Consider the following 71354-nt stretch of genomic DNA (forward strand, 5'->3'; position numbering starts at 1 on the left):
CCATTGGGAGTGGGGCGCGAAGTCCCGCCCAGCTCCGGATGGCCGCGCAGAGCTGCCTGCAGTCCCCGGTTCAGCGCAGCTCTGCGCGGCCACCGGTCTCCGGTCGCGAAGTCCCGCCCCGCTCCCGATGGCCGCGCAGAGCTGCCTGCAGTCCCGGGATCAGCGCAGCTCTGCGCGGCCACCGGGAGCGGGGCGCGAAGTCCTGCCCCACTCCCGATGGCTGCACAGAGCTGCCTGCAGTCCCGGGATCAGCGAAGCTCTGCGCGGCCATTGGGAGCCGGGCACGAAGTCCCGCCCAGCTATGGACGGCCGCGCAGAGCTACCTGCAGTCCCGGGCTCAGCGCAGCTCTGCGTGGCCACCGGGAGCCGGGCGCGAAGTCCCACCCCACTCCCGATGGCTGCGCAGAGCTGCCTGCAGTCCCGGGATCAGCGCAGCTCTGCGCAGCCATTGGGAGTGGGGCGCGAAGTCCCGCCCAGCTCCGGATGGCCGCGCAGAGCTGCCTGCAGTCCCCGGTTCAGCGCAGCTCTGCGCGGCCACCGGTCTCCGGTCGCGAAGTCCCGCCCCGCTCCCGATGGCCGCGCAGAGCTGCCTGCAGTCCCGGGATCAGCGCAGCTCTGCGCGGCCACCGGGAGCGGGGCGCGAAGTCCTGCCCCACTCCCGATGGCTGCACAGAGCTGCCTGCAGTCCCGGGATCAGCGAAGCTCTGCGCGGCCATTGGGAGCCGGGCACGAAGTCCCGCCCAGCTATGGACGGCCGCGCAGAGCTACCTGCAGTCCCCGGCTCAGCGCAGCTCTGCGCGGCCACCGGGAGCGGGGCGCGAAGTCCCGCCCCGCTCCCGGTGGCCACGCAGAGGTGCCTGCAGTCCCGGGATCAGCGCAGCTCTGCGCGGCCATCGGGAGCGGGGCGCGAAGTCCCGCCCAGCTATGGACGGCCGCGCAGAGCTACCTGCAGTCCCCGGCGTCCTACAGGCCGGAGCGTCCTATGGGACGTAAAATACGGTATGTCCTCAAGCTTATAATTTTAAAAGACATGGATGATAATGATAATAATAATAATAATAATAATAATAATAATAATAACAACAACAACAACAACAACAATAATATTTTTATTTATATCCCACCCTCCCCAGCCGAAGCCGGGCTCAGAGGGGCTAACAACAATAAAAGTAGCACAGCATTCTAAGATCAATACATTTTAAAATCCATTCAAATCAAATTAATGGCACCTCCAAGATGTTTTTATTTGAAGACCAAAAGGAGCAAAAGGAAAAGAGATTAGAAACTCCCCTCGGACTCAGCCTCCACAAATAGTGATCAGGATGATAGGAGCCGGAGTTCAGCAGCGCCACTGTCTCTCTATCCCTGAAATAAGAACTATTTCCCTGTGAAAGGGAACCACTGAAGCGGTGGTGGAGAAGCATGATATCCATGATGTATTTAATTATTTACACTTTAAGCTTGGTTACTGGGGGCTGGGAAAAGTTATATGGAAGTTGCTCAGCAAAGCTTCTTGGAGATATGATTCCGCTAATGAGGAAGTCTCCAGGCCGCGAGTAACTCTGCGCTCCATTTTCTTCCCTCGTCAACTTTAAGGAGCACTTTGCTTGCAGCTTCCCACAGACTTGTCATGTGACAAAGACACATGAGAGCAGAGGCAGCAAAGCAGGCTGGGAAGTGCTGGGACTGCACAGTCATTTGGGCCTACTAAAGTTATTCAGGCCTAACTGCTAACTGTCAGGTCACTCTGACATGTGACAAAGTAGCCAGTTTCTCTTTTGTGCTCTCTGTAAGAAATCAGAGTCTGTCTGCTTCGGTTGTGAGCAGAGTCAGTATGTAACCTGAGTCAAACTGTTTGGAACCATGTAGTTTATGAAGAGGTTTATTTTAACTTAGTAAAGCTTTTATTCTTTAAAACTCCACATTATTAATTTACACTGCGCGTCAAGACTTGATGGGACATTAGAAGCAGAGGCAGGAGCAGAAGCCGCAGCAGGGAGGTCATTCTGGCTTGGCCTCCTACACCTCCATTTTGACTTCTCCTTTCTCCCCCACAGCCAGGTAATCAGAAGAAGTCAACACCCTCCAGCACAGTGTGATATGTATAACCTCAGGCTTCCTTGGCTTCTTATGTTTGGGCAATTGCCAGAGCTCTCTCTTGAGCTTAGGGAAGAATAAACCACTATCATTTTTATAATTATAAGGGGAAGAAAGTTCCCAGGATCTCTACATGGTTCAAGGGGCAGGGACAGAGCTGGGGGGAAATATGTTTATACCAAATCACAGATGTGGCCTCAAACTGCAACATGAGTCACTTGCATTTTGGGGATGAGTTTGGCTTGACCTTTGCTAAGAACAGCCCTGCTGGGTTAGTCCAAACTCCCATCCAGTCCTGCAACACAGTGGCCAATCAGACATTGCTGAGAAGCTCACAAGCCTGGCATGAAAGCAATGGGCCTTGCCAGGCACTGGTCACCAGCAACTGGCATTGGGGGGAAGTAACTATTCACTGTATGATTCAATATTTTGTTTGCTCACAATCTCCCAACCGTCCGATTCATTGGATGTCTATGAGTGCTGGTGCTAAATAAGAGAGGGAAACAAAAAGGATGGATCCTGCCCTTCTTCAGCAGCTCAGGGCAAATAAGTGAGGCGTTTGGTCCATGGGGGTGAGTGGGGACTACCCCACCAATCTCAACCTGCCTTCATGCCACCACCACATTCCAGCCTTTTACTTACAAGTGGTGGTTCTTCTCCATCATTGTCTCTGGCTCCAGCTATCCTGGTGCCCCTCTCACTCCCACCAAACAGACAGCTGTCACATTCATTGGCTGATGCCGACCTTGAAAACCCTAAATGACATTGGCCCTGTATATCTAAAGAAGCATCTCCACACCCATCGTCCAGACCAAATACTTAGGTCCAGCTCCAAGGGCCTTCTGGTGGTTCCCTCAAGCATCAATACACTCAAGTGAGATTCCGTTTTTCAGTTGCTGTTTTTAATACTAGAAGCAGAATTTCAAGTTACACTAAGTTATTATTTAGGCTTAGGTTATGAACTCAGGAAGAAAGGAAGGTGGGTCATGTCAAAGTACAAACTGGATATGGTAGAGAACGATAATTATGTATGAAGAGGGAGACTGCACTCCAGGAGACTCTACAGGTAGGGTTATCCCTAAAAGTTGTATGTCCAGACACTCTCCAGGCATGTGATTCAATGATTCCCTTTCATCATTCAAGATGAATGAAAAATGAAGAGCAAACTTTATCTAAGGAGATACATTCCTTCCCAAGGCAACTCTGTGTATTTCATTACTACTGTGGTGGAAAACAGTTATAAATGTGCTAAGAATCAGACAACAACTTTAGTTTTTGTGGCCAGGTGTTCCTTTGTGTTCAGATCAGGCCTCAGCACAAGAATGTAGCATTTGGGAATGAAGATGCAGCCCAGAAGCCCAGCACTGGAAGCCAGGATAGAGAAGATCTGCACAGCTACCATGTATTTCCCCTTTGTGCTCAGGTAGGTGGGCACAAAGGAGACCCAAACGCTGCAGAAGACCAGCATGCTGAAGGTGATCAGCTTGGCTTCATTGAAGGCCCCAGGCAGCTTCCTGGCCACGAAAGCCACCGTGAAGCAGATGGCAGCCAGGAAGCCCATGTAACCCAAGGCAGCATAAAACATGGCAACAGACCCTTCATTGCATTGCAGGGTGATTTCTCCAGCCTGGGAATGCTTGTCAGAGTCTGGGAATGGGGGAGAGATGCCCAGCCAAATGATGCAAATGACCATTTGGACACTGGAGCAGGAAAGGACAATGGAGTTGGCCAGACCTTTCCCTAACCATCTCCTCCCCCTGTTCCCTGGCTTTGTGGCCAGGAAGGCCAGAACCACCATGATGGTTTTGGACAGCAAAGAAGATACAGCAACTGAGAAGATGGTGCTAAAGGCCGTTTGTCGAAGGAGGCAGGTGACTTTCCTGGGACGGCCAATGAAGAGGAAGGAGGACAAGAAGGACAGCAGGAGGGAGACAAGGAGGATGTAGGAGAGGTCCCTGTTGTTGGCTTTGACTATGGGAGTTTCCTTGTATTTAATGAAGATCCCTACAACAAAGCCTGTGATTAAGGACAGGAAGAGAGCCAAAGACGTCAGGAGAATCCCCAAATATTCTTTATATGATAGGAAGGTGATAATCCTCGGAATGCAGTGATCTCGGTCCGTGTTTGGATATTGTTCTTCTGGACATTTGGTGCAAAGCTCTGTATCTGAGGAGGAGAAAAGGAATGGCTTTGGCTTTGCTTACAGACATATTCTATTACATGTCGAGAAATGCACTCATATGGGAGATATCAGAAAATGAGAATGTATTGTAAGAAAGGCAAGCTATTTGGTGCATTTCCTTATGGGATAGTTTTCGGGCAGTAACACTACTTCATTTCCATATTTCATTTCGCTTTTAATTTGTATACTGCCTTTCTATATTGCTATGCAGAAGGAGGGTTACAAGCTGAAGAAACAACAAAATAGACAGCAAAGATCACAGGCGTAATACACACACAAAAGTCATAATAAAAGCATAACTTTAAAATAAACAACATATCATATAAAGCAAAATTCAATAATATTCAATAATAATACTAAGGAATAGTAAACAGTAAAATTTAATATCAGCAAATAATAAATAGCTAACACTTATCATGTACAATAAAGAATTAATAATGTATAATCAATAAAAAACAGCAAGTCAAAATGAATAAAATACCACAAAACATGCAAACCATGTAAAAGGATCAAACTGAGAAACAAGGACACACAACTTATGATTTATTTATTTTTAATATCCTTGAACTCTTTGCTTCCAAGCTGCTACAGCTGTTCTCTAACTCCTTGCCTGGGATATCCAATAACGTCCTGCTTAAATCCCATAATTTGTAATTGTTCTACAATGCAATGGAATGTTCACCTAATTATTTTGATTATTGTGCATCATGCTTTCTCTCTTTTAAATGAATTGCAATTTTCACTAATTCTCGTTTATTTTGAAGACATTTTTAATTCACCTTTGTGTGGGTGGTTCTGGTTCTCTGATCCTAGAAGGCATGGTATAAAGTAACCAAAGCTGTGCCTTATTGGCAGGGCAGGCTGAACTCAATTTGCATCCCAGAGATTGCTTCCTGCAAGTAATTTCTTTCAAATTACTTCCTGGGAGGGGGTTAAAAATGAAGAAATCAATAAAGGATCTGGATCCAAATATGTCTTTAGAATCTTCACAGAAAGTTTCTGGCCAATATGTTGCCCTATTCATATTCTCCCAACCAATTCCATCTCCTGTGGCGTCACCCACCTTCCTGTGTAGATATGGTCCCTTCCCCACACGGAACACAAGCGTAGCAGCAAACCGGCTTGTCTTCTTGAACCACCTTGGCATATCCTGGGCGACACCTTTTGGTACACCTGGCGTGAGGAACAGTCTAGCCATAAAGAACAGATGGCACATTAAAGGGGAAGTGTCAGCAATACTTGTGCATATGGAACTCACTCAGAAAGTCTAGAAAGAACCCATCAGGGTCCCACAAGCAAGCACCCTTGATGTCAGGGGTGCCAACTTGAATAAAATATTGTGGGTGCCCAGGTAAGCCACACAACACATAATCAATGCCCATCAACTTTCCTAGGAGTTGGCTCCTATGGTTGATGTAGAACAGAAACCTCCCTCCTGTGTTTGCTTTTTTAACAATAACAATAACATTAATAGTTTATTTATACCCCACCCATCTGGCTGGGTTTCCCCAGCCACTCTGGGCGGCTTCCAACAAAAGATTATGAATACATTAAAATATCAATCATTAAGAACTTCCCTAAACTTGGCTGCCTTCAGATGTCTTATAAAAGTTAGGAAGTTGTTTATTTCCTTGACATCTGATGGGAGGGTGTTCCACAGGGTAGGCCCCACTACTGAGAAGGCCCTCTGCCTTGTTCCCTGTAACCTCACTTCTTGCAGGGAGGGAAGCACCAGATGGCCCTCGGAGCTGTACATCAGTATCCAGGCTGAACAATGGGGTTGGAGACGCTCCTTCAATTATATTGGGCTGAGGCGGTTTAGGTCTTTACAGGTCAGCACCAACACTTTGAATTGTGGCATTCAATTGAGTGCAGGAAGCTCCCGCAGCCAATTGGAAGCCGTTCCTTGGTTTTCGAACAGTTTGGGGAGTTGAGTGGACTTCCGGAATGGATTAAGTTCAAGAACCAAAATGCCACTGTACTCGAATTCGGCCCTTGGAACGGCTCCTGCACAACCACCCTGAGCTTCCGGAGCTGGCATGCCAAGCAGGCCTTACTCCCAAGCTCTCTCTTTTGCTCACTGGGCTCCAGGATGCTCTTGCGTGGGCTCTGCGATGTTCTCATGAGATCTCACAGGGCTGGGCTGGATTTACCATTAAGCAAAATAAGTACGTGCTCAGGGCATCCAGGGAAGGCGGGGACCACAGGAATTTTTCTGTTGCTAGATTTACCATGGACCATATTGTGCAGCTCAATCAGGTTCCACAAAAAAGGCTCCCACAATAAATGAAAAAATTACATACATACATACATACATACATACATACATACATACATACAAACATACATACATACATACATGTGTGTGTATCTGCACATGAAGAGTGTTATGCACATTTAATAATTTGCTTAATTAATTATAACGAAAGCATCAGCCAAACTTCCAAAAGATTATACTTGAATTCCTCTTGGAAATATTCAACAGAATAGTAGATCTTCATGTGTATCATGTGGAATCAAGGGGCTCTTACCTGGTTGAACCACTTGGGCCACACAATAGCTTCTGGGTTAATGGTGAGCTTGAAGTCAGTGGATGCCTCTCTCTCTATACTCCCAATTTTCACTCTAACACAAGACTCATTGGGAAGCACCACCCAATTCTCAATATCAAACATGATTGGCAGCTCCCCATTCTCACCCAAATACAGTCCGCCCATGGAAGTGTTCAACAACCGGGTTTCTCTTAAGAAAGTGTGAAGCTGGAATGACAGGGAAAACACCAGAATTTCAAAGCATTTCAAAGCATTTTGGACATTTCATCCCTTCTCCCTTTGAGCTCAAAAGTCCTGGCATACCTGGCCCCGTTGGAATTTATGGAGGACTAAACACCCAAACTTAGAAAGCATTTTAGATGCCTCATCCCTGCTTCCTTGGAACTCAAAACTCCTGTTGTGCCACAACGTCTCCTATTGGCAAGACTAAACAGACACCCTCCAGGTGGAGGGACGTCTGCTTTTACCTTGTTTTGGCTTCTTATGGTTTTATTATATGGTGTCAGAGGCTGCCTCAGGTCTCAGCTCACAAAAGACCAACGCCAAGCTCTTCTTATATACAAGGATGTTTATTGCAGTTCATTATTGATTCCACAACCGAGGCGCGCAGCCCCGCGTCTCTAACGTCAGACATTTGAAGTCCCCTCTGACTCGCTCCCGCCCCTACACCAACTTAAGAGGCTTGTGCTAGACCACCTCTTCCTGTCTTTCCTTTTCCGCAGGGTCTTTCTGCCCCCCTGGGTTCCTTCCCTCCTGCTCCCTCCTGAAGCGGATTCCTCAGATGCCTGTCCCCCCCTCCTTCGTGCTTTGGGGCCAGGCTCCTCCTCCGGGCTCTCTCCATTTCCGCGCGCCTCCACATTTGAACTTGGCGCGCGCTCGCTACCCCTGACCTTCCTTTTGACACCTACACTACTCCCTGTACTACTCTCCACCTCTTCCGGCAGGACGTTCTCCCCCAAACTCCTTCCCCTGTCTCTTTCCTGCTCCGCTCCGTGTGTCACACTGGGAACCTCCCTCTCTTCCCTTCGTTCCTGCTGGGAAGCCGCCCCCGATCTCCCACTCCCGCTCGGGGTTTCCCTGCTGCTTCCCTGCTCCTGGCAGGTCCCCCCTGTGACCCCCCTTGTCCTGACTAGGGGCGCCCCCTCCTGAGAATCCTCCGATTCACTTGAGAGACTCATGGAAGATCTCGAGTCATTGTCATCCTCTTCCTCACTGTCCTGGGATTCTTCCTCGTCGCTCTCCGTCTCCTCCCTCACCTGTGCCTCTGTCTCTGAACCCCTGACATATGGTCTGATGTTTTTTATTGCAGTAGACCACCTTGATATTTTACGAAATACACTACATATCCAGGAGCTGGATTATTGTACAGTTGGTAGAAAGAACTTAGATTTCTAGAAAATGAAAGGAAATACCTGCCATGGCTGGAGCCTTTGACATGCCAACTGGTCTCCTCCACCCGCCATCAACATCTGCTTTGATGTGGATGAACAGGCAACATTTAAAGCATGTGCCATGATTTGGAGACTGAAGTATGTTCTGTGGCTGTCTTGAGACAGAACAGTCTGCAGCTCCTCTTCAGACGGCACCTCCGGATTCTCCACATCTCTGCATCTTATCCAACCTCTCACAGCGAGGACGTGCTTTGAGTATGAACAACTAAATGCTTTTTGCCAAAACAGATTATAAAGATGGGACTCTGATTTACAGCAGTCACGTTTGCTCCTTATTTTGGTCTTCATTACAAAGGAGAATGAACCATGGATATACTTCAAGTACTTGGGACCGTAAAGCAAATTGATGTCAATGTCTTGAAAAGCTGTTGTGAGCCATACTTTTGACCCAAGTTCTTGTTTCCAAAGTACTTCTTCTAGTGTCATGAGGGTACGCAGTGCTAAATGACTGTTTAAATAGTAAAGGCATACATTGGTCTGTCTCCGTAGGGCAATTAATTCACTTAGTGTGAACCTCCCAGGTTCATTCCTGTCTGGTATTGTTACTGAAAAGGCAACACAAATTCCATTGCTGGCCATCAGAGATGTCAAGGCACTCAAGAACCTTTCTCCATTCTCATTCTCTGGAGTAAAGAGGCCGATCCACGTCCATCCAAAATGCTGGAGGAACTTTACAATCCCTGTGTACTGAACTTCTTCATTGGGGACTGTATGGTAGACAAAAGGGACTTTGGTGTTCTCATCAACAACCCCAGATACAAAGCCATAACTGATCTGGAGTGGGGAAGAAAAAGTATAGTGTTTCATTTGCAGAGCAAAGTACAGGATTAGCCTGAAATATTTAATACCTAACAAATATTTTGCTAGTTTAATTTATTTTGCTGCCCGGGGCTGATAGTTTTACTTCGAAACTTTGGGCAGTTACAACCGTAGCAAAGTCTCCGTGTTGAAAAACCATAGAATCGTAGAGTTGGAAGTGACCCTGAGGTTCATCTTGTCCTACAACCTTGACGTTGGCAGCACCACACTCCAACCAACTGAGCTATCTAGCTTAACATAGCTCAGGATTTTCTCCCTCTTTGATGCCTCTTTTTGACTCTACTGACAATAATGAGAATTCATTTTGCTGCTGAACCTCTTTTGTGTCCCTCCATGCCCCACCCTTCATACCTGTGGGATTTTGTACATGCCTGACGTGGTTGAAATCACTTTGGAGATGATGGAATTGGCTCCTTCAAGAACAGCCAAGATATTATTCCATTTTGCACAGCGATAGTTTGGAATATTGATTTCCCCACCTGCAAGCAGGTCTAGCATGGCATCAGAAGTTATCCTTGCATTGTAATAGTTCTCATAGAGGCTGTAGCCCAATGTGATGTTGGGTAAGAGCCTGGGATCCCGGTTGATCTCTTGGATGGTGAACAAGAAGGACAAGATGTGCCAGTAGAACCTAAATGACAATCTGTAAGAAATCAATGAAATAAAAAGTGTCAAACCATTCACCACTTATTGAAAATAAATAGTATTTGATTCCCTAAACCATGGTCTGCATTAGGGCTGCCATACACACATAGCAGGAAGACTATGTGTGTGAGTGGAAATCACTGGAATTTCCTTTAAAAAGAGACATATCCTTCTTACAAGATGAAAATCCATTTGCCACCTAAGAATTAAAATATAGGGATTTCTCAAGAGGAGAAGCAAACATCTTCAAAGAACGAAAATGAAGAAGACATTCTTCGTTCCGAATGTGTGAGAAATATGGGGACATGGCTGCTAAGGCTCGTATTGGCTGCTTCAAAGGAGTTGCATAAAGAGCCAACTGCAATGGAGAGCTAAGTCTGTTTAGAAGCTCTATTTGATTGGTATGGCTTGTTTTCAATAGGCATGATTAGGATTGGGCTGTTATTTAAGAAAGGTCAGTTTCAACCAGTCTTTCAGCAAAACAAACAATCAGAAGGGTGTATTTGCTTCAGTCTACTTAAACTAACATTTCATCCAGGAGGATAGTTTCCTTGTCATTCATATTTCCCCCTATGGGAACTGTTCAATATCATTGCAATGGCAGTCGCAGACCCTAATTCTGCTGCTATCTTCTTGGAGGTTATTTCAGACAGGGGAAGGGATGGAATCAAATGCCCTCCCAAATATCAGCATAAAAGACCTGTTTTGTCTGTTTAAATGTTTTGTTTTGGCTTTCAACAGTAACACTATAAACTTAACATGAACAGCAAACACAACACATAGGTTATTGGAAGTAACCTTAAGGTACATACATAATAGGCTCACTGGTTAATTAGTCCTCCCCATAGAGATACATGTGTTATAAGGGGTTGCAATAACTGTGCTGGCTTCTTAATGTGATCTGTAAAGAACAAGCACATGCTTAAAAATTTGGCTTTCTTTACCGGTCCATTAAAAACTCTGCTGCATTGGGTCAAGTCTTCAGAAAGTGCTATTTCCCATACACCTGCATACCAGGAACACAAAGTAGGATTTTTTTTCCAGTGTCCCACTAATCTCATGAATACAGGTGTGATCATTCAGTGAATCATTTTGATGCCTGATCAGGTTCATGTATACACTTGTGTTCTTCAGCAAGCAACACAGCAGCACAGAAGGTAAAAACAGAGCTCGTCTGGGAACATGCAACCCACTAGCTGCTGGGAAATTCAGGTTCCCTTCAGCCCCTGCCAGCATGGCCAGTGATCAGGGGGGATGGGAGCTGCAGTCCCGCAACATCTGGAAGAACACAGAGTCCTCATCCCTAAAATGGAGACTATTTCCCTAGTAAACAGGAGCCATTGGGGTGCAGTAGAAAAACGTGACATCCTTCTGCATATAATTACTTACTCTTCCTTAAACCTGGTTAATGGGGGCTGTGAAAAGTTGTATGGAAGTTGTAGAATAAACATATTTGGAGTTATTATCCCGCCAATGAGGAAGTCGCCAGTCTGGAAATAATTCTGTGCTTTGTTTCCTTCCCGGATCGGATTCAAGGGGCATTTTGCCTTCAGGTTTCCACAGGATTCAAGGAAAATGAGCAGCATCAGCATCTGGGATCTCATTCTGACTGATTGCTACACCTCTCTTGCGAGTGTTCCTCTCTCCCCCATAGCTAGCTACATGAGAACAAGCCAAAAAACTCTTATTTATCCAATATGGGTAGTGCTCAGCTATACCTTCAGAGCCATTAAACCTCACACAGATCTATCCCACCCCTCTTACTCTCAATCGTGATTCAGTCTGTGTCTGACACAGGTGATCTTCTATGCATCAACCTTTCCCTCAGAAACAAGGCAGAATAAATCACTATGATGTTGATAATTATAAGGGGAAGGAAGTTCATCTTTGCAACAACCTGAAGTCTCTGTGTGGCTTGAGGAGCAGGAGCAGAGTTGGAGATAAACATGTTTTGGAGGAAACAAATTGCTGCTCCAAAGTTTGACATGGGTCACGTGGTGAGTGAGAGTTTGGCCTGAACTTTGCTGCTGACAAGAGCATTAGAAGAGTCCTGCTGCTGGTTCAGTTCAAAGCTTAATCCAATGCAGTATCTTGTTGCACCCAGTGGCCAATCAGACATTTCTGGGATCCACCCAAGCTGATGGCAATAGAGTTGATCCCAGCAACTGACATTCAGAGATATGCAGCCTCTGATCCTGAAAGTCATGTGATTGCCTTTTAAAAGTGTCTCACTTAGCAGCTGAAACAAAATAAAACAAATCCTTCCAGTAGCACCTTACAGACCAAGTTTGTTATTGGTATGAGCTTCTGTGTGCATGCATAGGTAAAGGTAAAGGGACCCCTGACCATTAGGTCTAGTCGTGGCTGACTCTGGGGTTGTGGCGCTCATCTAGCTTTATTGGCCGAGGGAGCCGGCGTACAGCTTCCGGGTCATGTGGCCAGCATGACTAAACCACTTCTGGCAAACCAGAGCAGTGCACGGAAACACCGTTTACCTTCCTGTCTGAGCGGTACCTATTTATCTACTTGAATTTTGACGTGCTTTCGAACTGCTAGGTTGGCAGGAGCAGGGACCGAGCAGCAGGAGCTCGCTACGTCGTGGGGATTCGAACTGCCAAGCTTCTGATTGGGAAGTCCTAGACTCTGTGGTTTAACCCACAGCGCCACCCGTGTCCCGTGCATGCACACTTCTTCACTCTTTCCTGTGTCAGTCACTTTCTCCATTGCGCTACAGTATGAAAAAAATTGCTTCCTATTTTCTATCTAGATTCTCCAAGTGGATTCTTCCGTGGATGCCTCTTTGAGTAATAATTTTTCAGGAAAAACCTATCCTTTTTCGCTTTCTCCATGGTTTTATTTTTTTTTATATAAAAATTTTATTGGATTTTCACAATTTATATAAACACAGACAATACACAATACAAACATACAAACACAAAAAGCAAACATGTATAATTTCAAATCTTTTTTTCTTAAAACTTATTTCGCTGACCTCCTCATACCTCCCCTTTCTGCATTCCAATTCCAAAATTTATTTCAGCAAATCCTCCCCTTAATTTTATCTAATTGTTTCCTTTTCTTTTCTTCTACTTAATCTTTACAGCTGTAATCCACTTACTTTTTATAACCGTAACATTTTAGCACTCAATAATTTTACAATGTTTCTTAGGATAAATTTTAAATTTCTTCCAATCTTCTTCCGCCGTCTCTTTCCCCTGATCTCGGATTCTGCCAGTCATCTCAGCCAAAGCCATATAGTCCATCACCCGTAAATTTTGTACCGCTGGTCCATAACTGTTCCCAGTCAGCAAACATAATGTTATAACCAATGTCTTGTGCCCACTTTATCATAGCTGATTTCACTGTTTCATCTTGTGTATTCCATTTCAGCAATAAATTGTACATTCTTGACAAATTCTTAGTATTGGGTTCTAACAGTTCTGTTTCTAATTTTGATTTCTCCACCTGGAAGCCAATTTTCCAGTCCCGCTTTCTCCATGGTTTTATGCATCTCTATTACATTCCACTTTTGCACTCTTCGTTCCTTAACCAGGGTCTACCAACCTTTTTAGACCCCTAAAAACAACTGGACATTTTATAGTTCAAAGCTGTAAGAGGAAGTGGGAAAGAGCATCATTCTTTCCAACCTCCTTCTTCAGTTCCATGTCATTTTCAAGGGATTAAAAGGTGATCGCCCTCACTATCTCATAACTGAGTGGACAACGGTGAGGGGCTTAGAGGATTCACAAAGATTCCAGGGGAATTCCTCTATTTTATTTAAGTTGGCACCCCTGACATCAAGGCTGTTTGCTTGTGGGACTGGAGATCCTGCTCTCCAGGGAGGTCTGGCTTCGACCTTCATTGTACAACTTTAGGTGCCAAGCAAAATGTTCCTTTTTAACCAGCCCTTTGGCTGATTGACATCCAATGCCCTTTTAAACGTCTTCTGGTGGAGGGATTATTGGTTTGTTTATGTTCTTTTTTATTATGTATTTTGTCTTTTTTACATTGTCTTTCTATGTTGTGAAGCACCCTGACATCTATGGCCAATGGGCGCTATAGAAATTTTATTATTATTATTATTATTATTATTATTATTATTATTATTATTATTTAATCAAACTGAGGTGTTTGGTTTAGCTCGTTTCTGACTACCTCATATCAAGTTTCAGTCATGTCCTTCCATGTACTAAGTTTTCTCCTAGTCTTGTACTTTTGATCCTCATCAAACATCATGTGCCGAAAATATTTCTCTTCCACAAACTATGTGTAACACCATTGCAGATTTCCATATGACCTTTTATCTATGTCCTTCCTGTAGCTAGTTTAATGTCCCTTTTCTTCTAATTTAGCTAAGTTCATTTTGTACTATAGCAATTCAGTTGACAATGTCTTAAACAGCTTAGGAAATTCAACTATGAGTAATATGCAGTCTAACTCAAGATCGAAGAGCCTGGTACAGGAATGATTTCAAGCAACAATGGGCAACTCCACAATTGCTATTAGTGAAGAATCGGGAATCAGAAGCTTTAAGAGGTCTACTGTCATTTATCTATCTCCTCCGCATCACAAGTGAGCTAAGGGAACTTTGACTTCGATGTTTTTGGAACTTTTTATCGTCATACACATGGTTAGCTGGAATTGCAGTGAAAGGAAACTGCTTGCCTATGCAGTGGGGGGGGGGTATTGGGGCATTGTTATATGAATATGTATTTTGTTGTTTCATAGTTACGGTATACTTTGATTTTCTTCTGTGAACCACTCTGAGACCTCCCGGTATAGGGTGGCATATAAATTCAATAAATAATGATAATAATAATATTTGTGGAGTTTACTGCAGCCCTCAGGAAAATGCTATCTGGGATCCAGATTGTTATTTAATCCCAACAACAACCTGTGTTTCCACTCAAGATTCAGAGGGGTGGGGACATTCAACTCTACAATTGTACAACTGTACAAAGGCCTCAGTTTATTTATAGCATCTTTATTTTGCTTTTTAGCCAATCTCCCACTGTAGCTTACAAATATCGATCCTAAAACAGCCTGTCCTCAAGCATATAATTTTAAAAGACATGGATGATGATAATAATAATAATAATAATAATAATAATAATAATAATAATAATAATTTTTATTTATATCCCACCCTTCCCAGCCAAAGCCAGGCTCAGAGAGGCTTACAACAATAAAAGTAGCACAGCATTCTAAAATCAATTCATTTAAAAATCAATTCAAATCAAATTAATGGCAACCATTGGGCGAGAATTCTGTGAGGATTACCAAATGAGGGGGTCAGACTGTGCCCTGGCCAAAGGCCTGGTGGAACAGCTCTGTCTTGCAGGCCCTGCAGAAAGATGTCAACTCCTGCAGGGCCCTAGTCTCTTGTGACAGAGTGTTCGACCAGATCGGGGCCACAGCCGAAAAATTCCTGGCTCTGGTTGAGGCCAGCCTAACCTCCCTGTGGCCCGGGACCTCCAAGATGTTTTTATTTGAAGACCGTAAGGAGCAAAAGGAAAAGAGATTGGAAACTCCTCTCAGCCTCCACAAACAGTGGTCAGGATGATAGGAGCCGGAGTCCAGCAGCACCTGAAGGGCCACTGTCTCCCTATGCCTGAAATTGAGGCATCAGATCAAGGCCTGCATTTTAAAATGAGCTTAAAAAATATATTTGTAAATGTTTGTATCTCTCATGCCAGGCAGAAACCAGCTGGCTAAGTACTTTGGCAGATGTTTATCTTCCTAAACAGGGCCCCTCTGATCTATAGCAGTGCCTCAGGGTTGTAAAAGGAAATTACAGGCTGGGAGCAAAAGGTCACACTGACCATACAAATTACAGAATACAATCAAGCTGCAAAAAACACTAATTAAGAGTTGGTAAATAGTGAAATTTATTGTTTAACAGATAATACCATGTGCCTCCCATCAGACTCGAGCCACATCTTCCTAAGGTTAAAGGGCAAGAGCTAATAGAAACAGCAGCTGGCTTGAAAGGGGGGTGTAAATTTAAGGGGTTGCTTTTGGAAACTGTTTTTTACTAAGTTCCTTTCCTTCTAAAAATCTATCTATGTTATGTATGAAAGATATTGGCTTAAATGTAATTATGCAAAGGATTTAGAAAGTAAGAAATGTTAGATTCTTATGTTAGATTCTTATTTCATTGATGGTGTGTGAGAAGGTGAACCCAAGATCTCTCTTTAAGATAAAAATTAAAACCATTAGCCATCTGTTCTGGAGTGAATAGGGCAATAGGGCAATAGGGCAAAGATGATCTGATAATTAAGGTGCCTGGTCGAGGCAAATGTAAGATATATGGCTACTTGTCTGCCATTTATGGATAGAAGGAAATATAGCTCTTTGTCTCCCATGAAAGGTAATAGGAAATGGGTGTATCTTTTATGATTGGTTCTAGCAAACAGCCAATAGGAATTTCAACCAGGCTGATTGGACAGAGGCAGCCAAAGGAGGAGCAAGGGGGCTGGGCTGAGGAAATATAAGTGCTGGCCATCAGGGCTGGAGTGGGCAGAGCTTTGGTATCCATATACCATTGTGTCTCTCATTTATTTGTCTGACAAATAAATTATTATTTTAATTTCTCTATTGCTGCATTGAATATTTCATTCCAGCTAAGCAGGGTGCTACAAAATAAGAACTATTTCCCTGTTAAAGGGAACCATTGAAACAGTGGTGGAGAAGCATGATATCCATGATGTATTTAATTATTTACACTTTAAGCTTGGTTAGTGGGGGCTGGGAAAAGTTATATGGAAGTTGCTCAGCAAAGCTTCTTGGAGATATGATTCCGCTAATGAGGAAGTCTCAAGGCCGCGAGTAAATCTGCACTTCATTTTCTTCCCTCGTCAAATTTAAGGAGCACTTTGCTTTCAGCTTCCCACAGACTTGTCATGTGACAAAGACACATGAGAGCAGAAGCAGCAAAGCAGGCTGGGAAGTGCTGGGACTGCACAGTCATTTGGGCCTGCTAAAGTTATTCAGGCCTAACTGCTAACTGTTGGGTAACTCTGACATGTGACAAAGTAGCCAGTTTCTCTTTTGTGCTCTCTGTAAGAAATCAGAGTCTGTCTGCTTCGATTGTGAGCAGTGTCAGTATGTAATCGCAGTCAAACTGTTTGGAACCATGTTGTTTATGAAGAAGTTTATTTTAACTTAGTAAAGCTTTTACTCTTTAAAACTCTGCATTATTAATTTACGCTGCGCGTCAAGACTTGATAGTGCATTAGAAGCAGAGGTAGCAGCAGAAGCCGCAGCAGGGAGGTCATTCTGGCTTGGCCTCCTACACCTCTATTTTGACTTCTCCTTTCTCCCCCACAGCCAGTTAATCAGAAGACGTCAACACCCTCCAGCACAGTGTGATACGTATAACCTCAGGCTTCCTTGGCTTCTGATGTTTGGGCAATTGCCAAAGATCTCTCTTGAGCTTAGGGAAGAATAAACCACTATCATTTTTATAATTATAAGGGGAAGAAAGTTCCCAGGATCTCTACATGGTTCAAGGGGCAGGGACAGAGCTGGAAAAATATGTTTATACCAAATCACTCCAACATGAGTCACTTGCATTTTGGGGATGAGTTTGGCTTGAACTTTGCTAAGAACATCTCTGCTGGGTTAGTGCAAACTCCCATCTAGTCCTGCAACACAGTGGCCAATCAGACATTGCTGAGAAGCTCACAAGCAGGGCATGAAAGCAATGGGCCTTGCCAGGCACTGGTCACCAGCGACTGGCATTGGAGGGAAGTAACTATGTACTGCATGATTCAATATTTTGTTTGCTCACAATCTCGCAACCTTCCGATTCATTGGCTGTCTATGAGTGCTGGTGCTTATATAAGAGAGGGAGGCAAAAAGGATGGATCCTGCCCTTCTCCAGAAGCTCAGTGCAAATAAGTGAGAGGTCTGGTCCATGGGGGTGAATGGGGACTATCCCACCAATCTCAACCTGCCTTCATGCCACCACCACTCACCTGCATTTTTACTTACAAGTGGTGGTTCTTCTCCATCATTGTTTCTGGCTCCAGCTATCATGGTGCCCCTTTCACTCCCACCAAACAGACAGCTGCCACATCCGTTTGTTGATGCCAACCTTGAAAACCCTAAATGACATTGGCCCCGTATATCTGAAAGGAGCGTCTCCACACCCATCGTCCAGACCAGATACTGAGGTCCAGCTCCAAGGGCCTTAAGAAGGTTCATTCAAGCATTAATACACTCAAATGAGATTCCGTTTTTCAGTTGCTGTTTTTAATATTAGAAGAAGAATTTCAAGTTACACTAAGTTATTATTCAGGCTTAGGTTATGAACTCAGGAAGAAAGGAAGGTAGGTCATGTCAAAGTACAAACTGGATATGGTAGAGAAAGATAATTATGTATGAAGAGGGAGACTGCACTCCAGGAGACTCTACAGGTAGGGTTATCCCTAAAAGTTGTAAGTCCAGACACTCTCCAGGCATGTGATTCAATGATTCCCTTTCATCATTCAAGATGAATGAAAAATGAAGAACAAACTTTATCTAAGGAGATACATTCCTTCCCAAGGCAACTCTGTGTGTTTCATTACTACTGTGGTAGAAAACAGTTATAAATGTGTTAAGAATCAGACAACAACTTTAGTTTTTGTGGCCAGGTGTTCCTTTGTGTTCAGATTAGGCCTCAGCACAATAATGTAGCATTTGGGAATGAAGATGCAGCCCAGAAGCCCAGCACTGGAAGCCAAGATAGAGAAGATCTGCACAGCTACCATGTATTTCCCCTTTGTGCTCAGGTAGGTGGGCACAAAGGAGACCCAAACGCTGCAGAAGACCAGCATGCTGAAGGTGATCAGCTTGGCTTCATTGAAGGCCCCAGGCAGCTTCCTGGCCACGAAAGCCACCGTGAAGCAGATGGCAGCCAGGAAGCCCATGTAACCCAGGGCAGCATAAAACATAGCAACAGACCCTTCATTGCATTGCAGGGTGATCTCTCCAGCCTGGGAATGCTTGTCAGAGTCTGGGAATGGGGGAGAGATGCCCAGCCAAATGATGCAAATGACCATTTGGACACTGGAGCAGGAAAGGACAATGGAGTTGGCCAGACTTTTCCCTAACCATCCCCTTACCCTGTTCCCTGGCTTTGTGGCCAGGAAGGCCAGCACCACCATGATGGTTTTGGACAGCAAAGAGGATACGGCAACTGAGAAGATGGTGCTGAAGGCTGTTTGTCGAAGGAGGCAGGTGACTTTCCTGGGACGGCCAATGAAGAGGAAGGAGGACAAGAAGGACAGCAGGAGGGAGACAAGGAGGATGTAGGAGAGGTCCCTGTTGTTGGCTTTGACTATGGGAGTTTCCTTGTATTTAATGAAGATCCCTACAACAAAGCCTGTGGTTAAGGACAGGAAGAGAGCCAAAGAAGTCAGGAGAATCCCCAAATATTGTTTATATGATAGGAAGGAGATAATCCTCGGAATGCAGTGATCTCGGTCCTTGTTTGGATATTGTTCTTCTGGACATTTGGTGCAACGCTCTGCATCTGAGGAGGAGAAAAGGAATGGCTTTGGCTTTGCTTACACACATATTCTATTACATGTTGAGAAATGCACTCACATGGGAGATATCAGAAAATGAGAATGTGAATTTCATTACGCGATAGTTTTCGGGCAGTAACACTGCTTTATTTCCATGTTTCAATTCACTTTTAATTTGTATACTGCCTTTCTATATTGCTATGCAAAAGGAGGGTTACAAGCTGAAGAAACAACAAAATAGACAGCAAAGATCACAGACGTTGCACACACACACAAAGTCATAATAAAAGCATATCTTTAAAGTAAACAACACGTCAAATTAAGCACAATTCAATAATATTCAATATTAATACTAAGGAATAGTAAACAGTAAAATTTAATATCAGCTAACACTTATCATGTACAATAAAGAATTACTAATGTATACATAAAAAAACAGCAAGTCAAAATGAATAAAATACCACAAAACATGCAAACCATGTAAAAGGATCAAACTGAGAAACAAGGACACACAACCTATGATTTATTTATTTATAATAACTCCTAAGCTGCTACAGCTGTTCTCAAACTCCTTGTCTGGGATATCCAATAACTTCCAGCTGAAATCGCATATTTTTTAATTGCTCTACAATGTAATGGAATGGAATGTTCACCTAATTTTTATTACTATTTTGCATCATGCTTTCTCTCTTTTAAATAAATATTTGCTGTTTTCACTATTTCTAATTTATTTTGAAGACATTTTTATTTTCCTTTTATGTGGGTGGTTCTGGTTCTGTGATCCTAGAAGGCTTGGTACAAAATAGCCAAAGCTGTGCCATATGGGCAGGGCAGGCTGAACCCAATTTGCATCCCAGAGATTGCTTCCTGCACGTCATTTCTTTCAAATTACTTCCTGGAAGGGGGTTAAAAATGAAGAAATCAAGAAAGGATCTGCATCCAAATATGTCTTTAGAATTTTCACAGAAATTTCTGACCAATATATTGCCCTATTCATATTCTCCCAACAAATTCCATCTCCTGTGGTGTCACCCACCTTGCCGTGTAGATATGGTCCCTTCTGCACATGGAACACAAGCATAGCAGCAAACCGGTTTGTCTTCTTGAACCACCTTGGCATATCCTGGGCGACACCTTTTGGTACACCTGGCGTGAGGCACAGTCTAACCATAAAGAAAAGATGACATATTAAAGGGGAAGTGTGAGCAATATTTGTGCATGTGGAACTCACTCTGGAGTCTGGAAAAAACCCAGCAGGGTCTCCAGTCCCACAAGAAAGCACCCTTGATGTCAGGGGTGCCAACTTGAATAAAATATTGTGGGGGCCCAGGTAAGCTGCACAACACATAATCGATGCCCATCAACTTTATGGGGCCCCAGCCCCCTCAAATATTTTATTGTGGGGGCCAAATCCCCAACAGCTCCTAGGAGTTGGCTCCTATGCTTAAAGTAGAAACGAAGCCTCTCTGCTGTGTTTGCTTTTTAAATAATAATAATAACAACAACAATTTATTTATACCCCACCCAGCCACTCTGGGCGGGTTCCAACAGTAGATTAGGAATACATTAAAATATCAATCATTAAGAACTTCCCTAAACAGGGATGCTTTCAGATGTCTTCTAAAAGTCAAAAAGTTGTTTATCTCCTTGGCATGTGATGGGAGGGCGTTCCACAGGGCGGGTGCCACCCCCAAGAAGGCCCTGTGCCTGGTTCCCTGTAACCTCACTTCTTGCAGAGAGGGAACCACCAGAAGACCATTGGAGCTGGACCTCAGTGTCTGAACTGAACAATGGGGGGTGGAGACGCTCCTCCAGATATATTGGGCTGAGGCAGTTTAGGGCTTTGAAGGTCAGCACCAATACTTTGAATTGTGCTCAGAAATGTACTGAAAAGAGTATTAATACATAGGTCCTTGAACAACTGGACTGAGGCACAGTCTAATAATAAAAAAGAAGGTAAATTCAGGGGAAGTATTTGTGTGCCACGAGACTTTGTGTCTATGGAGCTGATTCGTAGAGTTTGGAAACAACCCAAAAAGTTCTCTCGGTACAGGGCAAAAGATGCAGAAAGAAAACGAAAGAAAATTCCCATCCCAGAACAGTTGAGTGCAGGAAGCTCCCACAGCCAATCAGAAGCCGTTCCTTGGTTTTCAAACAGTTTGGGGAGTTGAGCGGACTTCCGGAATGGATTAAATTCAAGAACCAAAATTCCACTGTACTCGAATTTGGCCCTTGGAACGGCTCCTGCACAACCACCCTGACCTTCCGGAACTGGCATGCCAAGCAGGCCTTGCTCCCAAGCTCTCTGTTTTGCTCACTGGGCTCCAGGATGCTCTTGCGTGGGCTCTGCGATGTTCTCATGAGATCTCGCAGGGCCGGGCTGGATTAACCATTACGCAAAATAAGTACGTGCTTCGGGCATCCAGGTAAGGCGGGGACCACAGGAATTTTTCTGTTGCTGGATTTACCATGGACCATATTGTGCAGCTCAATCAGGTTCCACAAAAAAGGCTCCCACAATAAATGAAAAAATTACATACAAACAAACAAATAAACACAAATACATACATACATGTGTGTGTGTATCTGCACATGAAGAGTATTATACACATTTAATAATTTACTTAATTAATTATAATGAAAGCATCAGCCAAACTTCCCAAAGATTATACTTGAATTCCTCTTAGAAATATTCAACAGATTACTAGATCTTCATGTGTATCATGTGGAATAAAGGGGCTCTTACCTGGTTGAACCACTTGGGCCACACAATAGCTTCTGGGTTAATGGTGAGCTTGAAGTCAGTGGATGTCTCTCTCTCTATACTCCCAATTTTCACTCTAACACAAGAGTCATTGGGAAGCACCACCCAGTTCTCAATATCAAACATGATTGGCAGCTCCCCATTCTCACCCAAATACAGTCCGCCCATGGAAGTGTTCAACAACCGGGTTTCTCTTAAGAAAGGGTGAAGCTGGAATGACAGGGAAAACACCAGCATTTCAAAGCATTTCAAAGCATTTTGGACATCTCATCCCTTGTCCCTTTGAGCTCCAAAGTCCTGGCATACCTGGCCTCGTTGAAATCTACGGAGGACTAAACACCCGAACTTAGAAAGCATTTTAGATGCCTCATCCCTGCTTCCTTAGAACTCAAAACTCCTCTTGTGCCACAACTTCTCCTACTGGCAAGACTAAACAGACACCCTCCAGGTGGAAGGATGTCTGTTTTTACTTGTTTTTGCTTGTTTTGGCTTTATTTTTTATTGCAGTAGACCACCTTGATATTTTATGAAGTACACAATATATATATATATATATATATATATATATATATATATATATATATCCATCCATCCAGTAGGAACCTAAAAAGAGAATCTAAATCTAAATAAATAAAACAAAAACCTTTTCCTCACTGTTGCATTCGTGTCTAAATCAATGAGCATGATTATTGTAGAGTTGGTAGAAAGTACTTTGATTTCTAGAAAGGGAAAGGAAATACCTGCCATGGCTGTAGCCTTTGACATGCCAACTGGTCTCCTCCACCCGCCATCAACATCTGCTTTGATCTGGATGAACAGGCAACATTTAAAGCATGTGCCATGATTTGGACACTGAAGTATGTTCTGTGGCTGTCTTGAGACAGAACAGTCTGCAGCTCCTCTTCAGACGGCACCTCCGGATTCTCCACATCTCTGCATCTTGTCCAACCTCTCACAGCGAGGACGTGCTTTGAGTATGAACAACTAAATGCTTTTTGCTGAAAGAGATTAAGAAGATAGGACTCTGGTTTACAGCAGTCACGTTTGCTCCTTATTTTGGTCTTCATTACAAAGGAGAATGAACCATGGATATACTTCAAGGACTTGGGAAGTAAAAATAAATTCATGTCAAGGTCTTGAAAAGCTGTTGTGAGCCATACTTTTGGCCGAATTTGTTTCTCCAGTTCTTGTTGTAGTTTCATGATGAAACCCAGTGCCGTATGAGTGTTTACATAGTAAATGAATACATTGGTCTGTCTCCCTAGGGCAATTAATTCACTTAGTGTGAACCTCTCAGGTTTATTGTTTTCAGGTATTCTTACTGAAAAGGCAACACAAATTCCATTGCTGGCCATCAGAGATGTCATGGCACTCAAGAACCTTTCTCCATTCTCACTGTCTGGAGCAAAGAGGCTGATCCACGTCCATCCGAAATGCTGGAGAATCTTTACAATCCCTGTGTACTGAACATCTTCATTGGGGATCGTACGGTAGACAAAAGGGACTTCAGTGTTTTCATCAACAACCACAGATACAAAGCCATAACTGATCTGGAGTGGGGAAGAAAAAGTATAGTGTTTCATTTTCAGAGCAAAGTACAGGATTAGCCTGAAATATTTAATACCTAACAAATATTTTGCTAGTTTAATTTATTTTGCTGCCTGGGGCTCATAGTTTTACTTTGAAACTTTGGGCAGTTGCAAAACTAGCAAAATCTCTGTGTTGAAAAACAATAGAATTGTAGAGTTGGAAGTGACCCTGAGGTTCATGTTGTCCTACAACCTTGACGTTGGCAGCACCACACTCTAACCAACTGAGCTATCTAGCTTAACATAGCTCAGGATTTTCTCCCTCTTTGATGACTCTTTTTGCTGACAATAATGAGAATTTATTTTCCTGCCGAACCTCTTTTGTGTCCCTCCATGCCCCACCCTTCATACCTGTGGGATTTTGTACATGCCTGATGTGACTGAAATCACTTTGGAGATGATGGAATTGGCTCCTTCAAGAACAGCCAAGATATTACTCCATTTTCCACAGCGATAGTTTGGAATATTGCTTTCCCCACCTGCAAGCAGGTCTAGCATGGCATCAGAAGTGATCCTTGGATTGTAATAATTCTCATAGAGGCTGTAGCCCATGGTGATGTTGGGTAAGAGCCTGGGATCCCGGTTGATCTCTTGGATGGTGAAGAAGAAGGACAAGATATGCCAGTACAACCTATTTGACAAACTGTATGAAATCAATCAATTAAAAAGTGTCAAACCATTCACCATTTAATGAAAATAAATCATGATCAGGCTCATTTATACACTTGTGTTCTTCAACAAGCAACACAGCAGCACAGCAGGTAAAAATAGAGCATGTCTGGGAATATGCAACCCACTAGCTGGTGTGAAACTCAAGTACCCTTCAGCATGGCCAGTGATCAGGGGTGATGGGAGCTGTAGTCCTGCAACATCTGGAAGACCATGAAATCCTCACCCCTAAAATGGAGACTATTTTCCTAGTAACCAGGAGCCATTGAGGTGCAGTAGAAAAACGTGACGTCCTTCTGCATATAATTACTTACTCAAGCTTAAACCTGGTCAATGGGGGCTGCGAAAAGATGTATGGAAGCTGCCGACCAAGCATATTTGGAGATATTATCCCGCCAATGAGGAAGTCGCCAGTCTGGAAATAATTATGTGCTTTGATTCCTTCCCGGATCGGATTCAAGGGGCATTTTGCCTTCAGGTTTCTGCAGGATTCAAGCAAAATGAGCAGCATCAGCATCTGGGATCTCATTCTGACTGGCGGCTACACCTCTCGTGTGAGTGTTCCTCTCTCCCCCATAGCCAGCTACATCAGAAAAAGCCAAAAAAAAACTCTTATTTATCCAATATGGGTAGTGCTCAGCTATACCTTCAGAGCCATTAAACCTCACACAGATGTATCCCAACCCCCTTACTCTCAATCATGACTCAGTCTGTCTCTGACACAGGTGATCTTCTGTGCAACAACTTTTCCCTCAGGAACAAGGCAGAATAAATCACTATGATGTTGATAATTATAAGGGGAAGGAAGTTCATCTCTGCAACAACCTGAGGTTTCTGTGTGGCCTGAGGGGCAGGAGCAGAGTTGGAGATAAACATGTTTGGGAGGAAACAAAGTTTCTGCTCCAAAGTTTGACATGGGTCACGTGGTGAGTGAGAGTTTGGCCTGAACTTTGCTGCTGACAAGAGCATTAGAAGAGTCCTGCTGCTGGTTCAGTTCAAAGCTTAATCCAGTCCAGTATCTTCTTGCACCCAGTGGCCAATCAGACATTTCTGGGATCCACCCAAGCTGATGCCAATAGAGTTGATCCCAGCAACTGACATTCAGAGATATGCAGCCTCTTATCCTGGAAGTCATGTGTCTTTTAAAAGTGTCTCAGTTAGCAGCTGAAACAAAATAAAAAAATTCCTTCCAGTAGCACCTTAGAGACCAACTAAATTGTTATTGGTATGAGCTTTTGTGTGCATGAATGTTTGCTCATCTCGCTTTATTGGCTGAGGGAGCCGGCTTACAGCTTCCGGGTCATGTGGCCAGCATGACTAAGCCGCTTCTGGCGAACCAGAGCAGTGCACGGAAACGCCGTTTACCCTCCCGCCGGAGCAGTACATATTTATCTACTTGCACTTTGACGTGCTTTCGAACTGCTAGGTTGGCAGGAGCAGGGATCGAGCAATGGGAGCTTACCCCGTCACGGGGATTCAAACTGCCAACCTTCTGATTGGCAAGTCCTAGACTCTGTGGTTTAACCCACAGTGCCACCCGTGTCCCGTGCATGCACACTTCTTCACTATTTCCTGTGTCAGTGAATTTCTCCATTGCACTACAGTATCCAAAAAATTGCTTCCTATTTTCTATCTAAATTCTCCAAGTGGATTCTTCCGTGGATGCCTCTTTGAGTAATAATTTTTCAGGAAAAACCTATTCATTTTCGCTTTCTCCATGATTTTATGCATCTCTATTAAGTCCCACTTTTACAGTCTTCATTCCTTAGCCAGGGTCTACCAACCTTTTTAGGCCCCTAAAAACAACTGGGCATTTTATAGTTCAAAGCTGTAAGAGGAAGTGGGAAAGAGCATAATTCTTTCCAACCTCCTTCCTCAGTTCCATGTCATTTTCAAGGGATTAAAAGGTGATCGCCCTCACTATCTCATAACTGAGTGGAGGGGCTTAGAGGATTCACAAAGATTCCAGGGGATTCCTCAAGGACACAATTTGTGGAATGCTCTCCAGGGAGGTTCGGCTGGCATCTTCATTGTACACCTTTAGGTGCCGAGCGAAACGTTCCTTTTTAACCAGGCCTTCGGCTGATTGACATCCAATGCCCTTTTAAATGTCTTCTGTTGGAGGCATTATTGGTTAGTTTGTGTTCTTTTTTATTATGTATTTTGTCTTTTTTACATTGTTTTTTATGTTGTGAAGCACCCTGACATCTATGGCCAATGGGCGCTATAGTAATTTTATTATTATTATTATTATTATTATTATTATTATTATTATTATTATTATTATTATTATTATTATTATATCAAACTGAGGTGTCTGGCTTAGCTCGTTTCTGACTACCTAATATCAAGTTTCAGTCATGTCCTTTCATGTACTAAGTTTTCTCCTAGTCTTGTACTTTTGATCCTCATCAAAGCTCATGTGCCAAAAATATGTCTCTTCCACAAAATATGTGTAACACCGTTGCAGATTTCCATATGACCTTTTATCTATGTCCTTCATTTAGCTAGTTTAATGTCCCTGTTCTTCTAATTTAGCTAAGTTCATTTTGCACACAGTTGACGACGTCTTAAGCAGCTTAGGAAATTCAGCTATGAATAAATGCAGTCTGACTCAAGATAGAAGAGCCTGGTACAGGAATGATTTCAAGCAACAATGGCAACTCCACAATTGCTATTAGTGAAGAATGGGGAATCAGAAACTTTCAGAGGTCTACTGTGAATTATCTACCTCCTCGGCATTACAAGTGAGCTAAGGGAACTTTGACAATGATGCTTTTGGACCTTTTTATCACCATACACATGGTTAGCTGGAATTGCAGTGAGAGGAAACTGCTTGCCTATGCAGTGGGGGGGGGGGTTATTGGGGCATTGCTTTTGGATTATGTATTTTGTGGTTTGATAGTTATACTTTGATTTTGTTCTGTGAACCGCTCTGAGACCTCCCGGTATAGGGTGGTATATAAATTGAGTAAATAATGGTAATAATAATATCTGTGGAGTTTACTGCAGCCCTCAGGAAAATACTATCTGGGATCCAGATTATTTTTTAATTCCAACAACAACCTGTGGTTCCACTCAAGATTCAGAGGGGTGGGGACATTCAACTCTACAATTCTACAACTGTACAAAGGCCTCAGTTTATTTATAGTGTCCTGATCTTGCTCTTTGGCCAAACTCCCACTGCAGCTTACAAATATCATTCCTAAAACTGCCTATGACCTCAAGCTTATAATTTTAAAAGGCATGGATAATAATAATAATAATAATAATAATAATAATAATAATAATAATAAATTATTTATATCCCGCCCTCCCAAGCTGAAGCCAGGCTCAGAGCGGCTAACAACTATAAAAGTAGCACAGCATTCTAAAATCATTTCATTTTAAAATCAATTCAAATCAAATTAATGGCAACCATTGGGCTACAATTCTGTGAGGATTACCAAAGGAGGGGGTCAGACTGTGCCTTGGTCAAAGGCCTGGTGGAAAAGTTCTGTCTTGCAGGCCCTGCGGAAAGATGTCAAGATCGGGGCCACAGCCATAAAAGCCCTGGCTCTGGTTGAGGCCAGCCTAGCTTCCCTGTGGTCCGGGATCTCCAAGATGTTTTTATTTGAAGACCGTAAGGAGCAAAAGGAAAAGAGATTAGAAACTCCCCTCAGCCTCGGCCTCCACAAACAGTGATCAGGATGATAGGAGCCGGAGTCCAGCAGCGCCTGAAGGGCCACTGTCTCCCTATCCCTGAAATAATAACTATTTCCCAGTTAAAGGGAACCATTGAAACAGTGGTGGAGAAGCATGATATCCATGATGTATTCAATTATTTACTCTTTAAGCTTGGTTACTGGGGGCTGGGAAAAGTTATATGGAAGTTGCTCAGCAAAGCTTCTTGGAGATATGATTCTGCTAGTGAGGAAGTCTCCAGGCCGCGAGTAAATCTGCACTTCATTTTCTTCCCTCATCAAATTTAAGGAGCACTTTGCTTTCAGCTTCCCACAGACTTGTCATGTGACAAAGACACATGAGAGCAGAGGAAGCAAAGCAGGCTGGGAAATGTTGGGACTGCACAGTCATTTGGGCCTGCTAAAGTTATTCAGGCCTAACTGCTAACTGTCAGGTCACTCTGACATGTGACAAAATAGCCAGTTTCTCTTTTGTGCTCTCTGTAAGAAATCAGAGTCTGTCTGCTTCACTTGTGAGCAGAGTCAGTATGTAATCTCAGTCAAACTGTTTGGAACCATGTTGTTTATGAAGAAGTTTATTTTAACTTAGTAAAACTTTTATTCTTTAAAACTCTGCATTATTAATTTACGCTGCGCGTCAAGACTTGATAGTGCCTAAGAATCAGAGGTAGCAGCAGAAGCCGCAGCAGGGAGGTCATTCTGGCTTGGCCTCCTACACCTCTATTTTGACCTCTCCTTTCTCCCCCACAGCCAGGAAATCAGAAGAAGTCAACACCCTCCAGCACAGTGTGACACGTATAACCTCAGGCTTCCTTGGCTTCTGATGTTTGGGCAATTGCCAGAGCTCTCTCTTGAGCTTTGGGAGGAATAAACCACTATCATTTTTATAATTAAAAGGGGAAGAAAGTTCTTGGGATCTCTACATGGTTCAAGGGACAATGACTTCTCCCCGCTTAAAACAGGTGGCGCCCTTTGCGTGGACGCGCGCAGCCCCTAGATCTGGAGCAGCTCCAACAGCATAGGCTTGGCTTTCCTTCCCTCAGGTGGGATTCCTGGAGGTCTCCGCCTACCTGAGTCAGTTGTCCAATCCCACCTGGGGGAAGCATTGCCAAGGAGACCAGGCCAGGTAGGGGAGGGATTACCTGCCCACACAATAGAGGGAGGATCTTACCTGGGAATCCTCACTTGGCTTCAAACTGCAACATGAGTCACTTGATTTCGGGGATGAGTTTGGCTTGAACTTTGCTAAGAACAGCCCTGCTGGGTTAGTCCAAACTCCCATCTAGTCCTGCAACACAGTGGCCAGTCAGACATTGCTCAGAAGCTGACAAGCAGGGCATGAAAGCAATGGGCCTTGCCAGGCACTGGTCACCAGCCACTGGCATTGGAGGGAAGTAACTATGTACTGCATGAATAAATGTTTTGTTTGCTCTCAATCTCCCAACCTTCTGATGTATTGGATGGTGATGAGTGCTGGTGCTATACAAGAGAGGGAGACAAAAGGGGTGCATCCTGCCCTTCTTTAGCAGCTCAGGGCAAATAAGTGAGAGGTCTGCTCCATGGGGGTGAATGGGGACGACCCCACCAATCTCAACCTGCCTTCATGCCACCACCACTCACCTGCCTTCTTATTTATAAGTGGTGATTCTTGTCCATCATTGACTCTGGCTCCAGCTATCGTGGTGCCACCTCACTCCCACCAAACAGACAGCTGTCACATTTATTTGTTGATGCTGACCTTCAAAACCCTAAATGACATTGGTCCTGTATATCTAAAGGAGTGTCTCCACACCCATCGTCCAGACCAGATACTGAGGTCCAGCTCCAAGGGCCTTCTGGAGGTTCCCTCAAGCATTAATACACTCATTTGAGATTCTGTTTTTCAGTTGCTGTTTTTAATGCTAGTGTAGCCTTTTCAGGCTTTGCCTTCGGGTGGGAAGAGCATTGCGCCCGGGACATGGAAGTGGGAGACAAGCAGACACTCCAGGGTTGATCCAGAGAAAGAGCTTTATTACTACCATCCGGGCTGGTAGAAGGAGCAAGCATGATAACTCACAAGCTTAGCACAAGTTCACAGCCATTTGCACGGAGCATATATTCCCCTCCAGTTCCCTCCCCCTTCTCCCCCTCCTCAGGAGTCTTGCCTCCTGAGTTTCCCTGAGCATGAACAGAAAGCTCCTGTCTTGGGACTCTTGGCGCCCTTCCCAGGAAAGGGGGATAAGAAGCCAAGAGGGTTGAGGAGCCTTGTGTTTCAGCGTGTCCAAGATGTGTTGCAACTGGATGAGATAAGACTCAGTTCCCAGGCCTGCTTATTCTTGGCAGTGATAGAGTCTATTCATTAGCTTCTTGAAGCTCTCTCGTACTGATAAAAGTAATCTTTAGCCTATGCAGCAGCATCATGTGAGAAAGAAGAGAAGAGCAGGGAAAAGCTGAAGCTGTGGATTTTGAGAAGAGAGAAAGGGGAAATTTGGTTTTGAGGCCTGGGGTGATTTCGGGCCTAGGTGGGGTCATCTGTCCTCACCTCCTTCATTAGAAGCAGAATTTCAAGTTACACTAAGTTATTCTTTAGGCTTATGTTATGAATTCAGGAAGAAAGAAGGTGTGTCATGTCAAAGTACAAACTGGATACGGTAGAGAAAGATAATTAAGTATGAAGAGGGAGGCTGCACTCCAGGAGACTCTACAGGTAGGGATATCCCTAAAAGTTGTAAGTCCAGACACTCTCCAGGCATGTGATTCAATGATTCACTTTCATCAGTCAAGATAAATGAAAAATGAAGAGTGAACTTTATCTAAGGAGATAAATTCATTCCCAAGGCAACTCTGTGTGTTTCACTACTACTGTGGTGGAATACAGTTATAAATATGATAAGAATCAGACAACAACGTTAGGTTTTGTGGCCAGGTGTTCCTTTGTGTTCAGATCAGGCCTCAGCACAATAATGTAGCATTTGGGAATGAAGATGCAGCCCAGAAGCCCAGCACTAGAAGCCAAGATAGAGAAGATCTGCACAGCTACCATGTATTTCCCCTTTGTGCTCAGGTAGGTGGGCACAAAGGAGACCCAAACGCTGCAGAAGACCAGCATGCTGAAGGTGATCAGCTTGGCTTCATTGAAGGCCCCAGGCAGATTCCTTGCCAGGAAAGCCACCGTGAAGCAGATGGCAGCCAGGAAGCCCATGTAACCCAGGGCAGCATAAAACATGGCAACAGACCCTTCATTGCATTGCAGGATGATCTCTCCAGCCTGGGAATGCCTGTCGGAGTCTGGGAATGGGGGAGAGATACACAGCCAAATGATGCAAAGGACCATTTGGACACTGGAGCAGGAAATGACAATGGAGTTGGCCAGACTTTTCCCTAACCATCTCCTCACCCTGTTCCCTGGCTTTGTGGCCAGGAAGGCCAGCACCACCATGATGGTTTTGGACAGCAAAGAAGATACAGCAACTGAGAAGATGGTGCTGAAGGCCGTTTGTCGAAGGAGGCAGGTGACCTTCCTGGGACGGCCAATGAAGAGGAAGGAGGACAAGAAGGACAGCAGGAGGGAGACAAGGAGGGTGTAGGAGAGGTCCCTGTTGTTGGCTTTGACTATGGGAGTTTCCTTGTATTTCATGAAGATCCCTACAACAAAGCCTGTGGTTAAGGACAGGAAGAGAGCCAAAGAAGTCAGGAGAATCCCCAAATATTGTTTATATGATAGGAAGGTGATAATCCTCGGAATGCAGTGATCTCGGTCCTTGTTTGGATATTGTTCTTCTGGACATTTGGTGCAACGCTCTGCATCTGAGGAGGAGAAAAGGAATGGCTTTGGCTTTGCTTACAGACACAATCTATTACATGTCGAGAAATGCACTCACATGGGAGATATCAGAAAATGAGAATGTATTGTAAGAAAGGGAAGCTTTTTTGGTGCATTTCCTTATGCTATAGTTTTCGGGCAGTAACACTACTTCTTTTCCATATTTCATTTCACTTTTAATTTGTATACTGCCTTTCTATATTGCTTTGCAGAAGGAGGGTTACAAGCTGAAGAAACTATAGACTATACAGCAAAGATCACAGGCGTAATACACACACAAAAAGTCATAATAAAAGCATAACTTTAAAATAAACAACATATCAAATAAAGCGATATTCAATAATATTCAATCATAAAACTCAGGAATAGTAAACAGTAAAATTTAATATCAGCAAATAATAAACATTTTACACTTATCATGTACAGCAAAGAATTACTAATCTATAATCAATAAAAAACAGCAAGTCACTATGAATAAAAAACCACAAAACATGCAAACCATGTAAAAGGATCAAACTGAGAAACAAGGACACACAACTTATAATTTATTTATTTTTAATATACTTGAACTCCTCTCTTCCGAGCTGCTACACCTGTTCTCAAACTCCTTGTCTGGGATATCCAATAAATTCCTGCTGAAATCCCATAATTTTTAATTGTTCTACAATGCTATGGAATGGAATGTTCACCTATTTTTTTTATTATTGTGCATCATGCTTTCTCTCTTTTAAATAAATATTAGCTATTTTCAATATTTCTCATTTATTTTGAAGACATCTTCAATTTCCTTTTGTGAGGGTGGTTCTGGTTCTCTGATCCTAGAAAGCTTGGTATAAAATAGCCAAAGCTGTGCCTTATAGGCAGGGCAGGCTGAACCCAATTTGCATCCCAGAGATTGCTTCCTGCAAGTCATTTCTTTCAAATTACTTCCTGGAAGGGGATTAAAATGAAGAAATCAAGAAAGGATCTGCATCCAAATATGTCTTTAGAATCTTCACAGAAAATTTCTGACTGATATGTTGCCCTATTCATATTCTCCCAACAAATTCCATCTCCTGTGGTGTCACCCACCTTCCTGTGTAGATATGGTCCCTTCCCCACACGGAACACAAGCGTAGCAGCAAACCAGCTTGTCTTCTTGAACCACCTTGGCGTATCCTGGGCGACACCTTTTGGTACACCTGGCGTGAGGAACAGTCTAGCCATAAAGAACAGAGGGCACATTAAAGAGGAAGTGTCAGCAATATTTGTGCATATGGAACTCACTCAGAGAGTCTGGAAAGAACCCAGCAGGGTCTCCAGTCCCACAAGAAAGGACCCTTGATGTCACTCAGCAGGAGGGGGGCGCTAGGAGCACCTTGGAAGATGTCTGACAATACCATCTATCTGGCTCGCACCAGATAATTAGAGGCTGATTATGGGGAGTATATCAGTCTCCCTCATCTTCTCAGGGGGTGGGAAGATGCTGTCTCGCCCGTGGTTGTCCATAAATCACCCCCGAGTTTGAAAAGGAGGGGTGGGGGCACTGAGCGGAAAGCCCTTGTGAGAGCTCTGGAGCTCCCGGACGCTACTTTCAGGAGCGAAACTAGCTGCGTTGCTTAAGATAAAAAAAAAAATTGGAGAAGTAAATGCACATGTTTCCAGCGAGGTCAGGAGTGTATTATCTGCTAAATAAATTTACCACGGAGAAGACAGAGCGATGGGACGGAATGAACAAATGACTACCTCAAAGAAGCACAGCCATGCCAGTATGTTGAACGGAATGGAAAGGAGGGGGGACTTTCTTTCTTCCCCAGTATGATTTACCTAACAACAACACCCCCCTTAAAAGAAAATTCGCAATGATTGATTGCAAGTGAGATTGAAAAATAAACTGTGTGAAAACAAAAATGCTAATAAAAGGATTTATGCTGTGAAAGATCTGGAAAGAAGGGAGGCTTTCTTGTGGCGTAGTTACAAAGTGATCCGCCATTAAGAGGCAGACCTTGATGCAAGATTTTCAGTCTTAGGGAGGGCGAGCCACTGTTCTGCTATCAGGTTTGGATCGTAAATTTGAAAGGGCAATAACCCTCCTGGAAAGACTGATTTATGGTGCAGAAGGTCTGGGAAAATTAAGGAGCGGAGGCCGAGACTGTATTTCATCAGAATTGACAAAAATGGTGACTACCGCCTGAATTTATGTGAGATGAATTACGGGAAAGCATTACAAAGTTCACACAGAAATATAACAAGGCTGTTTCTTTCAACTCGCTGGTGGAGAAAATTCAGAGAAAAAGGATAATGACAAGGAGATGAGAAGATGGGACTGTGAACATGAAAGCAGCAGAAATATAAAGATGATTGGACTCCTACCAAACTCGAAGCATGGGTACCCCCCACTAAAAAATTACGATTTGGTTCAATATTTGGACTTTGTGATATGTATTGATATAATTTGGAATAATTAATATATGATATGATTGGTTTGGTAAATGGAAATTTAATAAAAAATATTTTAAAAAGAAAGCACCTTTGATGTCAGGGGTGCCAACTTGAATAAAATATTGTGGGGGCCCAGGTAAGCCGCACAACACATAATCGATGCCCATCAATTTTATGGAGTCCCAGCCCCCTCAAGTATTTTATTGTGGGGGACAAAGCCTCCAAAGTTCCTAGGAGTTAGCTCCTATGCTTGATGTAGAACGGAAGCCTCCCTACTGTGTTGCTTTTTAAATAATAACAATAATAATTTATTTATACCCCACCCATCTGGCTGGGTTTCCCCAGCCACGCTGGGCGGCTTCCAACAAAAGATTAGAAATACATTAAAACATCAATCATTAAGAACTTCCCTAAACAGGGCTGCCTTCAAATGTCTTCTAAAAGTCAGGTAGTTGTTTATTTCTTTGACATCTGATGGGAGGGCGTTCCACGGGGCAGGCGACCCTACTGAGAAGGCCCTCTGCCTGGTTCCCTGTAACCTCACTTCTTGCAGGGAGGGAACCGCCAGAAGGCCCTCGGAGCTGGACCTCAGTATCAGTGCTGAACGATGGGGGTGGAGATGCTCCTTCGAATATAATGGGCTGAGGCCATTTAGGGCTTTTCAGGTCAGCACCAACACTTTGAATTGTGCTCGGAAACGTACTGAAAAAGGTATTAGTACATAGGTCTTTGAACAACTGGAATGATGCACAGCATAATATTAATAAAAAATTAGGTACATTCAGGGAAAGTATTTGTGGCCAGGATAATTTGTGTCAATGGAGTTGATTCATAGAGTTTGGAAACAACCCAACACGTTCTCTAGGCACAGGGCAAAAGATGCAGAAACAAAAGAAAAGAAAAGAAGAATCCCATCCCAGAACAGCAGCAATAAAACACTCTGATGAAGAGCAGTATTTAAACATAGAGTATGATCACATCTTATGCAGGGGTTACATTCCAGGGAAGAAGTAGTATATGCAAAAATGTATATACAGTGGTACCTTGGTTCCTGAATGGCTTGGCTCCCAAACATATCAGCTCCCGAACGCTGCAAACCTGGAAGCAAGTGTTCCGGTGTGTGAACATTTTTCGGAGGCCAAACGTCTGAGGCGGCTTTCAGTTGAGTGCAAGAAGCTCCCGCAGCCAATCGGAAGCCGTACCTTGGTTTTCGAACAGTTTGGGGAGTTGAGCGGACTTCTGGAATGGATTAAGTTCAAGAACCAAAATTCCACTGTACTAATATTCGGCCCTCAGAATGGCTCCTGCACAACCACCCTGACCTTCCGGAGTGGCATGCCAAGCAGGCCTCACTCCCAAGCTCTCTGGTTTGCTCACTGGGCTCCAGGATGCTCTTGCGTGGGCTCTGAGATGTTGTCATGAGATCTCGCAGGGCCGGGCTGGATTAACCATTAAGCAGAACAAGCACGTGCTTAGAGCATCCAGGGAAGGTGGGGACCACAGGAATTTTTCTGTTGCTGGATTTACCATGGACCATATTGTGCAGCTCAATCAGGTTCCACAAAAAGGCTCCCACAATAAATGAAAAAATTACATACATACAAACATACATACATACATACATGTGTGTGTATATCTCCACATGAAGAGCATTATGCACATTTAATAATTTACTTTATTAATTATAATGAAAGCATCAGCCAAACTTCCAAAAGATTATACTTGAATTCCTCTTGGAAATATTCAACAGATTACTAGATCTTAATGTGTATCATGTGGAATAAAGGGGCTCTTACCTGGTTGAACCACTTGGGCCACACAATAGCTTCTGGGTTAATGGTGAGCTTGAAGTCAGTGGATGCCTCTCTCTCTATACTCCCAATTTTCACTCTAACACAAGACTCATTGGGAAGCACCACCCAATTCTCAATGTCAAACATGATTGGCAGCTCCCCATTCTCACCCAAATACAATCCACCCATGGAAGTGTTCAACAACCGGGTTTCTCTTAAGAAAGTGTGAAGCTGGAATGACAGGGAAAACAAGAGCATTTCAAAGTATTTTGGACATCTCATTCCTTCTCCTTTTGAGCTCCAAAGTCCTGGCATACCTGGCCTTGTTGGAATTTACAGAGGACTGAACACCCGAACTTAGAAAGCATTTTAGGTGCCTTATCCCTGCTTCCTTGGAACTCAAAACTCCTGTTGTGCCACAACTTCTCCTACTGGCAAGACAAAACAGACACCCTCCAGGTGGAGGGACGTCTGCTTTTAACTTGTTTTGGCTTCTTTTGGTTTTATTATATGGACTTATGTTTTTTATTGCAGTAGACCACCTTGATATTTTATGAAATACACATTATAAATATCTTCCAGCAGGAGCCTAAAAAATGAATCTAATTCTAAATAAATAAAACAAAATCCTTTTCCTCACTCATTTGTGTCTAAATCAATAAGAATGATTATTGTAGAGTTGGTAGAAAGAACTTTGATTTCTAGAAAGGGAAAGGAAATACCTGCCATGGCTGTAGCCTTTGACATGCCAACTGGTCTCCTCCACCCGCCATCAACATCTGCTTTGATCTGGATGAACAGGCAACATTTAAAGCATGTGCCATGATTTGGACACTGAAGTATTTTCTGTGGCTGTCTTGAGACAGAACAGTCTGCAGCTCCTCTTTAGACGGCACCTCCGGATTCTCCACATCTCTGCATCTTGTCCAACCTCTCACACTAAGGCCGTGCTTTGAGTATGAACAACTAAATGCTTTTTGCTGAAAAAGATTAAGAAGATAGAACTCTTGTTTACAGCAGTCACGTTTGCTCCTTATTTTGGTCTTCATTACAAAGGAGAATGAACCATGGATATACTTCAAGTACTTGGGACCAAAAGACAAATTTGTGTCAATGTCTTGAAAAGCTGTTGTGAGCCATACTTTTGGCCCAATTTGTTTCTCGAGTTCTTCTTGTAGTGTCATGATGAAACCCAGTGCCATATGAATGTTTACATAGTAAAGGAATACATTGGTCTGTCTCCATAGGGCAATTAATTCACTTCCTGTGAACCTCTCAGGTTCAATCTTTTCTGGTATTGTTACTGAAAAGGCAACACAAATTCCATTGCTGGCCATCAGAGATGTCAAGGCACTCAAGAACCTTTCTCCATTCTCATTGTCTGGAGCAAAGAGGCCGATCCACGTCCATCCAAAATGCTGGAGCAACTTTACAATCCCCGTGTACTGAACTTCTTCATTGGGGACCGTACGGTAGACAAAAGGGACTTGGGTGTTCTCATCAACAACCCCAGATACAAAGCCATAACTGATCTGGAGTGGGGAAGAAAAAGTATAGTGTTTCATTTTCAGGACAAAGAACAGGGCTAGCCTGAACTATTTTATACCTAACAAATATTTTCCTGGTTTTATTTATTTTGCTGACTGGGGCTGATAGTTTTACTTTGAAACTTTTGGAGGCTGCAACCCTAGCAAAATCTCTGTGTTGAAAAATAATAGGATTGTAGAGTTGAAAGCTACCCTGATGTTCATCTTGTCCTCCCCCCTGCAATGCAGCTGTCCCATACGGGGATCAAGCCTGCAACCTTGACGTTGGCAGCACCACACTCTAACCAACTGAGCTATCTAGCTTAACATAGTTCAGGATTTTCTCCCTCTTTGATGCCTCTATTTGACTCTGCTGACTATACAGTGAATTTATTTTGCTGCTGAACCTCTTTTGTGTCCCTCCATTCCCCACCCTTCATACCTGTGGGATTTTGTACAGGCCTGATGTGGTTGAAATCACTTTGGAGATGATGGAATTGGCTCCTTCAAAAACAGCCAAGATATTATTCAATTTTCCACAGCGATAGTTTGGAATATTGCTTTCCCCTCCTGCAAGCAAGTCTAGCATAGCGTCGGAAGTGATCCTTACATTTTCATAGTTCTCATAGAGGCTGTAGCCCAGAGTGATGTTGGGTAAGAGCCTGGGATCCCGGTTGATCTCTTGGATGGTGAACAAGAAGGACAAGATGTGCCAGTAGAACCTAAATGGCGCTCTGTATGAAATCAATCAAATAAAAAGTGTCAAACCATTCACCACTTAATGAAAATAAATAGTATTTGATTCCCAATTAATGGTCTGCATTAGGGCTGCCATACGGACATAGAAGGAAGACAGCAGCTGGAAGCATTGTGTGGGTGGAAATTGCTGGAATTTCCTTTCAAATAACTCAAAAACTTTGCCAATTAAATTTTTTGTCTGGATTTTCACTTGTTACAATATTGGGACCGACCCTAGTCTGTATGTTTGTTTGAAGGGTGAGAAGAGACATATCCTTCTTACAAGATGAAAATCCATTTGCCACTTAAGAATTAAAATATAAGGATTGCTCAAGAGGAGAAGCAAACATCTTCAAAGAACAAAAATGAAGAAAATATTCTTTTTTCCGAATGTGTGAGAAATATGGGGACATGGCTGCTAAGGCTAGTATTGGCTGCTTCAAAGGAGTTGCATAAAGAGCCTACTGCAATGGAGAGCTAAGTTTGTTTAGAAGCTCTATTTGATTAGTATGGCTTATTTTCAATAGGCAAGATTTGGATTGGGCTGTTATTTAATAAAGGTCAGTTTCAACCAGTCTTTCTGTGAAACAAACCATCAGAAGGATGTATTTCCTTCCGTCTCTCATGTGCAAGTGAATTCAGGTGTCTGGCGCAGCAGTGAGGGGGAAATCTTAGGAATGTGGATTGCTGCTGGGGGGGGCAGAGAAAAAGTCCCTGGAGCCAAATTAATTCCCCAGAAGCACTGAACTTGGCTAAGCTTGCAAATGCGTGTCTTATTCTGCATCAAAGGGGGCTTCTTGTGTAGGTCCAGGTTGAGATAATGTCCACTTAAACTAGCATTTCATCCAGAAGGATAGTTTCCTTGTCATTCATCCAAATGTCATAGACCAAATGGAGCAAACAGCACGCAGACCTAGTGGTGGGAGGAAAAAATCCTTAAATAAGAGACACGGGGGAATGATTAATGGACTTCAATGTCTGTACACTAATGCGCAAAGCATGGGTAATAAACAAGATGAGCTTGAGCTCTTGGTACAGCAAACTAAATATGACATAATAGGCATCACTGAAACCTGGTGGGATAAGTCCCACGACTGGAATGTAATAATGGAGGGTTACAATCTATTTCAGAGAAACAGACCAGACAAGAAAGGAGGAGGAGTGGCGTTATATGTCAGGGATGTGGATACCTGTGAAGAGATCCAAGATTTAGAACCTCAAAGCCAAAGTGAGAGCATTTGGGTCAAAATTAAGGGAGAGAAGAATAACAGGGACCTCATTGTGGGAGTTTACTATAGATCCCCAAGCCAAACGGAGGACATAGATGATGCCTTCCTGGAACAGATGGCCAAGCATGCAAAAGGAAGGGAGATAGTAGTAATGGGGGACTTCAATTACCCGGATATTTGCTGGATGTCAAACTCAGCCAAGAGCATAAGGTCAAACAGATTCCTCACTGGCCTTGCAGACAATTTCATTGTCCAGAAAGTGGGAGAAGCAACAAGAGGAACAGCCATTTTAGATCTGGTCCTAACCAATGTTGATGACCTGGTTAGTGGGGTAGAAGTGGAAGGATCATTAGGCGCGAGTGATCATGCTCTTCTGAAGTTTACTATACAGCGGAAAGGAGCAGCCAAGCATACTAGGACTCAATTTCTTGACTTTAGGAAAGCCGACTTTATAAAACTTAGGGAAGTGCTGGGTGAGATCCCATGGACAGTAATATTAAAAGGAAAGGGAGTTCATGATGGCTGGGAGTTTGTTAAGAGGGAGATAGTAAAAGCACAACTTCAGGCAATACCAATGAGACGGAAACATGGAAGGTGCCTAAAGAAGCCAGGGTGGCTATCTAAAGAACTTTTAACTGAGTTAAGATTAAAAAAGGATGTGTACAAAAAATGGAAAAGGGGGGAAACCACCAAAGAGGAATTCAAACAAATAGCCAGCACGTGTAGACACAAAGTCAGAAAAGCTAAAGCACAGAATGAACTCAGGCTTGCTAGAGAGGTTAAAAGCAACAAAAAAGGCTTTTATGGGTATGTTCGTAGCAAAAGGAAGAACAAAGAAACAGTGGGGTCACTCAGAGGAGAAGATGGTGTAATGCAAACAGGGGAGACAGAAAGGGCTGAACTCCTCAATGCCTTCTTTGCCTCAGTCTTCTCCAATAAAGAAAACAATGCCCGACCTGAAGAATTTGGAGCAAATGATTCAGCAGAGGAAACACAGCCCAGAATAACTAAGGAGATAGTACAAGAATACTTGGCTAGTTTAGATGTATTCAAGTCTCCAGGGCCAGATGAACTGCATCCAAGAGTATTAAAAGAACTTGCAGATGTGATCTCAGAACCACTGGCAGTCATCTTCGAGAATTCCTGGAGAACAGGCGAAGTCCCGGCAGACTGGAGGAGGGCAAATGTTGTCCCTATTTTCAAAAAGGGGAAAAGAGAGGACCCAAATAATTACCGCCCAGTCAGTCTGACATCAATACCAGGGAAGATTCTGGAGCAGATCATTAAGCAAACACTCTGTGAGCACCTAAAAAGGAATGCTGTGATCACCAATAGTCAGCATGGATTTCTGAAAAATAAGTCATGTCAGACTAACCTGATCTCGTTTTTTGACAGAATTACAAGCCTGGTAGATGAAGGGAACGCAGTGGATGTAGCCTACCTTGACTTCAGCAAGGCATTTGACAAGGTGCCCCATGATATTCTTGTAAAGAAGCTGGTAAAATGCGGTCTTGACTATGCTACCACTCAGTGGATTTGTAACTGGCTGACTGACCGAACCCAAAGGGTGCTCATCAATGGTTCCTCTTCATCCTGGAGAAGAGTGACTAATGGGGTGCCACAGGGTTCTGTCTTGGGTCCGGTCTTATTCAACATCTTTATCAACGACTTGGATGATGGACTCAAGGGCATCCTGATCAAATTTGCAGATGACACCAAACTGGGAGGGGTGGCTAACACCCCAGACGACAGGATCACACTTCAAAACGACCTTGACAGATTAGAGAACTGGGCCAAAACAAACAAGATGAATTTTAATAGGGAGAAATGTAAAGTATTGCACTTGGGCAAAAAAAATGAGAGGCACAAATACAAGATGGGTGACACCTGGCTTGAGAGCAGTACATGTGAAAAGGATCTAGGAGTCTTGGTTGACCACAAACTTGACATGAGCCAACAGTGTGACGCGGCAGCTAAAAAAGCCAATGCAATTCTGGGCTGCATCAATAGGAGTATTGCATCTAGATCAAGGGAAGTAATAGTGCCACTGTATTCTGCTCTGGTCAGACCTCACCTGGAGTACTGTGTCCAGTTCTGGGCACCACAGTTCAAGAAGGACACTGAGAAACTGGAACGTGTCCAGAGGAGGGCAACCAAAATGGTCAAAGGCCTGGAAACGATGCATTATGAGGAACGGCTAAGGGAGCTGGGCATGTTTAGCCTGGAGAAGAGGAGGTTAAGGGGTGATATGATAGCCATGTTCAAATATATAAAAGGGTGTCACATAGAGAAGGGAGAGAAAGGTTGTTTTCTGCTGCTCCAGAGAAGCGGACACGGAGCAATGGTTCCAAACTACAAGAAAAAAGATTCCACCTAAACATTAGGAAGAACTTCCTGACAGTAAGAGCTGTTCGACAGTGGAATTTGCTGCCAAGGAGTGTGGTGGAGTCTCCTTCTTTGGAGGTCTTTAAGCAGAGGCTTGACAACCATATGTCAGGAGTGCTCTGATGGTGTTTCCTGCTTGGCAGGGGGTTGGACTCGATGGCCCTTGTGGTCTCTTCCAACTCTATGATTCTATGATTCTATGATTCTATATTGCTCCCTGTGTGGACTGTTCAATCTCATTGCAATGGCAGTCACAGACACTAATTCTGCTGCTATCTTCTGGGAGGTTATTTCAGACAGGGGAAGGGATGGAATCAAATGCTCCCCTCCCCCATATCAGCACAAAAGACTTTTGTTTCGTTTGTTTAAATACGTGTTGTTTTGGTTTTCAACAGTAACACCATAAACTTAACATGAACAGCAAATACAACACTTGGAGTATATGTTATTGGTACATACCTTAAGGTACATACATAATAGGCTCACTGGTTAATCAGTCCTCTCCATAGAGATACATGTGTTATAGGGGGTTGCAGTAACTGTGCTGGTGTAAAGGTGGTGTTTCCCCTTCACATTAATACTCCAGCACAGTCGGCATTGGTATTTTACAGTCTTTATCAGGCATCCCCAAACTCGGCCCTCCAGCTGTTTTGGGACTACAACTCCCATCATCCCAAGCTAACAGGATCAGTGGTCAGGGGTGATGGGAACTGTAGTCCCAAAACAGCTGGAGGGCCGAGTTTCAGGGTACCTGGTCTTTATTACATGTATACAAAAAAAAAACCCTTCATGGATCACTGCCTTGCCATGGCGAAAGGGCTTGAATAACTCAGAGAAGCTATGAACTATGCCGTGCAGGGCCACCCAAGATGGACAGGTCATAGTGGAGAGTTTTGACCAAACATGATCCACCTGGAGCAAGAACCGGCAAGCCACTCCAGTATCCCTGCCAAGAAAACTCCATGGACAAAGGCAACAGGCATATAAAAGTTATGACACTGGAAGATGAGCCCCTCAGGTCAGAAGGCGTCCAACATGCTACCTAGGAAGAGCGGAGGACAAGTACAAGTAGATTCAGAGCTGATGAAGCGGCTGGGCCAAAGCCGAAAGGACGCTCCATTGCGGATATGCCTGGAAGCGAAAGGAAAGTCCAATGCTATAAAGAAAAATATTGCATAGGAACCTGGAATGTAAGAACCATGAACTGGGTAAGTTGGATGTGGTCAAAAATGAGATGGCAAGAATAAATAGTGACATCCTGGGCATCAGTGAACTAAAATGGACAGGAATGGGCAAATTCAGTTCGGATGACCATCATATCTACTACTGTGTGCAAGAATCCCGTAAAAGAAATGGAGTGGCCCTCATAGTCAACAATAGAGTGGCAAAAGCTGTACTGGGATGCAATCTCAAAAATGATAGAATGACCTCGATACGAATCCAAGGCAGACCTTTTAACATCACAGTAATCCAAGTTTATGCACCAACCACTGGTGTTGAAGAAACTGAACTTGACTAATTCCATGAAGACTTACAACACCTTATAGAAATGACACCAAAGAAGGATGTTCTTCTCATTATAGGGGATTGGAATGCTAAAGTAGGGAGTCAAGAGATAAAAGGAACAACTGGCAAGTTTGGCCTTGGAGTTCAAAACGAAGCAGGGCAAAGGCTAATAGAGTTCTGCAAAGAGAACAAGCTGGTCATCACAAACACGCTTTTCCAACAACACAAGAGACAACTCTACACATGGACATCACCAGGTGGGCAGCATCGAAATCAGATTGATTATATTCTCTGGAGCCAAAGATGGAGAAGCTCTATACAGTCAGCAAAAACAAGACCTGGAGCTGACTGTGGCTCAGATCATCAGCTACTTATAGCAAAATTCAAGCTTAAACTGAAGAAAATAGGAAAAACAAAGTAGGTGTGGGAATTGCGAAAGAGGTCTTTGATCCTTAGGTTTCATTTCCCTCCTTGTCTGCGCTGATTTGAAAGCCCCATCCCTTCCTGAGTCTGAACTTCCTTCCCGAGCCTCTGGGCCCCTGCTCTCCCTGGTTACTCTCCGCCCTCTCCTCCATGTCCTTTGTCTCTGGGTGGTTGAAGGGCTCTTCAGCATCCCTGAGCCCCTGTTCCGCCTCTTCTGTCCATTGCTCCTCCAAATCCTCCCTGACAGCTGGCTTATTAATGTGATCTGTAAAGAACAACCACATGCTTAAAAAATTGGCTTCATTTACGTGTCCATTAAAAACTCTGCCGCATTGGGTCAAGGGTTCAGAAAGTGCTATTTCCCATACACCTGCATACCAGGAACACAAAGAAGGATTTTCTCCAGTGTCCCACTCATCTCATGAATGCAGCTGTGATCATTCAGTGAATCATTTTGATGTCTGATCCGGTTCATTTATACACCTGTGTTCTTCAAAAAGCAACACAGCAGCACAGAAGGTAAAAATAGATCACGTCTGGGAACATGCAACCCTCTAGCTGCTGCAAAACTCAAGTTCCCTCCAGCCCCTGCCAGCATGGCCAGTGATCAGGGGTGATGGGAGCTGCAGTCCCGCAACATCTGGAAGACCACAGAGTCCTCACCCCTAAAATGGAGACTATTTCCCTAGTAACCAGGAGCCATTGGGGTGCAGGAGAAAAACGTGACGTCCTTCTGCATATAATTACTTACTCTTCTTTAAACCTGGTCAATGGGGGCTCTGAAAAGATGTATGGAAGTTGTAGAGCAAACATATTTGGACTTATTATCCCGCCAATGAGGAAGTCGCCAGTCTGGAAATAATTCTGTGCTTTGATTCCTTCCCGGATTGGATTCAAGGGGCATTTTGCCTTCAGGTTCCTACAGGATTCAAGCAAAATGAGCAGCATCAGCAATCTCATTCTGACTGACTGCTACACCTCTCTTGTGAGTGTTCCTCTCTCCCTCGTAGCCAGCTACATCAGAAGAAGCCCAAAAAACTCTTATTTATCCAATATGGGTATTGCTTAGCTATAGCTTCAGAGACATTAAACCTCACACAGAGGTACCCCACCCCCCTTACTCTCAATCTTGACTCAGTCTGTCTCTGACACAGATGATTTCCTGTGCATCAACTTTTCCCTCAGGAACAAGGCAGAATAAATCACTATGATTTTGATAATTATAAAGGGAAGGAAGTTCATCTTTGAACAACCTGAAGTCTCTGTGTGGCCTGAGGGGCAGGAGCAGAGTTGGAGATAAACATGTTTGGGAGGAAACAAAGTTGCTGCTCCAAAGTTTGACATGGGTCACGTGGTGAGTGAGAGTTTGGCCTGAACTTTGCTGCTGACAAGAGGATTAGAAGAGTTCTGCTGCTGGTTCAGTTCAAAGCTTAATCCAATCCAGTATCTTGTTGCACCCAGTGGCCAATCAGACATTTCTGGGATCCACCCAAGCTGATGGCAATAGAGTTGATCCCAGCAACTGACATTCAGAGATATGCAGCCTCTGATTCTGGAAGTGATGTGTCTTTTAAAAGTGTCTCAGTCAGCAGCTGAAACAAAATTAAAAAAATTCCTTCCAGTAGCACCTTAGAGACCAACTAAATTGTTATTGGTATGAGCTTTTGTGTGCATGAATGTGTGCTCATCTCGCTTTATTGGCCGAGGGAGCCGGCGTACAGCTTCCGGGTCATGTGGCCAGCATGACTAAGCCGCTTCTGGCGAATCAGAGCAGTGCACGGAAATGCCGTTTACCCTCCCGCCGGAGCGGTACCTATTTATCTACTTGCACTTTGACGTGCTTTCGAACTGCTAGGTTGGCAGGAGCAGGGACCGAGCAATGGGAGCTTACCCCGTCACGGGGATTCGAACTGCCAACCTTCTGATCGGCAACTCCTAGGCTCTGTGGTATAACCCACAGCGCCACCTGTGTCCCGTGCATGCACACTTCTTCACTCTTTCCTGTGTCAGTGAATTTCTCCACTGGGCTACAGTATCCAAAAAAAACTGCTTCCTATTTTCTATCTAAATTCTCCAAGTGGATTCTTCCGTGGATGCCTCTTCGAGTAATAATTTTTCAGGAAAAACCTATTCATTTTCGCTTTCTCCATGATTTTATGCATCTCTATTGTCCCACTTTTACAGTCTTCATTCTTTAGCTAGGGTCTACCAACATTTTAGGCCCCTAAAAACAACTGGGTATTTTATATTTCGAAGCTGTAAGAGGAAGTGGGAAAGATCATCATTCTTTCCAACCTCCTTCTTCAGTTCCATGTTATTTTCAAGGGATCAAAAGGTGATCGCCCTCACTACCTCATAACCGAGTGGACAATGGTGAGGGGCTTAGAGGATTCACAAAGATTCCAGGGGATTCCTCAAGGACAATTTGTGGAATGCTCTCCAGGGAGGTTCGGCTGGCACCTTCATTGTACAACTTTAGGTGCCAAGCGAAACGTTCCTTTTTAACCAGGTCTTTGGCTGATTGACATCCAATGTCCTTTTAAATGTATTCTGGGTGGAGGGATTATTGGTTTGTTTATGTTCTTTTTTATTATGTATTTTGTCTTTTTACATTGTCTTTTTATGTTGTGAAGCACCCTGACATCTATGGCCAATGGACGCTATAGAAATTTAATTATTATTATTAATAATAATAATTGATCAAACTCAGGTGTTTGGCTTAGCTTGTTTCTGACTACCTAATATCAAGTTTCAGTCATGTCCTTCCATGTACTAAGTTTTCCCCTAGTCTTGTACTTTTGATCCTCATCAAAACTCACTTGCTGAAAAGATTTCTCTTCCCCAAACTGTGTGTAACACCACTGCAGATTTCCATGTGACCTTTCATCTATGTCCTTCATGTAGCTAGTTTAATGTCCCTTTTCTTCTAATTTAGTTTAGTTCATTTTGCACTTTAGCAATTCAGTTGACAACGTCTTAAGCAGCTTGGAAATTCAGCTATGAGTAATATGCGGTCTAACTCAGGATAGAAGAGCCTGGCACAGGAATGATTTCAAGCAACACTAGGCAACTCCACAATTGCTATTAGTGACGAATCGGGAATCAGAAACTTAAAGAGGTCTACTGTCAATTGTCTATCTCCTCCGCATCAGAAGTGAGCTAAGGGAACTTTGAAGACAATGAGGTTGGACCCTTTTCTCACCATAAACATGGGTAGCTGGAATTGCAGTGAGAGGAAACTGCTTGGCTATGCAGTGGGGGGGAGGGGTTATTGGGGCATTGTTAATTGATTATGTATTTTGTGGTTTCATATTTATACTTTGATTTTGTTCTGTGAACCCTTCAGTAGATTTATTGCTTTATTGTTCGGCGCCCAGCCACGCTTCCCCTGGGAGCCTCTGTAGATCGTAAAGCAATTAGCAGAGTTACACAGCGGCGTGTGTCGAAAGAGCAGTAAATGAGTCCCAAACGTTTCTTCTGTCCTAATATCCCTTTATTGGCACAAAAGTATTGTATTTACAAACTCCAACTTCCATCTGATTCAAGCTGCATCTTCTCCCTCTGCTTGCAGCAACGCAACAACCTGCTTTCGCTTTTCACTCAGTACACAGCATTCCAAGCCGCTTTTGTCACATCCTGGCTTACTCCCCTTGTAAGCCCATCCCCTCAGTCTCGTGACACAGAAGGTTAACCCTTCACTACACCCAACATGAACTACCCTGAGACCTCCTGGTATAGGGTGGTATATAAATTCAATAAATAATGATAATAATAATATTTGCAGAGTTTACTGCATCCCTCAGGAAATACTATCTGGGATCCAGATTACTTTTTAATTCCAACAACAACCTGTGGTTCCACTCAAGATTCAGAGGAGTGGGGACATTCAACTCCACAATTCTACAACTGTACAAAGGCCTCCATTTATTTAAAGCGTCTTGATCTTGCTCTTTGCCCAAACTCCCACTGTAGCTTACAAATATGATTCCTAAGACTGCCTATGACCTCAAGCTTATAATTTTAAAAGACATGGATAATAATAATAATAATAATAATAATAATAATAATAATAATAATAATAATAATATATTTATATCTTGCCCTCCTTAGCCGAAGCCGGGCTCAGAGCGGCTAACAACAATAAAAGTAGCACAGCATTCTAAAATCAATTCATTTTAAAATTAATTCAAATCAAATTAATGGCAAGCATTGGGCTAGAGTTCTGTGAGGATTACCAGAGGAGGGGATCTGACTGTGCCTTGGCCAAATGCCTGGTGGAACAGCTCTGTCTTGCAGGTCCTGCAGAAAGATGTCAAGTCCCGCAGGGCCCTTGAGACAGAGTGTTCCACCACATCTGGGCCACAGCCGAAAAAGCCCTGGCTCTGGTTGAGGCCAGCCTAACCTCCCTGTGGTGTGGGACCTCCAAGATGTTTTTATTTGAAGACTGTAAGGAGCAAAAGGAAAAGAGATTAGAAACTCCCCTCAGCCTCCACAAATAGTGATCAGGATGATAGGAGCCGGAGTTCAGCAGCGCCACTGTCTCCCTATGCCTGAAATAAGAACTATTTCCCGGTTAAAAGGAACCATTGAAGCGGTGGTGGAGAAGCATGATATCCATGATGTATTTAATTATTTACACTTTAAACTTGGTTACTGGGGGCTGGGAAAAATTCTATGGAAGTTGCTCAGCAAAGCTTATTGGAGATATGAGGAAATCTCTAGGCCATGAGTAACTCTGCGCTTCATTTTCTTCCCTTGTCAAATTTAAGGATCACTTTGCTTTCAGCTTCCCACAGACTTGTCATGTGACAAAGACGCATGAGAGCAAAAGCAGTAAAGCAGGCTGGGAAGTGCTGGGACTGCACAGTCATTTGGGCCTCCTAAAGATATTCAGGCCTAACTGCTAACTGTTGGGTCACTCTGACATGTGACAAAGTAGCCAGTTTCTCTTTTGTGCTCTCTGTAAGAAATAAGTCTGTCTGCTTCAGTGGTGAGCAGAGTCAGTATGTAATCTGAGTCAAACTGTTAGGAACCATGTTGTTTATGAAGAAGTTTATTTTAACTTAGTAAAGCTTTTATTCTTTAAAACTCTGCATTATTAATTCACGCTGCGCGTCAAGACTTCATGGGGCATTAGAAGCAGAGGTAGCAGCAGAAGCCCCAGCAGGGAGGTCATTCTGGCTTGGCCTCCTACACCTCTATTTTGACCTCTCCTTTCTCCCCCACAGCCAGGTAATCAGAAGAAGTCAACACCCTCCAGCACAGTGTGATATGTATACCCTCATGCTTCCTTGGCTTCTGATGTTTGGGTAATTGCCAGAGATCTCTCTTGAGCTTTGGGAAGAATAAACCACTATCATTTTTATAATTAAAAGGGGAAGAAAGTTCTTGAGATCTCTACATGGTTCCAGGGACAATGACAGAGCTGGGGGGAAATATGTTTACACCAAATCACAGATGTGGCTTCAAACTGCAACATGAGTCACTTGCATTTCGGGGATGAGCTTGGCTTGAACTTTGCTAAGAACAGCCCTGCTGGGTTAGTCCAAACTCCCATCTAGTCCTGCAACACAGTGGCCAGTCAGACATTGCTGAGAAGCTCACAAGCAGGGTTGAAAGCAATGGGCCTTGCTAGGCCCTGGTCACCAGCGACTGGCAGTTGGGGGAAGTAACTATGTACTGCATGAATAAATGTTTTGTTTGCTCTCAATCTCCCAACCTTCAGATTCATTGGATGTCTATGAGTGCTGGTGCTATATAAGAGAGGGAGACAAAAAGGATGCATCCTGCCCTTCTCCAGAAGCTCAGTGCAAATAAGAGAGAGGTCTGCTCCATGGGGGTGAGTGGGGATTACCCCACCAATCTCAACCGGCCTTCATGCCACCACCACTCACCTGCCTTCTTACTTACAAGTGGTGGTTCTTGTCCATCATTGTCTCTGGCTACAGCTATCGTGGTGCCCTCTCTCACTCCCACCAAACAGACAGCTGCCACATTCATTTGTTGATGCCAACCTTGAAAACCCTAAATGGCATTGCCCCTGTATATCTATTTTTTTAAAAAAATATTTTTTATTAACAGGCCAATCAAATCACATTAATTCCAAATCACATTAGTTCCAAATTATACAGCCAAATTTTTAAAATTTTGTTGGGTGTACCCATACTTCGAGCTCTGAAAGGGATCCAAACATCACTCTTGCTGCTGCTTTAATTGCACAGTTCTGTCCAAATAGTCTCTTTGTTATTTCCCTCATCTTCTTGCTGTTATCATATATTCCTTTCTTTGTGATCTCTGATAATCTTCACAAGTGGGTTGAAGACAAACATATCCTGTGTGGATTTTACACTCTCCAAGAGCCATATCACATAAAGGACAGACGCCATTTCCACATCTCCGTAAAAAAACATTTCCACGGTCTGTCCGTTGATTTCCACAGGCCGGCCGATCTGCATCTTTGGGGGCCCTGCCAGGTCAAATTCACATTCCGATAACCATACATTCACATTCCAATGACCATGGTCCTCCTCCCCCTCGTCCTCCTGTGGTCAGGCCTGTCTTAACGAATCTCCATTTGTAACTGCGTCACAAAGCTTTCTTTCCATTCCCGATGATTCCACCAGTCCTTTCTTTGATCAGTAATTCATTTCCACACAGTTCTTAATCTCCTGCTTGTGATTAGTAATTTGCAATGATTCTTTCTCGGGGGGGGGGGGTGTTGGGTACTCACATAAGACAAAAAAAGAAAAGTTTTTTCCAGCCCCCCTTCTGTTTCGCTCCGACATACCAATCTTTTAATGATGAGTCTTCACTTGATTTATTGTCCAGCCCGTCACTCCGCATCACAGAGATCCCATTAATCAGCAGTCTTTACTCCCAATCTTCACTTGAAGTATGTGCATTTGCTTCTATTCCAATTATTATTTAGGCTTCAGTTATGGACTCAGGAAGAAAGGAAGGTGGGTCATGTCAATTTACTAACTGGATATGGTAGATAAGGGTAATTATGTATGAAGAGGGAGGCTGTACTCCATGTAACTCTACAGGTAGGGTTATCCCTAAAAGTTGTATGTCCAGACACTCTCCAGGCATGTGATTCAATGATTCCCTTTCATCATTCAAGATAAATGAAAAATGAAGAGCAAACTTTATCTAAGGAGATACATTCATTCCCAAGGCAACTCTGTGTGTTTCATTACTACTGTGGTGGTTATAAATATGTTAAGAATCAGGCGGCAACTTTAGGTTTTGTGGCCAGGTGTTCCTTTGTGTTCAGATCAGGCCTCAGCACAAGAATGTAGCATTTGGGAATGAAGATGCAGCCCAGAAGCCCAGCACTGGAAGCCAAGATAGAGAAGATCTGCACAGCTACCATGTATTTGCCCTAGCTGGAATTGCAGTGAGAGGAAACTGCTTGCCTATGCAGTGGGAGGGTGGGGTTATTGGGGCATTGTTTTTGATTATGTATCTTGTGGTTTCATAGTTATACTTTGATTTTGTTCTGTGAACCACCCTGAGACCTCCAGGTACAGGGTGGAATATAAATTGAGTAAATAATGATAATAATAATATTTGTGGAGTTTACTGCAGCCCTCAGGAAAATACTATCTGGGATCCAGATTATTTTTTAATTCCAACAACAACCTGTGGTTCCACTCAAGATTCAGAGGGGTGGGGACATTCAACTCTACAATTCTACAACTGTACAAAGGCCTCAGTTTATTTGTAGCATCTTTATTTTGCTCTTTGGCAAATCTCCCACTGTAGCTTACAAATATCATTCCTAAAACAGTCTATGGCCTCAAGCTTATAATTTTAAAATACATGGATGATAATAATAATAATAATAAATTATTTTTATTTATATCCCACCATCACAAGCAGGGCATGAAAGCAATGGGCCTTGCCAGGCACTGGTCACCAGCCACTGGCATTGGAGGGAAGTAACTATGTACTGCATGAATAAATGTTTTGTTTGCTCTCAATCTCCCAACCTTCCAATTTATTGGATGTCTATAAGTGCTGGTGCTATACAAGAGAGGGAGACAAAAAGGATGCATCCTGCCCTTCTTTGGCAGCTCAGTGCAAATAAATGAGAGGTCTACTCCATGGGGGTGAATGGGGACTACCCCACCAATCTCAACTGGCCTTCATGCCACCACCACTCACCTGCCTTCTTACTTACAAGTGGTGATTCTTGTCCATCATTGACTCTGGCTCCAGCTATCGTGGTGCCCCCTCACTCCCACCAAACAGGCAGCTGTCACATTTATTTGTTAATTGAAAACCCTAAATGACATTGGTCATGTATAGCTAAAGGAGCGTCTCCACACGCATCGTCCAGACCAGATACTCAGGTCCAGCTCCAAGGGCCTTCTGGAGGTTCCCTCAAGCATTAATACACTCAAGTGAGATTCCGTTTTTCAATTGCTGCTTTTAATACTAGTGTAGCCTTTTCAGGCTTTGCCTTCGGGTGGGAAGAGCATTGCGCCCGGGACAGGGAAGTGGGAGTCAAGCAGACACGCAAGGGTTGATCCAGAGAAAGAGCTTTATTGCTACCATCCGGGCTTGGTAGAAGGAGTAAGCGTGATAACTCACAAGCTAAGCACAAGTCCACAGCCATTTGCACAAAGCATATATTCGCCTCCAGTTCCCTCCCCCTTCTACCCCTCCTCAGGAGTCTTGCCTCATGAGTTTCCCTGAGCATGAACAGAAAGCTCCTGTCTTGGGACTCTTGGCGACCGTCCGAGGAAAGGGGGATGAGAAGCCAAGGGGGTTGAGGAGCCTTGCGTTTCAGCGTGTCCAAGATGTGTTGCAACTGGATGAGATAAGACTCAGTTCCCAGGCCTGCTTATTCTTGGCATTGATAGAGTCTATTCATTAGCTTCTTGAAGCTCTCTCGTGCTGATAAAAATAACGTTTTGCCTATGCAGCAGCATCTTGTGAGAAAGCAGAGAAGAGCAGAGAAAAGCTGAAGCTGTGGATTCTTAGAAGAGAGAAAGGGGAAATTTGGTTTTGAGGCCTGGGGTGAAGTCTTGAGGCCTGGGAGATTTCAGGCCTAGGTGGGGTCACCTGTCCTCACCTCCTTCAATAGGAGCAGAATTTGAAGTTACACTAAATTATTCTTTAGGCTTTGGTTATGTATTCAGGAAGATAGGAAGGTGAGTCATTTCAAAGTACAAACTGGATATGGTAGAGAAAGATAATTATGTATGAAGAGGGAGGCTGCACTCCATGTAACTCTACAGGTAGGGATATCCCTAAAAGTTGTAAGTCCAGACACTCTCCAGGCATGTGATTCAATGATTCCCTTTCATCATTCAAGATAAATGAAAAATGAAGAGCGAACTTTATCTAAGGAGATAAATTCATTCCCAAGGCAACTGTGTGTTTCACTACTACTGTGGTGGAATACAGTTATAAATGTGTTAAGAATCAGACAACAACTTTAGGTTTTGTGGCCAGGTGTTCCTTTGTGTTCAGATCAGGCCTCAGAACAATAATGTAGCATTTGGGAATGAAGATGCAGCCCAGAAGCCCAGCGCTGGAAGCCAAGATAGAGAAGATCTGCACAGCTACCATGTATTTCCCCTTTGTGCTCAGGTAGGTGGGCACAAAGGAGACCCAAACGCTGCAGAAGACCAGCATGCTGAAGGTGATCAGCTTGGCTTCATTGAAGGCCCCAGGCAGCTTCCTGGCCAGGAAAGCCACCGTGAAGCAGATGGCAGCCAGGAAGCCCATGTAACCGAGGACAGCATAAAACATGGCAACAGACCCTTCATTGCATTGCAGGGTGATCTCTCCGGACTGGGAATGCTTGTCAGAGTCTGGGAATGGGGGAAAGATCCCCAGCCAAATGATGCAAATGACCATTTGGACACCAGAACAGGAAATGACAACGGTGTTGGCCAGACTTTTCCCTAACCATCTCCTCACCCTGTTCCCTGGCTTTGCGGCCAGAAAGGCCAGCACCACCATGATGGTTTTGGACAGCAAAGAGGATACAGCAACTGAGAAGATGGTGCTGAAGGCCGTTTGTCGAAGGAGGCAGGTGACTTTCCTGGGACGGCCAATGAAGAGGAAGGAAGACAAGAAGGATAGCAGGAGGGAGACAAGGAGGATGTAGGAGAGGTCCCTGTTGTTGGCTTTGACTATGGGAGTTTCCTTGTATTTAATGAAGATCCCTACAACAAAGCCTGTGGTTAAGGACAGGAAGAGAGCCAAAGACGTCAGGATAATCCCCAAATATTCTTTATATGATAGGAAGGTGATAATCCTCGGAATGCAGTGATCTCGGTCCTGGTTTGGATATTGTTCTTCTGGACATTTGGTGCAACGCTCTGCATCTGAGGAGGAGAAAAGGAATGGCTTTGGCTTTGCTTACACACATATTCTATTACATGTTGAGAAATGCACTCATATGGGAGATTGCAGAAAATGAGAATCAAATGTAAGAAAGGGAAACTTTTTTCATGCATTTCTTTATGCGATAATTTTCGGGCAGTAACACTACTTTATTTCCATATTTCATTTCACTTTTTTATTTTTTAAAAATAATATTTATTACTTTATAGATTACAAAAAGAGAGAAATAAAAAAGCAAAAGAGAAAAAACAGAAGAAAGAACAGAGAAAAAACAAATAGAAGAAAAACAAGCAAACAAACACCATACAATACAATATATAAACAATACAGAACACAACCTAAACTCAAAACTAAACACATTAAGCTAAACTAAACAAACCCCACACCCCGAAACAAAAACAATTTAAAAAACATACATCCTCTCTTTTCCATACTCTATCTTTCATTCCCTTGTTTCCTCGACCTCCTCACGCCTCCCTTTTTGTGTTCCGCTTCTATTAATTGTTTCAGCAAATCCTTTCCATCTTTCTCCATTTTCTGTGATTATTGTAAATAATGTATTATTTTAACCTTGTTTTCCATTAAAACTAAATTACTTATATGTACTTAACTCCTTATAACATTTCTATTAAGCCCATAAAAAATAAAAAATCATTCCACCATTTTTCTATCACTCATTAGTTTTACCATAAGTCTATATAAATGTTTAAATTTTCCAATCTTCTTCCACCATCTCTTCTCCCAGGTTTCGGATTCTGCCAGTCCTTTCCGTCAATTCCATAAAGTCCATCAACCTGGTGACCTTATGTCCGAGGCTCTTAATTCTTTTCCAAGTCCCTTCTGCAGGTCTTCTTCATTTTCTTTAATGCTAAAGAGCCGATCTTGGGAAAATTCCAACCTGTCAATCCTTTTCTTCCTTCTGGGCAAAGCAGCTGAGTTTCCATAGTTAAAACTACAGTCCATAAAGTATTTACGGGTATATTTCAAAGTTCCTTCAATTCCAAAGGCCCCCAAAACTTCAATCTCCTCCAGGCCCGAGTCCATGTCCCAAAAGTCAGTTAGTCCCTGCATAAAGGGCTCTTTCCAACTTTCCTTCTTTAATCCAAACCGGGATCCATTCCTCAGAGTCTGACTTTTCCTGAATTCAATCATAGAAGGCCTCAATTTATAATCTCCAATTTGCTTCTGTAAATCCACTTGTATTATTTTATGTTGAACAACAGCTGCATTCTCCTTCTCCTTCTCCTCCTCCTCCTCCACCATTTGTCCTGCCAAAATGAGTTCCTGTACCAAGTCCTGAATTATTTCTGTGTTAGTGTTCGCTTTTTGGCTCAAGTTGGTCACTTTCTGTTCCAAATTATCAACTTTAAAAGTCATATCATCCATCTTCTTGTGAAGCTGTCCCAGCGAACAGCTTATCTTACATAAAACAGTCACAATGGCCTCTCCTATCAACATTTTTAAATAGCCCAAGGTCGCTCTCTGGTTCCCAAACTCCTTCTCTGCAGCTGGAAATTCCCCAGTTACAGTCCTGTTACAGTTTCAAAAGCTCCCTCTAGAGGGAAACAGTCTCCACTTGTATCAGTTCTTTTAAGCACAATTTCAAACATTAAAGATAAAATTTCAGTTACTTTTCCTCTTTTTTTTTTAAACGCAGAAAGGGACAATGGAAACAGTATCTTACTCTTGTTTAGCTAACTGTCAAATCCGTTCTGTCAAAAGCACTCTCTTCAATCATCATCTGGCAGCCCGTTCCCAGGTTCAGAGCAGTGGTAATCTGATTTCTTCACTCTCTCCTGCAGACTCACTAGATCCAAAATTTCCCCTTCTTCTCCTGCTTCCCAAGGGGATTTTGTGACTTTAAATCGGTGGAAATTTAATCCTTTGCCAAAAACTTTCAAAGGCTTTACTTGTAACGTCTTTGCTTCAGTCTATTTACAAAAACGGAAGGTGGACTTCCTGTTTGTGACCTCCCGCTTCAGTGCCGAATTAAAGTATTTTAAAATCCAATTTTTCGATTTACTCACGAGTAGTTGTTTGAAATCCAATTGACCACAGGAAAAATTCAACGCTCCCCGGCAACAGCAATGCAGCTTCACTCCGTGAAAAAAGCAGTCGATTCAAAGCACCGCGCCACTCAACCCACGTCGCTCCGGATCCCCAAAACAGGGTTTCCCCGCGAGTAGGGGAGGCGCAAAGGTGCCAGCCGAATCCCACGTCCACAGGTTTCTCCCGCCTGTGGTTTTTAATGGGTCTCCGCCTCGCCGTGGCGGTTCAGACCCCGTTTTTCACGGAGCGGGTTCCTCCCAATCGGAGGAAATCTGCCATTGCCAGAGGCGCCAACCCGGAAGTCTCCATATTTATTTATTTCCATATTTCATTTCACTTTTAATTTGTATACTGCCTTTCTATATTGCTATGCAGAAGGAGGGTTACAAGCTGAAGAAACGACAAAATATACAGCAAAGATAACTTTTTTTATTTTGAAGACATTTTTAATTTCCTTTTGTGAGGGTGGTTCTGGTTCTGTGATCCTAGAAGGCATGGTACAAAATAGCCAAAGCTGTGCCATATGGGCAGGGCAGGCTGAACCCAATTTGCATCCCAGAGATTGTTTCCTGCAACTCATTTATTTCAAATTACTTCCTGGAAGGGGGTTAAAAATGAAGAAATCAAGAAAGGATCTGCATCCAAATATGTCTTTAGAATCTTAATAATAATAGTAATAGTAATAATAATAATAATAATAATAATAATAATAATAATAATAATATGTATATCGTGCCCTCCCCAGCCAAAGCCGGGCTCAGGGTGGCTAACAACAACAACTTCACAGAAAGTGTCTGACTAATATGTTGCCCAATTTATGTTCTCCCAACAAATTCCATCTCCTGTGGCGTCACCTACCTTCCTGTGTAGATATGGTCCCTTCCGCACACAGAACACAAGCGTAGCAGCAAACTGGCTCTCCTTCTTGAACCACCTTGGCATATCCTGGGCGACACCTTTTGGTACACCTGGCGTGAGGCACAGTCTAGCCATAAAGAAAATATGGCAGATTAAAGGGGAAGTGTCAGCAATATTTGTGCCTATGGAACTCACTCAGAGAGTCTGGAAAGAACCCATCAGGGTCTCCAGTCCCACAAGCAAGCACCCTTGATGTCAGGGGTGCCAAGTTGAATAAAATATTGTGGGGACCCAGGAAAGCCGCACAACACATAATCGATGCCCATCAACTCTGGGCAACTTCAACAAAAGATTAGGAATGCATTAAAACATCAATCATTAAGAATTTCCCTAAACAGGGCTACCTTCAGATGTCTTATAAAAGTCAGGTAGTTGTTTATTTCCTTGACATCTGATGCGAGGGCGATCCACAGGGTGAGTGCCACTACCAAGAGGTCAAACAGATTCCTCACTGGCCATGTGTATCATGTGGAATAAAGGGGCTCCTACCTGGTTGAACCACTTGGGCCACACAATAGCTTCTGGGTTAATGGCGAGCTTGAAGTCAGTGGGTGCCTCTTTCTCTATACTCCCAATTTTCACTCTAACACAAGACTCATTGGGAAGCACCACCCAATTCTCAATATCAAACATGACTGGCAGCTCCCCATTCTCACCCAAATACAGTCCACCCATGGAAGTGTTCAACAACCGGGTTTCTCTTAAGAAAGGGTGAAGCTGGAATGACAGGGAAAACATCAGCATTTCAAAGCATTTTGGACATCTTATCCCTTCTCTCTTTGAACTCCAAAGTCATGGCATACCTGGCCTCATTGGAATTTACAGAGGAATAAACACCAGAACTTAAAAAGCATTTCAGATGTCTCATCCCTGCTTCCTTGGAACTCAAAACTCCTGTTGTGCCACAACTTCTCCTACTGGCAAGACTAAACAGACACCCTCCAGGTGGAGGGACGTCTGCTTTTAACTGGTTTTGGCTTCTTATGGTTTTATTATATGGTCTTATTTTTTTTTATTGCAGTAGACCACCTTGATATTGCATTCGTGTCTAAATCAATGAGAATGATTATTGTCAAGTTGGTAGAAAGAACTTTGATTTCTAGAAAGGGAAAGGAAATACCTGCCATGGCTGTAGCCTTTGACATGCCAACTGGTCTCTTCCACCTGCAATCAACATCTGCTTTGATCTGGATGAACAGGCAACATTTAAAGCATGTGCCATGATTTGGACACTGAAGTATGTTCTGTGGCTGTCTTGAGACAGAACAGTCTGCAGCTCCTCTTCAGACGGCACCTCCGGATTCTCCACATCTCTGCATCTTGTCCAACCTCTCACAGCAAGGACGTGCTTTGAGTATGAACAACTAAATGCTTTTTGCCGAGAAAGATAAAAAAGATGGGACTCTTGTTTACAGCATTCATGTTTGCTCCTTATTTTGGTCTTCATTACAAAGGAGAATGAACCATGGATATACTTCAGGTACGTGGGACTGAAAGACAAATTCATGTCAATGTCTTGAAAAGCTGTTGTGAGCCATACTTTTGGCCCAATTTGTTTCTCGAGTTCTTGTTGTAGTTTCATGATGATAACCAATCCCCTATAACTGCTTACATAGTAAAGGAATACATCGGTCTCTATCCATAGGGCAACTGATTCACTTTGTGTGAACATCTTTTCTGGTATTGTTACTGAAAAGGCAACACAAATTCCATTGCTGGCCATCAGAGATGTCAAGGCATTTAAGAACCTTTCTCCATTCTCATTCTCTGGAGCAAAGAGGCCGATCCACGTCCATCCAAAATGCTGGAGCAACTTTACAATCCCTGTGTACTGAACTTCTTCATTGGGGACCGTACGGTGGACAAAAGGGACTTTTCTGTTCTCATCAACAACCCCAGATACAAAGCCATAACTGATCTGGAGTGGGGAAGAAAAAGTATAGTGTTTCATATTCAGAGCAAAGTACAGGATTAGCCTGAAATATTTAATACCTAACAAATATTGTGCTGGCCAGGGCTGATAGTTTTATTTTGAAACTTTGGGCAGTTGCAAAACTAGCAAAGTCTCCGTGTTGAAGAGTCATAGAATTGTAGAGTTGGAAGCGACCCTGAGGTTCATGTTGTCTTCCCCCCTGCAATGCAGCTGTCCCATACGGGGATCAAGCCTGCAACCTTGACGTTGTCAGCACCACACTAACCAACTGAGCTATCTAGCTTAACATAGCTCAGGATTTTCTCCCTCTTTAATGACTCTTTTTGACTCAGCTGACAATAAAGTGAATTTATTTTGCTGCTGAACCTCTTTTGTGTCCCTCCATGCCCCACCCTTCATACCTGTGGGATTTTGTACATGCCTGACGTGGTTGAAATCACTTTGGAGATGATGGAATTGGCTCCTTCAAGAACAGCCAAGATATTATTCCATTTTCCACAGCGATAGTTTGGAATATTGCTTTCCCAACCTGCAAGCAGGTCTAGCATGGCATCAGAAGTGATCCTTGCATTGTAATAGTTCTCATAGAGGCTGTAGCCCAATGTAATATTGCCTAAGAGCCTGGGATCCCGGTTGATCTCTTGGATGGTGAACAAGAAGGACAAGATGTGCCAGTAGAACCTATATGGCAATCTGTATGAAATCAATCAAATAAAAAGTGTCAAATCATTCACCATTTAATGAAAATAAATCATGATCAGGTTCATTTATACACTTGTGTTCTTCAGCAAGCAGCACAGCAGCACAGAAGGTAAAAACAGAGCACGTCTGGGAACATGCAACCCACTAGCTGCTGCGAAATTCAAGTTCCCTTCAGCCCCTGCCAGCATGGGCAGTGATCAGGGGTGATGGGAGCTGCAGTCCCGCAACATCTGGAAGACCACAGAGTCCTCACCCCTAAAATGGAGACTATTTCCCTAGTAAACAGGAGCCATTGGGGTACAGTAGAAAAACGTGACGTCCTTCTGCATATAATTACTTACTCATCCTTAAACCTGGTTAATGGGGGCTGCGAAAAGTTGTATGGAAGTTGTAGACCAAACACATTTGGAGATATTATCCCGCCAATGAGGAAGTCGCCAGTCTGGAAATAATTCTGTGCTTTGATTCCTTCCCGGATTGGATTCAAGGGGCATTTTGCCTTCAGGTTTCTGCAGGATTCAAGCAAAATGAGCAGCATCACCATCTGGGATCTCATTCTGACTGACTGCTACACCTCTCTTGCGAGTGTTCCTCTCTCCCCCATAGCCAGCTACATCAGAAGAAGCCAAAAAACTCTTATTTAACCAATATGGGTGGTGGTCATCTATACCTTCAGAGCCATTAAACCTCACACAGATGTATCCCACCCCCCTTACTCTCAATCATGACTCAGTCTGTCTCTGACACAGGTGATCTTCTGTGAATCAACTTCTCCCTCAGGAACAAGGCAGATTAAATCATGATGATTTTGATAATTATTAGGGGAAGGAAGTTCATCTCTGCAACAACCTGAAGTCTCTGTGTGGCTTGAGGGGCAGGAGCAGAGTGGGAGATAAACATGGTTGCAAGGAATCAAAGTCGGTGCAAAGTTGGTTAGTTTGACATGGGTCACGTGGCTTACCTGGGTCCCCACAATATTTTATTTAAGTTGGCACCCCTGACATCAAGGGTGTTTGCTTGTGGGACTGGAGATCCTGCTCTCCAGGGAGGTCCAGCTGGTACCTTCATTGTACACCTTCAGGTGCCAGGCGAAACGTTCCTTTTAAACCAGTCCTTTGGCTGATTGACATCCAATGCCCTTTGAAATGTCTTCTGGGTGGAGGGATTATTGGTTAGTTAATGCTTTTTTTATTATGTATTTTGTCTTTTTTTATATTGTATTTTTATGTTGTGAACCACCCTGACATCTATGGCCAATGGGCGCTATATAAATTTTATTATTATTTATAATAATAATAATTAATCAAACTGAGGTGTCTGGCTTACCTCATTTCTGACTACCTAATATCAAGTTTCTGTCATGTCCTTCCATGCACTGAGTTTTCTCCAAGTCTTGTACTTTTGATCCTCATCATAACTCATGTGCCGAAAATATTTCTCTTCCACAAACAATCTTGTAGATTTCCATATGACCTTTTATCTATGTCCTTCCTGTAGCTAGTTTAATGCCCCTTTTCTACTAATTTAGCTAAGTTCATTTTGCACTTTAGCATTTCAGTTGACAATGTCTTAAGAGGCTTAGGAAATTCAGCTATGAATAATGTGCAGTGTAACTCAAGATAGAAGAGCCTGGTACAGGAATGATTTCCAGCAACAATGGGCAAATCCACAATTACTATTAGTGAAGAATCGGGAATCAGAAGCTTTAAGAGGTCTACTGTTAATTACTGTCAATCTCCTCCACATCACAAGTGAGCTAAGGGAACTTTGACAATGATGCTTTTGGACCTTTTTCTCACCATACACATGATTAGCTGGAATTGCAGTGAGAGGAAACTGCTTGCCTATGCAGGGGGGGAGGGGTTATTGGGGCATTGTTTTTTGATTACGTATTTTGTGGTGTCGTAGTTATACTTTGATTTTGTTCTGTGAACTACCCTGAGGCCTCCCGGCATAGGTATATAAATTCAATTAATAATTATTGTAGCACCCTGCTTGCGGTTAACGCTTAGCTGGAATGAAATATTCAACGCAGCAATAGAGAAATTAAAATAATAATTTATTTGTCAGACAAATAAATGAGAGACACAGTGGTATATGGTTACCAAAGCTCTGCTCACTCCAGCCCTGATGGCCAGCACTTATATTCCCTCAGCCCAGCCCCCTTGCTCCTCCTTTGGCTGCCTCTGTCCAATCAGCCTGGTTGAAATTCCTATTGGCTGTTTGCTAGAACCAATCATAAAAGATACACCCATTTCCTATTACCTTTTATGGGAGACAAAGAGCTATATTTCCTTCTATCCATAAAGGGCAGACAAGTAGCCATATATCTTACATTTGCCTCGACCAGGCGCCTTAATTACCAGATCATCTTTGCCCAATTGCCCTATTGCCCTATTCACTCCAAAACAGATGGCTAAAACAGATGGCTAATGGTTTTAATTTTTATCTTAAAGAGAGATCTTGGGTTCACCTTCTCACACACCATCAATGAAATAAGAATCTAACATAAGAATCTAACATTTCTTACTTTCTAAATCCTTTGCATAATTACATTTAAGCCAATATATTTCATACATAACATATATAGATTTTTAGAAGAAAAGGCCTTTTCAAAGTAAAAAGGAACTTAGGAAAAACAGTTTCCAAAAGCAACCCCTTAAATTTACACCCCCCTTTCAAGCCAGCTGCTGTTTCTATTAGCTCTTGCCCTTTAACCTTAGGAAGATGTTGCTCGAGTCTGATGGGAGGCACATGGTATTTTCTGTTAAACAATAAATTTCACTATTTACCAACTCTTAATTAGTGTTTTTGCAGCTTGATTGTATTCTGTAATTTGTATGGTCAATATGACCTTTTGCTCCCAGCCTGTAAATTCCTTTTACAACTTTAAGAAACGTGTCTCCTGTTATAAATCGGGGGGGGGGGGCTGTTCAAGGAGATAAACATCTGCCAAAGTACTTAGCCAGCTGCTTTATGCCTGGCATGAGACATACAAACATTTGCAAATATATTTTTTAAGCTCATTTTAAAATGCAGGCCTTGATCTGATGCCTCATTATAATAATAAGTATAATAATAATAATATCCATAGAGTTTACTGCAGCCCTCAGGAAAATACAATGTGGGATCCAGATTATTTTTTAATCCCAACAACAACCTGTGGTTCCACTCAAGATTCAGAGGGGTGGGGACATTCCACTCTACAATTCTACAACTGTACAAAGGCCTCAGTTTATTTATAGCATCTTTATTTTGCTCTTTGGCCAATTTCCCACTGTAGTCTACAAATATCATTCCTAAAACAGCCTACCGTATTTTTCGCCCTATAGGACACACTTTTCCCCCTCCAAAATTGAAGGGGAAATGTGTGTGCGTCCTATGGGGCGAATGCAGGCTTTCGCTGAAGCCTGGAGAGCAAGAGGGGTCGGTCCTTACCAACCCCTCTCGCTCTCCAGGCTTCAGGAAGCTCTGCGCAACCCTTGGGAGACCGGCTCCGAGGGTTGCGCAGAGCTGCCTGCAGTCCCAGGATCAGCGCACTTCTCCCCATAGCCAGCCCCACAAGCTCAGGGGACAGCAGGGAGGCAGAGCGCGCCTTCCCGCTGTTCCCCGACCTGATTCTTCCAGCCCCGCACCTGGGGGGGGGGAATAAATTTTTTTTTCTTTATTTCCCCCCCAAAAAACTAGGTGCGTCCTATAGGCCGGACCGTCCTATAGGGCGCAAAATACGGTATGTCCTCAAGCTTGTAATTTTAAAAGACATGGATAATAATAATAATAATAATAATATAATAATAATAATAATAATAATAATAATAATAATAATAATAATAATAATAAAATATATCCCACCCTCCCCAGCAGAAGCCGGGCTCAGAGCGGCTAACAACAATAAAAGTAGCACAGCATTCTAAAATCAATATATTTTAAAATCCATTCAAATCAAATTAATGGCACCTCCAAGATGTTTTTATTTGAAGACCAAAAGGAGCAAAAGGAAAAGAGATTAGAAACTCCCCTCAGTCTTGGCCTCCACAAATAGTGATCAGGATGATAGGAGCCGGAGTCCAGGAGCGCCTGAAAGGCCACTGTCTCCCTATCCCTAAAAAAGAACTATTTCCCTGCGAAAGGGAACCATTGAAGCGGTGGTGGAGAAGCATGATATCCATGATGTATTTAATTATTTACACTTTAAGCTTGGTTACTGGGGGCTGGGAAAAGTTATATGGAAGTTGCACAGCAAAGCATCTTGGAGATATGATTCCGCTAATAAGGAATTCTCCAGGCCACGAGTAACTCTGCGCATCATTTTCTTTGCTTTCAGCTTCCCACAGACTTGTCATGTGACAAAGACACATGAGAGCAAAAGCAGTAAAGCAGGTTGGGAAGTGCTGGGACTGCACAGTCATTTGGGCCTCCTAAAGATATTGAGGCCTAACTGCTAACTGTTGGGTCACTCTGACATGTGACAAAGTAGTCAGTTTCTCTTTTGTGCTCTCTGTAAGAAATCAGAGTCTGCTTTGGTTGTGAGCAGAGTCAGTATGTAATCTCAGTCAAACTGTTTGGAACCATGTTGTTTATGAAGAAGTTTATTTTAATTTAGTAAATCTTTTATTCTTTAAAACTCTGCATTATTAATTTATGCTGCGCGTCAAGACTTGATGGTGCATTAGAAGCAGAGGCAGCAGCAGAAGCCGCAGCAGGGAGGTCATTCTGGCTTGGCCTCCTACACCTCTATTTTGACCTCTCCTTTCTCCCCCACAGCCAGGTAAACAGAAGAAGTCAACACCCTCCAGCACAGTGTGATACGTATAACCTCAGGCTTCATTGGCTTCTGATGTTTGGGCAATTGCCATAGCTCTCTCTTGAGCTTAGGGAAGAATAAACCAGTATCATTTTTATAATTAAAAGGGGAAGAAAATTATTGGGATCTCTACATGGTTCAAGGGGCAGGGACATAGTTGGGGAAAAATATGTTTACACCAAATCACAGATGTGGCTTCAAACTGCAACATGAGTCACTTGAATTCTGGGCATGGGTTTGGCTTGAACTTTGCTAAGAACAGCCCTGCTGGGTTAGTCCAAACTCCCATCTAGTGCTGCAACACAGTGGCCAATCAGGCATTGCTGAGAAGCTCACAAGCAGGGCATGAAAGCAATGGAACTTGCCAGGCACTGGTCACCAGCAACTGGCATTGCAGGGAAGTAACTATGTACTGCGTGAATAAATGTTTTGTTTGCTCTCAATCTCCCAACCTCCAGATTCATTGGATGTCTATGAGTGCTGGTGCTTATATAAGAGAGGGAGACAAAAAGGATGCATCCTGTCCTTCTCCAGCAGCTCAGGGCAAATAAATGAGAGGTCTACTCCATGGGGGTAAATGGGGACTACCCCACCAATATTAACCAGCCTTCATGCCACCACCACTCACCTGTCTTCTTACTTACAAGTGGTGGTTCTTCTCCAACATTCTCTCTGGCTCCAGCTATCGTGGTGCCTCTCTCACTCCCACCAACATTGAAAATCCTAAATGACATTGGTCCTGTATAGCTAAAGGAGTGTCTCCACACCCATCGTCCAGACCAGATACTGAGGTCCAGCTCCAAGGGCCTTCTGGAGGTTCCCTCAAGCATTAATACACTCCATTGAGATTCTGTTTTTCAGTTGCTGTTTTTAATACTAGTGTAGCCTTTTCAGGCTTTGCCTTCGGGTGGGAAGAGCATTGCGCCCGGGACAGGGAAGTGGGAGTCAAGCAGACACTCAAGGGTTGATCCAGAGAAAGAGCTACCGGGCTGGTAGAAGGAGCAAGCGTGATAACTCACAAGCTTAGCACAAGTTCACAGCCATTTGCACAAAGCATATATTCCCCTCCAGTTCCCTCCCCCTTCTACCCCTCCTCAGGAGTCTTGCCTCATGAGTTTCCCTGAGCATGAACAGAAAGCTCCTGTCTTGGGACTCTTGGGACTCTTGGCGACCTTCCCAGGAAAGGGGGATGAGAAGCCAAGGGGGCTGAGGAGCCTTGAGTTCAGGTTGTGCAAGATGTGGTGCAACTGGATGAGATAAGACTCAGTTCCCAGGCCTGCTTATTCTTGGCATTGATGGAGTCTATTCATTAGCTTCTTGAAGCTCTATTGTACTGATAAAAATAACGTTTTGCCTATGCAGCAGCATCTTGTGAGAAAGCAGAGAAGAGCAGAGAAAAGCTGAAGCTGTGGATTTTTAGAAGAGAGAAAGGGGAAATTTGGTTTTGAGGCCTGCGGTGAAGTCTTCGGGCCTAGGTAGGGTCATCTGTCCTCACCTCCTTCATTAGAAGAAGAATTTCAAGTTACACTAAGTTATTCTTTAGGCTTCGGTTATGAATTCAGGAAGAAAGGAAGGTGGGTCATGTCAAAGTACAAACTGGATATGGTAGAGAAAGATAATTATGTATGAAGAGGGAGGCTGCACTCCAGGAGACTCTACAGGTAGGGTTATCCCTAAAAGTTGTAAGTCCAGACACTCTCCAGGCATGTGATTCAATGATTCCCTTTCATCATTCAAGATGAATGAAAAATGAGGAGCAAACTTTATCTAAGGAGATAAATTCATTCCCAAGGCAACTCTGTGTGTTTCATTACTACTGTGGTGGAAAACGGTTATAAATATGTTAAGAATCAGGCAACAACTTTACTTTTTGTGGCCAGGTGTTCCTTTGTGTTCAGATTAGGCCTCAGCACAATAATGTAGCATTTGGGAATGAAGATGCAGCCCAGAAGCCCAGCACTGGAAGCCAAGATAGAGAAGATCTGCACAGCTACCATGTATTTCCCCTTTGTGCTCAGGTAGGTGGGCACAAAGGAGACCCAAACGCTGCAGAAGACCAGCATGCTGAAGGTGATCAGCTTGGCTTCAATGAAGGCCCCAGGCAGCTTCCTGGCCAGGAAAGCCACCGTGAAGCAGATGACAGCCAGGAAGCCCATGTAACCCAGGGCAGCATAAAACATGGCAACAGACCCTTCATTGCATAGTAGAATGATCTCTCCAGCCTGCGAATGCTTGTCCGAGTCTGGGAATGGGGGAGAGATGCCCAGCCAAATGATGCAAATGACCATTTGGACACTGGAGCAGGAAAGGACAATGGAGTTGGCCAGACTTTTCCCTAACCATCTCCTCACCCTGTTCCCTGGCTTTGTGGCCAGGAAGGCCAGCACCACCATGATGGTTTTGGACAGCAAAGAAGATACAGCAACTGAGAAGATGGTGCTGAAGGCCGTTTGTCGAAGGAGGCAGGTGACTTTCCTGGGATGGCCAATGAAGAGGAAGGAGGACAAGAAGGACAGCAGGAGGGAGACAAGGAGGATGTAGGGGAGGTCCCTGTTGTTGGCTTTGACTATGGGAGTTTCCTTGTATTTAATGAAGATCCCTACAACAAAGCCTGTGGTTAAGGAAAGGAAGAGAGCCAAAGACGTCAGGAGAATCCCCAAATATTCTTTATATGATAGGAAGGTGATAATCCTCGGAATGCAGTGATCTCGGTCCTTGTTTGGATATTGTTCTTCTGGACATTTGGTGCAACGCTCTGCATCTGAGGAGGAGAAAAGGAATGGCTTTGGCTTTGCTTACAGACATATTCTATTACATGTCGAGAAATGCACTCACATGGGCGATATCAGAAAATGAGAATGTATTGTAAGAAAGGGAAGCTTTTTGGTGCATTTCCTTATGCGATAGTTTTCGGGCAGTAACACTACTTCATTTCCATATTTCATTTTACTTTTAATTTGTATAATGCCTTTGTACATTGCTATGCAGAAGGAGGGTTACAAGCTGAAGAAAGAACAAAATAGACAGCAAAGATCACAGACGTAATACACACACAAAAAGTCATAATAAAAACTATAAAATAAACAACACATCAAATTAAGCAAAATTCAATACTATTCAATAATAATACTAAGGAATAGTAAACAGTAAAATCTAATATCTGCAAATAATAAACAGCTAACACTTATCATGTACAATAAAGAATTACTAATCTATAATAATAAAAAACAGCAAGTCACAATGAATAAAATACCACAAAACATGCAAACCATGTAAAAGGATCAAGGTGAGAAACAAGGACACACAACTTATGATTTATTTATTTTTAATATCTTGAACTCCTCTCTTCCAAGCTGCTACAGCTGTTCTCAAACTCCTTGTCTGGGATATCCAATAACTTCCTGCTGAAATCCCATAAATTTTTATTGTTCTATAAAGCAATGGAATGGAATGTTCACCTAATTTTTTTGATTACTGTGCATCATGCTTTCTCTCTTTTAAATAAATATTTGCTATTTTCACTATTTCTCGTTTATTTTGATGACATTTTTAATTTCCTTTTGTGAGGGTGGTTCTGGTTCTCTGATCCTAGACGGCATGGTACAAAATAGCCAAAGCTGTGCCTTATGGGCAGGGCAGGCTGAACCCAATTTGCATCCCAGAGATCACTTCCTGCAAGTCATTTCTTTCAAATAAATTCCTGGAAGGGGATTAAAAATGAAGAAATCAATAAAGGATCTGCATCCAAATACGTCTTTAGAATCTTCACAGAAAGTGTCTGAGTATTATGTTGCCCTATTCATATTCTCCCAACAAATTCCATCTCCTGTGGTGTCACCCACCTTCCTGTGTAGATATGGTCCCTTCTGCACACGGAACACAAGCGTAGCAGCAAACTGGCTTTCCTTCTTGAACCACCTTGGCATATCCTGGGCAACACCTTTTGGTACACCTGGCGTGAGGAACAGTCTAGCCATGAAGAAAAGATGGCACATTAAAGCGGAAGTGTCAGCAATATTTGTGCCTATGGAAGTCACTCAGAGAGTCTGGAAAGAACCCAGTAGGGTCTCCAGTCCCACAAGTAAGCACCCTTGATGTCAGGGGTGCCAACTTGAAAAAAATATTTGTGGGCACCCAGGTAAGCCACACAACACATAATCGATGCCCATCAACTTTATGGGTCCCCAGCCCCCTCAAATATTTTATTGCGGGGGCCAAAGCCCCCACAGCTCCTAGGAGTTGGCTCCCATGCTTGATGTAGAATGGAAGCCTCCCTGCTGTGTTTGCTTTTTAAATAATAACAATAACAACAACAATTTATTTATACCCCACCCATCTGGCTGGGTTTCCCCAGCCACTCTGGGCAGCTTCCAACAACAGATTAGAAATACATTAAAACATCAGTCATTAAGAACTTCCCTATACAGGGCTGCCTTCAGATGTCTTATAAAAGTCAGGTAGTTGTTTATTTACTTGACATCTGATTTGAGGGCGTTCCATGGGGCAGGCACCACTACTGAGAAGGCCCTCTGCCTGGTGCCCTATAACGTCACTTCTTGCAGGGAGGGAACGGCCAGAAGGCCCTTGGAGCTAGACCTCAGTGTCTGGGCTGAACGATGGGGGTGGAGACGCTCCTTCAGATATATTGGGCTGAGGCAGTTTAGGGCTTTAAAAGTGAGCACCAACACTTTGAATTGTGCTCGGAAATATACTGAAAAGAGTATTAATACATAGGTCCTTCAACAACTGGACTGAGGCACAGTCTAATAATAATTAAAAAGAAGGTACATACAGGGGAAGTATTTGTGTCCCAGGAGTATTTGTGTCAATGGAGTTGATTCATAGAGTTTGGAAACAACCCAATAAGTTCTCTAGGCACAGGGCAAAAGATGCAGAAACAAAAGAAAAGAAAAGAAAAATCCCATCCCAAACATCAGCAATAAAACACTCTGATGAAGAGCAGTATTTAAACATAGAGTATGATCACATCTTATGCAGGGGTTACATTCCGGGCAAGGAGAAGTATATTCAAAAATGTATATGCAGTGGTACCTTGGTTCCTGAATGGCTTGGCGACCAAACAAATCAGCTCCTGAACGCTGCAAACCCGGAAGCAAGTGTTCCGGTTTGTGAACATTCTTCGGAAGTCAAACGTCTGACGCGGCTTTCAGTTGAGTGCACGAAGCTCCCGCAGCCAATCAGAAACCGTTCCTTGGTTTTTGAACAGTTTGGGGAGTTGAGTGGACTTCCGGAATGGAGTAAGTTCCAGAACCAAAATTCCACTGCACTCGAATGAGCCCCTTGGAACGGCTCCTGCACAACCACCCTGACCTTCCGGAACTGGCATGCCAAGCAGCCTTACTCCCAAGCTCTCTCTTTTGCTTACTGGGCTCCAGGATGCTCTTGTGTGGGCTCTGCGATGTTCTCATGAGATCTCACAGGGCCAGGCTGGATTAGTCATTAAGCAAAATAAGTACGTGCTTAGGGCATCCAGGGAAGGCGGGGACCACAGGAATTTTTCTGTTGCTGGATTTACCATGGACCGTATTGTGCAGCTCAATCAAGTTCCACAAAAAGGCTCCCACAATTAATGAAAAAATTACGTACATGCATACATACATACATACATACATACATACCATACATACATGTGTGTGTGTGTGTGTGTGTGTGTGTGTGTGTATCTGCACATGAAGAGCATTATACACATTTAATAATTTACTTAATTAATTATAATGAAAGCATCAGCCAAACTTCCAAAAGATTATACTTGAATTCCTCTTGGAAATATTCAACAGATAACCAGATCTTCATGTGTATCATGTGGAATAAAGGGGCTCTTACCTGGTTGAACCACTTGGGCCACACAATAGCTTCTGGGTTAATGGTGAGCTTGAAGTCAGTGGATGCCTCTCTCTCTATACTCCCAATTTTCACTCTAACACAAGACTCATTGGGAAGCACCACCCAATTCTCAATATCAAACATGATTGGCAGCTTCCCATTCTCATCCAAATACAGTCCGCCCATGGAAGTGTTCAACAACCGGGTTTCTCTTAAGAAAGAGTGAAGCTGGAATGACAAGGAAAACACCAGCATTTCAAAGCATTTCAAAGTATTTTGGACATCTCATCCCTGCTCCCTTTCAGCTCCAAAGTCCTGGCATACCTGGCCTCGTTAGAATTTACGGAGGACTAAACACCCGAACTTAGAAAGCATTTTAGATGCCTCATCCCTGCTTCCTTGGAACTCAAAACTCCTGTTGTGCCACAACTTCTCCTACTGGCAAGTCCCTCCAGGTGGAGGGACGTCTGCTTTTAACTTGTTTTGGCTACTTATGGTTTTATTATATGGTCTTATGTTTTTTATTGCAGTAGACCACCTTGATATTTTATGAAATACACATTTTATATATATATATTTTCCAGCTGGACTTCGATTTCTACAAAATGAAAGGAAATACCTGCCATGGCTGTAGCCTTTGACATGCCAACTGGTCTCCACCCGCCATCAACATCTGCTTTGATGTGGATGAACAGGCAACATTTAAAGCATGGGCCATGATTTGGAGACTGAAGTATGTTCTGTGGCTGTCTTGAGACAGAACAGTCTGCAGCTCCTCTTCAGACGGCACCTCCGGATTCTCCACATCTCTGCATCTTGTCCAACCTCTCACAGCGAGGACGTGCTTTGAGTATGAACAACTAAATGCTTTTTGCCAAAACAGATTAAAAAGATGGGACTCTGATTTACAGCAGTCACGTTTGCTCCTTATTTTGGTCTTCATTACAAAG

At 43.3% G+C, this 71354-nt stretch overlaps 5 protein-coding genes across 5 annotated transcripts in view; all 5 read right to left on the reverse strand.

Annotated features, from left to right (window-relative positions):
• Positions 1-2054: 2054 nt before the first annotated feature.
• Positions 2055-11350, reverse strand: LOC308581215 (vomeronasal type-2 receptor 26-like; the record flags this gene model as incomplete). The annotated part of the gene is made up of 6 exons (XM_081183748.1): positions 2055-4263; positions 5343-5469; positions 6811-7038; positions 8244-9056; positions 9453-9744; positions 11136-11350. The coding sequence occupies 6 exons, from the start codon at positions 11348-11350 to the stop codon at positions 3353-3355; spliced, it is 2586 nt and encodes an 861-aa protein (XP_081039874.1). The 3' UTR covers positions 2055-3352.
• Positions 11351-17887: 6537 nt separating this feature from the next.
• LOC308580411 (vomeronasal type-2 receptor 26-like) lies at positions 17888-24812 on the reverse strand (the record flags this gene model as incomplete). Its single annotated transcript, XM_081181988.1, has 6 exons — positions 17888-19266; positions 20298-20424; positions 22008-22235; positions 22766-23575; positions 23966-24257; positions 24598-24812. 6 exons carry the CDS (start codon positions 24810-24812, stop codon positions 18356-18358), a joined length of 2583 nt encoding a protein of 860 aa, XP_081038114.1. The 3' UTR covers positions 17888-18355.
• Positions 24813-30841: 6029 nt separating this feature from the next.
• Positions 30842-44749, reverse strand: LOC308579767 (vomeronasal type-2 receptor 26-like; the record flags this gene model as incomplete). The annotated part of the gene is made up of 6 exons (XM_081180702.1): positions 30842-31752; positions 32840-32966; positions 35986-36213; positions 36705-37514; positions 37951-38242; positions 44541-44749. The coding sequence occupies 6 exons, from the start codon at positions 44747-44749 to the stop codon at positions 30842-30844; spliced, it is 2577 nt and encodes an 858-aa protein (XP_081036828.1).
• An 8459-nt stretch (positions 44750-53208) lies between these two features.
• On the reverse strand, positions 53209-64120 carry LOC308580398 (vomeronasal type-2 receptor 26-like). The gene is made up of 7 exons (XM_081181945.1): positions 63945-64120; positions 60098-60265; positions 59456-59747; positions 58242-59039; positions 57611-57838; positions 57062-57188; positions 53209-54135 (listed from the first exon to the last, which is right to left on the reverse strand). Exons 1-7 carry the CDS (start codon positions 64112-64114, stop codon positions 53225-53227), a joined length of 2694 nt encoding a protein of 897 aa, XP_081038071.1. The 5' UTR covers positions 64115-64120; the 3' UTR covers positions 53209-53224.
• A 1983-nt stretch (positions 64121-66103) lies between these two features.
• Positions 66104-71354, reverse strand: part of LOC308580412 (vomeronasal type-2 receptor 26-like) — an 8721-nt gene continuing 3470 nt past the window's right edge. The window contains exons 3-6 of the mRNA XM_081181989.1: positions 71024-71354; positions 70405-70632; positions 68403-68529; positions 66104-67321 (exon numbers count right to left, since the gene is read on the reverse strand). The exon at positions 71024-71354 is cut by the window's right edge and continues 479 nt beyond it. Of these exons, the coding sequence (XP_081038115.1) occupies positions 66411-67321; positions 68403-68529; positions 70405-70632; positions 71024-71354 (1597 nt within the window). The 3' untranslated portion in view covers positions 66104-66410. The remainder of the gene's footprint in view (positions 67322-68402; positions 68530-70404; positions 70633-71023) is intronic.

The sequence above is a fragment of the Podarcis bocagei genome (genome assembly GCF_964188305.1).
Source record: "Podarcis bocagei genome assembly, chromosome: 2".
Classification (NCBI taxonomy): domain Eukaryota; kingdom Metazoa; phylum Chordata; class Lepidosauria; order Squamata; family Lacertidae; genus Podarcis; species Podarcis bocagei.

Bases quoted from the DNA above. Each gene is read 5' to 3' on its own strand.
- LOC308580398 (XM_081181945.1), bottom strand. From the start codon at position 64,114: ATGTGTCTTTGTCACATGACAAGTCTGTGGGAAGCTGAAAGCAAAGAA. The intron at 57,839-58,241 runs GTATTTCCTTTC...CTGTCATTCCAG, and splicing joins AAAGGCTACAGCCATGGCAG to CTTCACCCTTTCTTAAGAGA. The intron at 54,136-57,061 runs GTAGGTGACGCC...TCTCCTCCTCAG, and splicing joins GACCATATCTACACAGGAAG to ATGCAGAGCGTTGCACCAAA.